General features: G+C 38.0%; 1 long non-coding RNA gene across 2 annotated transcripts; it reads right to left on the bottom strand.

Moving 5' to 3' along the window:
- Positions 1-50,328: 50,328 nt before the first annotated feature.
- LOC110674036 lies at positions 50,329-55,981 on the bottom strand. 2 transcript variants are annotated; one of them, XR_002498591.1, is made up of 2 exons: positions 55,744-55,981; positions 50,329-50,908 (listed from the first exon to the last, which is right to left on the bottom strand). It is a non-coding gene; the product is annotated as an uncharacterized LOC110674036 (long non-coding RNA). The 2 variants fall into 2 exon arrangements; XR_002498590.1 differs by having other exon boundaries at positions 55,819-55,981.
- Positions 55,982-72,089: the final 16,108 nt, after the last annotated feature.

Here is a 72,089-nt window from a genome sequence, read left to right as displayed (position 1 = left end):
AATGCATAACGTTGAATAGTAATCTAAGTTTGTGTTTGAAGAGCATCTTCTCAGCTTCTTATAGGGCAAAATTTTTATTCAGCTGTCATTACCATAATTAAACAATAATTAAACATGCATGCTTATTTGTGGCTCTGAAATGTTAGTTGGGATTTACTCGCTTACGGGATACCGAATTCCAACCACTGATTACTTCTTAAATAGACAAGTTATCGGAAACACCACGAAACTTTAGCTTTTGACTGAAATTGATGCTCATGAAACAGAACTGCGAACACGAATCTTGCAGGGTTCTGGGTTCACAGAACACAGCGGTGGGGCGAAGGACTCACGAAGATCGTTAGTTATGATCACTGATGAACTGATGGTTCACCAAGTCCCGCGTGATCTCGCGAAACAGCAGACAGACGACGATAACTCTTGACAGCAGCGAGAGACCAAAGCAAAGCAGACAACAACCAATTGAAGAAAAATGCCAACAATTCCAGGACACTTGTCATATCTTATCCCCAATGAAGCGCTGCCTATATTTGATGTGCAATTTACATTTATATTCAATCTGTACATGTACTATGTACTAAGTTAATTGAAATAAACTGTATTGAAACTGTACTGTCAAGTTAAAAATTGTTCTGTCCCGGATAATCCGGGACGTCTGGTCACCTTAGCTCAATCCCAAGACAATGTCGTATATATTTTAATCGATTTTATTGCTACTCACTTACCACATGCAATTCGGTAGCGAAGCATGCAAGCCACCACAAATCCACACAGATCATGCAAACAATACTTCCCCGATTATAGCAGTCAGGATCTATTGTTGCCGTCCACAGTAGGTATCTCGATCGTACAGCCACTACAAAAAGATGAATGATAAACGTGCTCCAACAGCCTAACGCAATGCAGACCTTGTATAGACAAAACTGAAACAATTGCCTATCTGCTGGATGCCACTGTTGTATTCCAATCTGCAAACTGATGTCACCACACTGATACTGGATCGCTAGGGTTCACTTCTCTTCGCATGCACGTCACTGAACCTCGTTTGCACAAACACTGGAACCTCTTCAGCGGGTCAGAGTTCAGTCCGTAGTATACAATTTCAACCGCCGTATGGGGGCAACGAGGCTACACGTTCGCTTCATAAGCGGATGGTCATGGGTTTGATTCCCAACCCCCTCATCAAAAAATTTCGTCATTTCCATTCGTCCAACAGCACGGCCGTCAGAAAGTAGACTGACACCTTGACCCTCCTCTGAGCAAACGCTCAACTGCACTCGGATTAACACGGCAATCGACAAAAACGGCTATGAACAAATGGATCTCTCTTGGACTGAGAAAGCAGCCCTGCGTGCTCTTCGATCTACCTGCGAAAAGTAGAGCGCGCAAAGAGACAGCGTAGCATCAGATCCAAAAATAGATTCAGGCGTTGTGCAACAGTGCAATTGATCCTCGCTCTCGTGATGCTCTATGGCGAAATGAGCTACAAATTAGAATGTAAGTAAATTGAGAATAAAAAAAAACAACCGTCCATTGTTCACTGGTTTACGGTCACCTTCAGCATGGCTTTGCTTTGTTGCCGCGGACCCTAACCACTCGGCGAACGAAGGTCCAGATGATTTCCTGTATCTTCTTAAAATTTCTCCACAGAAATCTGCACACAATTTGATATAAAAGTTACTACACAAAAATCGCTATATAGGAAAAAAAAAATTGTTTCACCCACCTCAGCAATACATTTCGCCGAGAACCCAACAGCTGAGATTTCGGTAATATTTTTTACCGAGATATCGGCAAACGTTACCGAGATTGCCGTAAAAAAAAAAATATTCAAATTGCGATAACTTTTTTGTTTCTTGGTATTTTGCCCCATTTTTTCACAAGGTCTCAAAAAACTTTTCTAGTTCAAGAATCCATGTCGATATTAATCATTGGTGATCTGGTTTTGAAGATATTCCAATGTTCCTTGGGGGACCGACATTCTCCATACAGAATGTCTTTGGCGGTCATAATGTTTTTGGTCAATTTATCAAAAAAATAAAATATGGGCCTATACATTGCCAGGTAATAAGGAGCTATTCTGAAAAAAATCATGCAAATCGGTTCAGTATACTTAGAGAAAACTGAAAATTACGATATGAGGTTTATTGAAGCTTTCAAGATCCTTTTTTGGCCAGCGTGGTATAAGAAACATAAATGCTCATTACTCAAAGACGTTTCCACCAAATTGCCTCATTTTTTCACAACATACTCTCATTAATGGATTGTTCCAAGAAGTGAATATCCGAATGCGAATACAATTATGTAACCTTATATATTCACGTGGGTTATGGCTACGCGTCGGTCCCCCAAGTAATTTTGGAACATCTCCGGTTCCAGAGATAACCAACCAATAATCAATATCGACACATATTCTAAAACTAGAAAAGTTTTTGAGAGCTTGTGAAAACTGGTGCAAAAAAAACACGAAACGAAAAAGTTATCGCGATTTGAATATTTTTTTAGGGTAAAAAATGAAGCTGCCGATAGAGGGGTTAATCATTAATGCTTTAGGCACTGGGTGATTGTATAATTTGCTAGTAGAACGTTTTCATCAACAAGCAAACTAATTTTGTTTAACATAGTATGAAATCAACCCTCTCATGTGAAATTCTACCTAACTGTGCCCTGGGTACTCCAACTATCCAGCTTCATTTGTTACAGCTATTATGTTCGCTCAAACCCTTCAATCCATGCTTTCACACTGGACTTTAATTTCCACATCCGGAGCTTCGTGAAAATCTTCATCCGGATTAACGCCAAAAATAAAATCTCACTTCCCGAAGCACACATTCAACACACATTCGACCATATTCGCCGATATCCCTTCGCCAAATGTATTATGCAGCAGATATTGTCCTTTTGAGCTTGGCATCAACCCCAATTCAGACAGTCCACTCCTCTCTATCTCTCTTTTCACCAGACAAGGCAGACAAGACAGACAGACGGTGGGGAACCACATGGATTCATACATGAGCGCAGCAGCATAGCTGCTGGATGCCTTTCGGTGGTGGTCCGGTTGAGCTTCCCTGCCGAGGCCAGTTCAGCAGCGGATATAATGCATTAATAAACTGAACGGAGCTGTGCTACCTTCGGCAGGGGCACGCAAGTTGTGGACTAGGGGACTAGGGGATGATTCGGGGAAAGGTGGTGCTATGATCTCATATTTTTCGCAATATGTTGCCTGCCGCATGCTGATGCTCATGAACAGGATGTGCACATCGAAAAGAATGTTTCGATTTCGGACGAAAAACGCATTACAGGCTTCCGGATTCACTGGATAATTAGCATATCGTCAGTTCTTAAATAAATGATGTTACACTTGTTCGGAATCGTGGTTGATTTTCACAAAATTATGAACCATCATTATCATTATCATCTTGAAATGTTTCAGTAATTCTAACAAAGACTGTATTGGAAAGTTTTTATGGATTTCTCCAAGAATGAGTCTTAGATGCCTCCTTTGGGTATTCTTCCAGATATTTTTTTTTATAATATCTACGATTTTCTCCCAACTTGTCGAATAATTTTAGAATCCGTTAAATTCATAGTCCCATCCTGTACTAGAAATTCCACTGCAATGTAAATCCAACGCTAGATAAAAAACGGTATCCCACAAATAAGGGTATGCGAAATACCGAATGATTCCGTCAAATACGCTTCGAAACGAAATTCCGCGGAATTCCACGGAACTCGCACAGGCGAAATTTGTATTTTGCTATTTCGTTTCGTTTCGCCAAATTGTTAAAATATTTCCACGGAACATTGAAAACAAACGGAATAAAACGGAATTTCGCGAAATTCGAGTTTAATTTCGAACAAAAAAAAGCAAAGCGTTCGCTTCTACTCCTAGCAGCTACAGTCAAAAATGGGTCCGTATTATGGATCAAATCGACTTATATCATGGATCAGAACACTATAACAGCAAATTATCTGCGAGGCAAACGAATGGTGTGCTAGTGAAAGCATACGTTTTGGCGTTTCTTTAGGAATCGTCTTATCTTAGATTCATAACTGTGGTATGGGTTTCAATGCCCCACAAATATGAATCAACGCTTCTAGGCATATGTATGACATTTTATTTCCTACGAATGGAACAAATGTGTTTAAGCATGTTATTGTTGATTGCGATGCTGTATAGATTTATGGTTCGCGTAGGTAAAATGGGTTCTGCGTAATTGCTACTCTATTTGATGAGATATTCTCCATTTAATTCAACTTTGAATATATCTGTGTGCTATCCATAACTGTGGGATGACTGTAGTATTGACTGGTCCGCAGGATATGATAAACTGCACAGCCGTTGTAAAGTTTCCAAAAACGCCCATTTGCCCTAAATTCCTCGCGGCGAATAACCCAGGAAAGGAACAACTGCGTTTGATGAACTACCGCAATGTTGTCTTCCATAAGAATGAAGAGGAAAACCACGATTTCCTCCGGGGAACATCGCGTGTCCTTTTGAGCAAATCCGTTAATATATCGCAAAAATTGTTTGTACCAAATGTTAAAAAAGCTGCGGAGCGTGAGTCCCTGATGTTCTGGATTTGCTCAGGTGGTGCAGATTATTGATGCGCGCATTAGTTCTCTCTCTTGCTTTCCCGCTATGACGTCACTTTTAACTCTGCATAAAAACAGCGGGAGAATAGAAGAGAAAACTAATAGCACGCATCAATGAGTTAAGGCTCTCCGCGATTTCGTTGTTGTGTCATAAAACTCTACATGTAGCAGCGAAATCGTAGCAATTGTTTGTTGCTGTCGCCGTAAAAAATCGCGTTGATTTGGGTGATCCAAAGCCACACCTCAAATCTTCAAGAGCACAAATTTAAAGAACCAGACGTCCATTCAAGCTTAAAAATCTATCGATTGGTTACTCGATGGCCAATCGATCAAGTGTTCAGCTTGAACCGCTGTCGGGTTCGTTAGATTTGTGCTCTTGAAATTCTGAGGTATTCCTTCGATTTATATTCACCTTAAACAAGGAAGATGCATACATTATTTTATATCGAAATATGAATCTAGGTTTATTCACGCTGTACCACACCACCAACTCCTCTCTCCTCTTATAACGTGACATAATTTCCTCACGACCCCCAATTAAAAAATATGCGAATATTGATAATATATCATTACAAGTATTGGAAGCCAAATGCCGCAAGGCAAAGGTCTTAACCTTTTCAATACCGACATCAAGTTTCAAAATTCTCTAGTTTCGCCACACGCTGTCTGAACCAGACAATTCTAAAAATCGAATGTATATCGGATTTTTTCTCGCTAGAGATCAGTATTTGATCCATATTTTCATAATCGGAAGGTTTCAAAATATTCTATCGATTAAATTTTGATTTTTTACACTTTTCAGCTATTTTTCATACTAAAACCCATGAAAACCTCGTTTTTCGGCGCATTTCAGCCCATACAAAATGTATGGAAAAAATTTCACCGATAGAATATTTTAAAACCTTCCGATTATGTATATATGGATCAAATACTGATCTCTAGCGAGAAAAAATACGATGTACATTCGATTTTTATAATCGTCTGGTTCAGACATAGCGTGCGCCATCTTTCGATCGATTTTGATGATTTGTTTTAGTAAAAATCACAAATCAGTTATAAATTTGATTCATGCATTGCAAGCACCATCAAAATTGGTTCCGGATTTAGATTCAAGTTTGGTGGGGTACCTAAGGTATTTCACAATAGAAAAGCGCAACATTTTTTTTTTTCGATTTTCGCACATCTACAGTTGTGTTCAGAATAATAGTAGTGAAAGCCGATTTTCATACAAAATGCTTAACTTTGGCATGCTGTAACTTTGTTTTCATACGAGCAATCGGCATGAAATTTTGGCAGTGAACTACAAATATGCTCAAATTCATCATCACAAAATTTGAAAATTTTCACACTACCGGCTAAAAAGTTAAGCACCAGGTGAAATCGCTCAAAATAATAGTAGTTTTTCTTTTGTCAATTTTTGTTCAGCAACAATTTAGTAAAAAATTGTATTGTCTATACATTTAAAGCTTAGGTGGAAAGGGTTGAAACGATGTGTAAAGAAAAATTCTAAAACTCAAAATACAGCAGATATTTAAATTATTAAAACTACTATTATTTTGAGCGATTTCACCTGGTGCTTAACTTTTTAGCCGGTAGTGTGAAAATTTTCATTTTTTTTGATAATGAAATTGAGCATATTTGTAGTTCACTGCCAAAATTTCATGCCGATTGCTCATATGGAAACAAAGTTACAGCATGCCAAAGTTGAGCATTTTGTAAGAAAATCGGCTTCCACTAATATTATTCTGAACACAACTGTAGATCTCGAGAAAAAAAATTAGCCAAACATTAAATTTAGCTCATTGAAAGACGGATTGTCTGAACGAACATGGGTGAACTTGTCAATCTTATTTGCGGTTCCTCTATGCTATGTAGTCCAGTTTCAAAAACTTTTTTTTGAAATTTTCAAATATTTTTCAAAATACTCTCTAGGCTTAAAATTCAGTGAAAATGTGATTTTGTAGTCAGTTTTAAACAAATAATCTGAAAATGAGATAATATCAACAATCCTTAATTCTTCCAGAAATCGTCCAGAAATTCCTTCACAGATTTTGGAATAGGATCATTTTTTCAGTATTTGCTCTACAAAATAATAGAAATACCTTCAATTCCAGACATTTTATATTGAAAATGTCGGTCCCCCAAGGAACATCGGAATATCTTTAAAACCAGATCACTTTAATTAATATCGACACGGATTTCTAAACTAGAAGAGTTGTTTGAGAACTTGTGAAAAAATGGTGCAAAAATACTGAAAAACAAAAAAGTTATAACGATTTGAATATTTATTTTGCGGTAAAAAATGAAGCTGCAGGTAGAGGGGTTAAACCCACTCATTGCCTTGTGTGAGTGTCAGATATGTTGAAATGAAACCTTATAAAGTTATTAAGAAGATTCCAAACAAACAGAGAACAGTTTTACCAAAACATGTAAGGATTCCGCTGAGCAACGCTAAGGTTTCCATATGATAGAGGATTAAAAAAGACGTTTTTATGCCTACACTGAAAAGAGCCTTGCGGTCGAAATTACCATGTTGATGGTTTAATTTAAATGCACAACGCCACTTTATTTGTGCAGACTACACACTATGCTCATCTCAAACGGATTTTGTAGTGAGATTTACCATGGGGACCGCGTATTAGGGAGTCGGTAAAAATTACCATGTTTCATGGTAATCGTAACAACATTTTTGAGTTATTCTGTGAACCATCATTTGCGTTTAAGTTGACAACATTTGTGTAGTAAAATGAACTGTACGATTGTAGTATTTGTGACATCTTCCAGAGCTTGATAATGTTTCACGCGCAATGCATCTGAATTTGCAAATTCGCAAACCCGAATGCATTGCGAATAATCTTTTATAGAATCAAGAATCAGAATCGATAATTTTTATTAACATGACTAACAATTTTACAGTACTTCACACTTATTAATTGCAAATTATTATTTGACTTTAGCAGGTAGCTCGTATTGGAAATGTAGCATCCAGGTCCATCAAATAGTTGCATTCATGGAGTAATCTGTTTATCAGTAGAGTTTAATTAAAATTCGTTAAACAATCTTAGAAAGGTAGCATACCTATATAATAACTATATCTGCGAATGAATGGAGAACATCTTGAGAACGCATTTTTATTTCTCGATTTTTCCAGCTATTTTTTGCAATCAAAGAGAAAAAAACATTTTATGTACCATTAGAGCTAAACCATGATTGGGAAACACAAAGCTTACATTTTCCTTTAATACCTGTTCCAAAGATAACTTCACAAACATTTTTTTCAATTAATTTAATATTTTTCAACATTTTCAAAGCACTTCGTTCGACTATGCTGGAGCTGTGTTTTCTTCGGAAACAGTAATGGCGTCTCTTGCTACAATTAAAGAAGAATCAACCGTGACCAATTTGAGTAATTGTTTTAAACGGGGCCATGGTAAAAATAAGACCACACGACATTAGACATTACCGTTGCTGCAGTTAATTCAACTGCATTCTGGAATAGTATTTTCAACTACACGGTCATGATTACGGTTACTCCAACATTGATTTCAGTGTATTGTCAAATTTCCAGCTTTTGACAAGAAAAAAAAAACTTATACGTGTATTCCGCGAAACAAATTCAAATATTTCGTTTCGTTTCGAAAAATTCCGTGAGATATTTGATTTCGTATCGAGTTACACGAAACATTTTTAAATTTCGTTTCGTTTCGTCATTATCAGCGCAGGATATTCCGCGTATCGTTTCGTTTCGTATCGACATGGAAAAAATCCATATCGCATACCCTTACCCACAAACCATGCACATCGGAGCCATCGTGTGAACAGATAATTACGTTGTTAGCATGTATCCTTTTCCCGGCAAGAAGCAATGGGAGGCAAGCGATAGTTTTCATCTCAAACGGATTCTTTGGAGGAGTGAAGTGCTTCAACTTGTATCCCGATGATGATGACGATGAAGCTGAGGACCTTTTGTACACACATCCGTCGTTGGATGCTTGCCTTCTTGCAAGTAGGTACACTGATTATTATTTGCGCACTACCAAGCGGAAGATGATGATGCGGCAATCGCTGCAACACATAGAAGCAGCAGCGAGAGCTTTTCCAGTTTTATGAATTGGTGAATGATGAATGGAACGGGGGGCTTTTGCATGGGTTAGATGGTTCCCGGTAAAGGTATGCGATATTTCGAGTGATTCCATCAGATGACATTGCTTCCAGTGGATGCATCGCCACACTAGACAACGGACTAGCATGCAACGCTCAGTGGCGCAGTCCAAATACGTTCTTGACGAAAAGTTTTCCGGACTGAAACGGGAATTCAAGCAACATTCCTTGAATCAATGTGGCTAAATGATTAGTAACACCATCCATATGGTCATGAAGCCCACAAAGTGACTTTTAAAAGTTTTCCTACACATCAAAAGGAATTATCCGAGGCTCACATTTTGAAGGCTTTAAAGAGGAAACCGAAAAACCCCTCAAGAATCCCTGAGGCGATCTAAGAACCCTTTGGGTAATCCTGCGAACCTCCATAAACTCTTTGAGAGATCTTGGAAACACTTTGGAAACCCATCTTCGGGCAACACTTCGGTGATTGATTTAACCATTTGCTTGGAGGGTCTGGCTCAGAAGTTCACCTGGCGAACCACGCACAATAGCGATCACTTACCATTTGTGGGTCACACCCATGGTCGAATAAACCCTACGAAAATGGCTGTATGATCGAGCTGTGGAGCACGTTTAACACTCTGCGTGTAAGTCGGCAGAGACGCCTAGTTGTTCTCAAACGGCCAAACGGATTCATCGAAAACCGCGAAGAAATAGCGGAAGAACTTGCGACGTCTAGCTATCCTCCACCGTTTCAGATGGCGATAATGGCAGCTGACAGAGAGTTTATTGATGTTTCGCCTAATACCGGTGACGCGTACAACGTTGATATTACCTTAGCCGAACTTCTATGGACTCTCGACAAAGAGCTCAACAGATACTGTCATGGTAGGGTACCTGCTACTTCAACGACTTCCAGTTTCCGTGAAGCTTGTACTGCTGGAGCCGCTGAACAAAATCTGGCGCAGCGGAGAGTTTCCTGCCAGCTGGCGGAATGCTCTGGTCATTCTGATTTTGTAACCAAACTGCCAAGATTCCGGTCATGCTGCCTTGTGGTGCCTGCATGGTGAAGCTACTTGAGCGAATTGTCATCTGTCGTTTAGTCATGGAGGTGGAGTTGAACGGACGACTTGACAAGCGTCAGCCCGCTTTTCGTGTCGGACTCGCCGAGCTGGAGAGGTCGATACCAAACGTCGACGAGCACTATTTGATAGCGTATCTGGATCTGTCAAAAGCATACGACACTACCTGGCGGTACGGTATATTTCGCATCCATGGGGGATGAATCTACTGCAAAGCTTTCTCTCGGAGCGAACGTATCAGGTGTCGATAGGTGGGTACACGTCCAGTGAACACAAGCTGGATAATGGTGAGCCGCGGATCAGTGTTATCCGTAACGCTGTTCCTGGTGGTGATGCAGACCATCTTCCGGGTACTGCTGGATGGAGTACGCCGACGACATCCTCCTCATCGTAAAAAGGGCAAAAAGCGAAGGGCTACACACGAAATAGCAGGCCGCCGTGAAGGCTGTCTGTATATGGGCGAAAAGTGTCGGCTTTGCAATTTCTGCGGCAAAGTCGCTTGTGTTCTACTGCAGCCTTAGCGCTCCTCGCCAACCAGCGTTGTCCAATTCTCCATCCCGAAAACCAATAGGCTGAGGGTTCATCACTCTGGATTGTACCTTGACGTTCAATCCCTATTTGCAAGATGGTAAAAAAGCAGGTGAGCCACGTCTACCAGTACTCCCCAGATGATCGGAGCTGAACTGCCGCGAGGTCATCGGACAAATAAGCTGCAAGTCGGATCGGCGTTAATCAAAGCAAAACTGATGTACGAAATCGGATTAGTGAGCTGAGAAGGACAATCGACATTGTAGATCCTGGCTCCGGCCTACAACAAAAAGGTCCGGTATGCCTCTGGAGCGTTTATCATAAGCCCGATAGTTTCAGTCATGGCCGAAGCTGGTACGTTACTGTGAACTTCTTAATTTCTGTAAAGGAATCAACCAGCGCAAATGGCCTGTTGTTAGTTGAGTCGTGATCACTTACCGGTTGCAGCGCGGTCGTAGGAGAAACTGGTGATGTTGGATCACAGCCTACTTATGCTATGCCTGATTTGAATAATGATCATGTTGGCTGTGTATGTCGACTATGCGTCGGCGGTATTATTCTGTACACTGTAAACTAGTACGACGGAAATAATCAATTTGTCATCATAGGCCACACAGTTATGTTTAGAACTGTTAGCGGTTCAGTGCATATCAAGGACAACCATTCGTATTCTAGCGAATAAAAGCCGAAACAACTCTCTTCCATTTATTCGGCGCGCCTCGGATCGTTTGTAGGAACTAATCGACGCAGCAATCCTTACTGTCGGTCAACTTGCGAGACAAGGTGATCGTGCTTGTAACGAACGAAAACCCTCGATTGTATTGGACGTGAAGAGGATTGTTCGAGGCGGCGACCCTCCGGTGAATGTTCGCCCAGTCGTCCAACAACTTTTGTCGACTAGCGTCCACAACTCGACCGCCGTATACACTGACGTGTCAAAGTGCGAAGGCACTATAGAGGCTGCGTTCCACAATAACGGATTCTCATGAATGTTCACGTTCAGTCTACCAAAACAGTGCAGCGTTTGCTCTGCAGAGACGTATGCTATAAAGATGGCGGTTTCAAATCCCCGACATTAGAAACGAGGAGGTGATCCTTATGGGTTCAACGAGTTGTCGGCTAGCCTTGAATGTAGGATCTGTTGGATCCCAGGATATGCTAGCATAATCGAAAATAATGAAGCTCAACAGCAACCGGCTACCGACATCTCTATCTTCGGCGAGGATGCACTGAGAGTAACGAAAGAATCCATACGGCACCGATGGGATGGGCAAAGGTTTGGAATAAGAATAAGAGATAACAAGTTGAGAGAGATTAAGCACGATAACAAGAGGTGGACAGAACGTGACAATGCTGCCGACCAACGCGTATTACAAAGTTGAGAATCGGCCTCTCACGATTCACACACTTTTCTTCTAGAAAGGGATTCACGGTTCACCTGCGAGTGTTGCGGAATCACAATTGATGTGTTGCAAAAAAAAAGTAGATATGGCATCGATACGCTTAGCTTGAAAGAAGCCCTCGACGACAATAGGGAGAGAACAATTAAGCGGTTGAAGTACTTACACGAAACAGAATTGTACAGGACAATGTGAAAATCAAAAATGAGTAGCGTATAATAAACTAGACTAAACATTTTTCACCGGCACGAATGATGTAAAGAATCAATAATATACAAACAAAAACATATTATGTAAGCCCCCGATAACCATTTGAATGAAGCCTTTCTGGCCCCTTCTTGTAGATTCTCATCACGCTGATTATTGAGCTGAAATCGAATTCAAGTTAACTTCTGCGTCCATGAGTCCTCTCATGGCGTAGTGGTAACGCGCTCTAACTAGAGATCAGGGACTCGTGAGTTCGATTCTCACTGAAAAGACGTGTAACATTTTCGCATAACTTCACATCAATTTGTCCATTTAAACCAATTGCAAAATATATGTAATGTTTAGCTGTTCCATAGAGTAATGTTGAGAAGTTTCTTCCGAATTCTGTAGCGTAGTTTTTGGTACTGTTCTTATAGATTTTCATGGATAAAAAATAGTCAATCCCAAAGGATACATTAGATACAATTCTGAAATATCTCTGAACTATTTTCTTCTGTAGCTTTGGAAGAATTTCTATCTCAATTTTTGGAGAAATTATGAGAAAAACAATCTTGGAAAGTTACAAAATTAGTTCAGGGAGAAATAATGGCTGGATGCCTGAATTTGAATTCTCTATTTATTTTTTTTAGGAAGTATTCAAGAAACTCCAGCTACAAGTTCTAAAACAATCAATTGGAGCCTCAGAGAAAATTTTGATGAAATCGTTATAAAAATCTTTTTTATGTGATATCTGGAGTAATTCTTGTAATAATCCGGGAGTGCTTAGAAAAATATTCAGGGAAAATTCAGAAATGAATTTAATTCTGCAAGCCTTCTGGAAGAAGTCAATTCAGCATTATTAGAGAAATTGCTACGTTTATGTCTCAAAACTGCTGTTAGTCACAAAAAATGGACTCTTTCATAAATCTCAACTAGGCAACCTCTAAACGTTGTTTCTCAAAGTTTCCCTCTTAATGAAGTTTATTTGTATTATCTTGATATATTATTTGGAGGTTGAAATTTTGGGACAACGTATTCAACAACCTTTTCCAACAAAGATTGAGCTTGAGCTTGAGCTTGATTGGTCGCCCGTGGATGCTACTCCAGTATCGCCAGATCAGCTGCACTTACACAAGGAACCAACCGAATGACTGCTTGGGACTAACAGACATCCTCAGTGTATAAGTCTGGTGATCTTCTTTTTTTTTTAGGCGACAATGGTGCCTGCCACGTCAGAATGCAGACCAATGTGGGAAAGGGGGAGGAAATGATGTTGCACTTATAATGGCCCACTGTAGACCGTGGAGTCCGACTGCATCTACGCCAGTTCATGCGGGAGTGTATGGACTGGGGGAAAGGCATGGCAGAGAGGTTTGCTTTTGTGATTAGTGGACTGCCTATTTATCAGGCGTAAGGAAAGACATGCGCGTGGAAGAATGGAAGGGTTAGGGAAACGGTTTCTCGTCCGTCTCTGGTTCTAGCGTTTGCTATGAACGATTAGCTTGAGTGTGATAGATTAAGAATGCTTTTCTCTTCCATTCAAATGAGAGATATACAACTACAAAGTACGAGGAAAGGGACGGGCCTGGGACTGAATCCATGACCTTCTACGTACTCAATCTTGCTGCATGTACCATAAAGCAAACACAAGTATGTGTTGCATGTTTCAGACTCACACATCCACTTTCAACCGAGAAATGACAACAACACGATGATGAACTGGAAAACAATCAAAATTCTAAACCACTCTAAAGTATTTTCAAACATATCAATCAATATTTCAATAAAATCAGTAATAATTTTCCAATTGTATCATTATCACTACAGTTTATTATCTCTATTATAGCTCCTAATGAGTTTTCATTTGACAACAGCGAGTTCAACGGATATCTATTTTTCTTAAACTAGTTGACTTTTTGTACTAATAATCCTTACACGTTATTCTGATTGTAAGGAACGTTAGGTTTAAAAAGGCCTTCTAGAAGTTAGAAGAAGATGAAAAAAGAGGAAAGGATTGTTTTACTGAGGATAGATGTGTTTGATTAATAAAAGATTTGGGGAAGTGAAAAAAACGTGCCCTACATTCATTCATAAAGGAAAACCACTTCACTGCCTAACGGACTTTTCATCGGACCGACAATATTTTTTTCCGATATCGAAAGATAGGGTGTTCTGATCTGATTGGCCAAATGGCCACATGATATACGCGTAACGGTCTATCTAAAAAACTTTGAGCACCCTATCGGATATCGTATCGATAAAATTGATCCGATAATGTCGATATTTGCACAGCCGTGTTAGATAGGCTTTATAAAACTCCCAAAAATCACCAGAGTTCGACAACATAGTTAAGAGTAGCGTGCTGCCTTGATTTCTTCGTGAGGAAGAGCAAAACTACCAAGCAGAAAGTTAACAAAAATGAGCAAGGGACATGAGGTACAAAACACATCAGAGGAAAATTTTATGAAAAAAAGTGCCATTCTAAAACTGTTAGATCTGTAGGGGAAGTGGTGGTAAAATGAACAGGCGTGGTAAAATGAACACCGTGCCTTTTACCGAGAAAAAACAAACAAACGATTTAGAGCATAAATCGGAGTGTTCAAGTTGATACGTAATTCAATCAAAGTGAAAACATCAACGAAAACTAAAATTTAAGAAAACCACGTTTGAAAATAAGAACTGACGTAACTTTTAGCTCGGAAGACTTGAGATTTTTCAGTAAGGTGAATATCGTTGTCATATGATGTCAAATCTGATACTTTTAGAATTCTTTTTGAATACGTTACAATATAAATGGACATATTTTCGGTAAGGCACAACAATTTTCAGAAATACTTGTTTTGCTCACGATTTTTGCATGATGTTCATTTTACCACTAACAGCTGTTCATTTTACCCACATTGTGCAGGTAAAATGAACATTTAAAACGTTTTTTGCTAGCGCCAAAAATATGTGAAAATTCAGCTATTTTAGCCTAAATTCATGTCGCTGCTATAGATAACATCCCTATTTTTGATGTTGTGGGATAGAACTATACAAATTCCTCGTTTTTCTATTAGAAACACGATGATTTCCTTAAGGTGTTCATCTTACCACCCCTTCCCCTATTGTTCAGGCGGATCACTGAAGAATTCTTTTTAAGATGTGAGTAAAGGTGAGTAAAACAGCAAGCGAAAAAGAGTACCAGAAGATTTCTTTTGGTTTGTGTGATTTGAGTGATAATGGGTACCGCTTCTAGTACTGCATTTGGTCCCTTGGCACTGAAAAACATACCCAAGTTTGACAGATCGACAGATTTTGCTGTATTACCTTATTTGTTATAGAATTTTGAGCAACTGCAAGGAACATGGAGGTCTTTATTTTCATTAGAGCTCATTCACAAATTTAATAACGCTAAAGCGTAGTCCGTTGTGAAAAAAAAAACGCTCTAGAAAAAAATCTGCTTTGGTAGCTGATGACATAACAGCGACACTGTCACAATGTTAAATCCCATATAAGGTGGCGCCTTTGTTTTGATGCGGTGAGTGCCGGAAGTGTTACCTTCAATGATCCATTGACCAGATTTTTTTTCCGCACGGAAAATCGTCAGCATCATGTCGTGCACGGCAGGCGTTACCGACGTTACGAAATTGGATCTACTTATCAGCTGCGGGCTGCTCAAGGAATTTCAATAGCGGAATAATTTCTTGACCGTTTCTTGTCCTATCTTTTTGCACAGTTACTTCCACTAACTTTGGGACCACGTCCGTTCGCTATGCCGTTCGAATTGAAATAGAACGATCATTTGGTAAAATAAGATGGCCCTCTCGGAACTCTGTCTTCGTCTAAGGTCATACATGCAATCTAAAAACAACATACATCTAAAAAAAGCAAGTCATTTGTTTTCTCTAATCCATTGCCTAGACTGCCTATTTTTAGAATCGAAGCAATATGATCTCCTTCGCGATCGGTTAAAAATGGGTGGTTCAAATTCTCGCCACCCATGGCGTTGCGATCGGCTAAAAGTGCTCGAATTCAGATATCGTCTCTTAAATACAATTTGTTTACTCTCAGCTTCTTTGTAGCCCGAGAAGTAGTCAATCCAATGCACTTCAATATTTATAATATTATACACGGGTAAAATTGCGGCACTCGAAATAAGGAGAATGAGTCATGATTTCAGGAGGAAAGTGTGTTTTCATGTTATGAAAATACACCATGACCAAAAGTCATGAAATCAAGAAGCATTTTACCGTAACGCCAGCTGTACGTTACGTTTTCAATTTAAAGCGAAGAAAAATGTCAGCTGGAATCCTCAAATCATGAAGCATGTATGCTGGAACCATGAATAAAATTCATGGAAACATAAGCGCTATTCATGGATTTAGTCATCTGTCATTTATGATTCCTATTTTTGATACGAAAAGTGGCAATTTCGGTCATGATATCATGAAACAGGATCTGATATCATGAACAAAGTTCATGAAAACATAAGCACTATTCATGTATTTAGATGGCTTTCATTTATGATTCCGATTTTGGTGCTGAAAAGTGGAAAATTGAGTCATGAAATCATGAAGCAGAATCCCTGAATCATGAACTAATTTCATGAAAACGGAACATTATACGTCAATTTAGATCCCAGTTTACAAATGCAATGAAAACTAAAATCGTTGCCGGTAGTTTCGTAATAAACCGCGAACACATTCCACAATTGTCAACCTAACGAGTGCCAAAACTTTGTACGCAAAATATTTTTTCGAACATCAATTGATTTGACAAATGGTCCCTGGGCTCACAAAATGCTGGTGGATTGCATGAGTAATGGAACACTCTTTAACAATACTGTGGATATGGAAAGTGAACTGGAACATCCGGCTGCCGAAGGCTTTTTTTGAGCTGCTCTGCTATAAGACATAGGGAAGGCATCACATCCGAACAGTTAAAATCGCCGACGAGCTTGTGAAGCGAAATCTTCGCTCAAAGTCTAACATTCTGCAAAATCATGATGAAGGCTTGTTAGTATATTTTGGAACATCTAACAGCTCCGGCAGATTGATTGTGTCGTGACACAACGTGGGAACTTACACTGAACGGAATCTCCCGCCATGTACTGAATGATTCATAATTCACACGGATGCATATCTCAAAATTCCTTATTTTGAATGATTTTGAGTGAATATGATGCATCCACTAATTGTTGAACAAACATCATCCGATTCTGTGATGGCATTCAGCATGTATCCGTATGAAAATAAGTAGATATTTGAATTCTGGTAACACGAATGAATAATGTGCTACTTTTGAAGGATAATAATTTCTGCCATGTCCCAAAACGAAAATCATTCAATTATCTTCTGAATGTCATATTGAAGACTAATGATACTAGACACAAAATCATCCTTATCAATCATAGTGAAAAATGGCGGTTGCAACAGTTTCCGCGTGCAGAGTTTGGAGTTTTTCGAGTTGATTTAACAGGTAATTGGATGAATTGGATTTTTAATGAATTTATTGATATATGTAACAACTGATCATTATGTTTAGGAGCACCGAACATCATTTGTTGCTGAGGATGAAGGATTGTTTGCTGGATCAAGGACTCGTTATTCAAACAGGCACCTCAAGCCAAGTCACGATGGTGTCGATTTAAGATTCAATAATGATTATACTTTTAATGCTGCTAAACAGTACGTGAAAATAAATATTTATGTGCGTTGAACAATGAAGAAGCTTTTTTTTTCGTTTGAAATCATTAAAATATTTCATTGGCATTTCATTAATTTTGTTTACATTTAGATGTATGATGATCATTCAATTATCGACCACTTTTGGAAACAGAAATTTCATTTCATGATTGAATGATTTCCGTTCAGTGTGATTTGTAAACAGATGATTTTCATGCAGAAGAAAATCATCTTGAATGTGTCTGAAAATGGGAATGGGGCTCGGATGAGGCAAAAATCATTCAATTTATGGCGGGAGATTTCGTTCAGTGTACGGAAATCTCGCCAAGAATGTCATCGATGCGATTGCATGGTTCCGAAGAGCAGTGTCTTCAATTTAAACTTTTTCAAAAACAAAACTACTAGAAAAAATCACCGATCGCCATGAGACGCGTTGACTAAGATGAAGAAAGTGACAGTTAGATTTGTGTAACGCCCTGAGCATACAAATTCTTGCATAATACTCACGATTCCATGACTTTTAGTCATGATATCATAAAACATAAAATTTTATGAATTCATGACTTTTTGTTCATGAATCCGGCAACCGATTTTTTTCCGTGTACATATAGTGTTATCTCTTGTAACATTCTTACAAAGGAAGCAAGATCAGTTGAACAGTAAATCCATCGCAGGATGCAAAAGGAGTTTGATGAAAATTTCATAGCGAAGGCACAAAACTGTGTGAAACATAACGATATGCAACGATTCTATGAAACTGTCAATGGCGTGCGGAGAAAGTCAGCGCTCTCTCCCGTCATGTGCAACGACAGTGAAAGTAATTAGCTGACAGATAAAAAGAAAGGTGGCTATCAGGTTGAGAGAGCACTTCGAAACCTTACTGTATGGTGGGAACATACAAAATAATGTCACGTATTCTGTTCAACATATTAGGACCGCTTGAAGGATCCTTCATCGGCGAATACCTAACTAGTTTTCTTGAGAGCCGATCGACGTCGGATCAAATGTTTACACTGACGCAGACACGTTAACGCTTCCAGTGGACAATTTGCCCTTTGAAGGAAGCACCACACTAGACAACGGACCAGCATGCAACGCCCAGTGGTACAGTCGAAATACAGGGGATAGGCAAAATGATTGAGATAGGCAAAATTTTGCCCAAATTCAAATGCTTATAACTTTATGAAAAATGGATGAAATTGGATGCATCTGGAAGCAGTCGACGGCAAATTTGGTCCAGTTTTAGGAACTTCCTTGGCCATGCATATTGGCCACTGGACACCGGAGATGTTCCGGATTTTCTGAGGTCATGTCCAAATGTCATTTTTTCTGTCGCTTGTATTTTTGTGTGGTGTAAAGTTAGATAGATGTTTGCAATTTTCCTAGAAACTAGAACTAATAGGAATTTGAATGCCACCGGACGCATTAAGATTGGTTGGAAATCTTCAGAAATATGACCATTTCCGTAAAACTGGTTCCGGAAAGCATGGTCAGTCATGTTTGTATTTCCAATCATGTAAATATTATCCGGAGCTATATCCAAGCGGACACCAACCTTAAAAATGATGTTTCCTGCAGCGTATTCAGAACCATTAGATGCACAGACCACTCTATAGAACGTTCCAATTGCCCTGGGGGAAGTGGTCAATTAGGAACATATCCGGAACCATATCAATATGGGCATCAAACTTCATTATTTTCAAAGGTTATGCTTTCCGAAGCATTTCCAGCATCACCGGCTGCCATAACCACTTTATAGTAGGTTCCAGGTGCCCCGGGGGATGTGGCCAATTCGGAACATGTCCGTTCATCTGTTTAGAATCACATTCTATCATAAACAGTAAGATCCATGTGACTTGGAAAATGGCGAGCATTTTCAGAACCACAAGATATAATAATCACTCTATAGTTTATTCCAGGGGCTCCTAGAGATGTGGCCAACTCGAAACATGACCTCATCCCCCAGGGCCCATGGAACCTACTATACAGTGGTCATTTAAATAAGTTGCGCTGTAAATACTTCTATTAGCATCACCTTCAAAAATCTTGATGTTTTTACCCATATTGATGTGTTTTCGGACATGTTTTGAATTGGCCACATCCCCGGGGCACCTGGAATCTACTATAAAGTGGTCATGGCAGCCGGTGATGCTGGAAATGCTTCGGAAAGCATAACCTTTGAAAATAATGAAGTTTGATGCCCATATTGATATGGTTCCGGATATGTTCCTAATTGACCACTTCCCCCAGGGCACCTGGAACGTTCTATAGAGTGGTCTGTACATCTAATGGTTCTGAATACGCTGCAGGAAACATCATTTTTAAGGTTGATGTCCACTTGGATATAGCTCCGGATAATATTTACATGATTGGAAATACAAACATGACTGACCATGCTTTCCGGAACCAGTTTTACGGAAATGGTCATATTTCTGAAGATTTCCAACCAATCTTAATGCGTCCGGTGGCATTCAACTTCCTATTAGTTCTAGTTTCTAGGAAAATTGCAAACATCTATCTAACTTTACAACACACAAAAATACAAGCGACAGAAAAAATGACATTTGGACATGACCTCAGAAAATCCGGAACATCTCCGGTGTCCAGTGACCAATATGCATGGCCAAGGAAGTTCCTAAAACTGGACCAAATTTGCCGTCGACTGCTTCCAGATGCATCCAATTTCATCCATTTTTCATAAAGTTATAAGCATTTGAATTTGGGCAAAATTTTGCCTATCTCAATCATTTTACCTATCCCCTGTACATTCCTGACGAAAAGTGTTCCGGACTGAAGCGGGAATCGAACCCACACTCCTTGACGCGATGCGACTGAATGCTTGCTAACACTAACCGCACGGCCACGAAGCCCACAACACTGCGACAGATTCTCGATAAATTCCGAGAGTAGGGGAACTGGGGGTAAAACGCGTCCTCTAAGGAAAACAGCAAAAAAACTTTTTATAGAGTTTTTCACGATCTTTGCCACGAAAACACTTAAAAATATCTATAGAGAAGCATTTTAATACATTTTTCATTATCTCGGGTGAAAACAGCGTTCCAAAGCACGTCGTTCGTTCAAAACAAGGGTGGCGCGTTTTACCCCAACGGCGCATTTTACACCCAGTACCCCTATAACTTACAGACTCATTATCGATGCATTGATTTCAAGGCGGCGTACGATTAAGTGAAAAGAAACGAGTTGGTGGAAAAAATGATGTAACATGGTTTCCAGGCGAAGCTGATTAGACTGATTCGTACAACGTTGGAAGTATCGGAATTGAGTATACGGGATGCGGATGAGATTTCAACATGCTTCGTAACCTTAGACGGATTGAAGCAGAGCGATGCACTTTCAAAACTATCGTTCTACATAGCGTTATAAGGCTCAATAACGAAAGAGCTCGACCGGGGAGCTTTTGGGGTCGTTAAGTGCTGCAAACAATACTCGGCAGTAAATTGAACAATTACATGATTCACGAGTTATTCCAGGTCTCTAGAGAAATGGATATTATTAAGCGTATAAAACACGACAGGCTGCGGTGCGCATGTAGCTCACATAGTGAAGGAATGTCAAACTAAACTCATATTCAGTGGACAACCAGGGTGAGGCTGCATTGGGAATCATTTTGAGCGTTTTTGATCACATCAGCCACTGCGATGGACAATCCGAAAGCACTAGCCTCGGGAAAGAGGACACTTTGCGAATATTTACCAGTTTTGCGCTGCAAGATGCATTTTGAGCTTTGGAATGAAACATTAGACGAAAGCGGTCTTTTGTTATTGAAGATTAAGGTGGTCCATCTTTTCATTGAAAGGGTATAATTATTTTTATCATTTAAAGAAATTATAGTATACATGCTTCAGCAAAGTAATAGACCATTCAATTCAAACAGCTTTGCCAATAAAAGTTTTTTGTAGCTCTTAAATCGATCGATTTAGATTTTTTTGCTATGGTGGAATAGGGTGGTCAAAAAACTGTTTTTCTGGCTCAATTCTGGCTTGGTTTTTTAATTCTAATATCTCATCAATGTTGTTTATGAAACATTTTTGGAGCTTTGAAAAATGCGTAATTTGATGAGTGAACTCGATTTTTTTTTTTTCGTTTCGAAGTTAATGTTGTTTTTCATGCAAAAACAAGTCAACTTTGAATGTGAACAGTATTGTAAGCAAACACGGTAGCCGACACGTTTTCGCTGATATTCGGCAGCGCTTTGCTTAAACATTCACAACACGAGCGATCAAACGAATGTCGAAAAGAAAAATGTCAATTGAATGCCACTGACCACGATAGCAATGTTAGGAAGCGTTATGGTGTTGTTTGTTTCTGTTCTGCTTTCACTGCATGTGTGTCACATTCTACATAACAGACAAGATCAAATTATCCATGTTGTTTATGATCCGATGTCTGAATTCTATGCAAAACTTATGATTTATGCACATTTTCTCGTATCAGACGACATTCAATTGACACTTTTTTGTGTTTGTCGACGTTCATTCTACCGCTCTTGCTGTGACAGCTGACCATGGCAACGAAACGAACGTCGCTCAAAGTGTCGAATGTTTACAGCACTGAATGTGAATATCTCTGGTGAAAAAATATATTTTGACGGCATTTAAAAGACAAAATGAAATTGTATATTATATCAAAAAATAAGAGATTTGTTATTTTTTTTTAACTCTAATAAAATGCCATCGAAGACAAAGAATTTTTATTAATAAATACTTCAATAACTTGTGAACTAAAATACACATCACTAATGTTTTTGCATGAAAATTTGTGTTTTCTTAAGTTCTTAAAGTTGTTTGTGGACCTTGTGGGCCTTGTGACTTTGAACACAAAATAAAGGGCATAACTAATACAAACCAGTTTGTAGAAGGCTTTTTCGTCTAATGTATTATTGATATTATCATACGGAGCTATCAATCCAGGCAATAGTTTCATGATCACTATTAATGCTTACGAATATTGGTGGTTGAGATCAACAGTGTTTTGAAATTTAATAACTATGGTTGAGCTTGAGCTTTAGCTTGATTGGCCGCCCGGGGATGCTACTCCAGTATCGCCAGATCAGCTGCACTTAAACAAGGAACCAACCGAATGACTGTTTGGGACTAACAGACACCCTCAGTGTATAAATGCTGGTGATCTTCTATTTTTAGGCAACAATGGCGACTGCCACGTCAGAATGCAGACCAATGAGGGGAATGGGGAGGAATTGATGATGCATTAAACTTGGTCCCACAGTAGACCGGATATACCCCTGCAGCTACGCCAGTTCATGCGGAATTGTATGGATTGGGGGAAAGGCATGGCAGAGAGGTTTGCTTTTGTGGTTAGCAGACTGCTCATGAATCAGGCGTAAGGGAAGGCTTGCGCGTGGAAGAATGGAAGCGTTAGGGAAACGGTTTCTTGTCCGTCTCTGGTTCTAGCGTTTGCTATGAACGAATAGTTTGATGAGTGTGATAGATTTAGAATGGAAGATAGAAGCAAGTGAGAGATATACAACTACAAAGTACGAGGAAAGGGACGGGCCTGGTATTGAACCCATGACCTTCTGCTTATGAAGCAGAAGCGGTAGCCATCAGACCACCAACCCCGTCTAAAATTTATTAACTATTGTTGTGTAGTATGGAAACTTATAATGTTGTTTATATCTGTAATGAAAATCAGACCGAATATCACTTGAAAATCTAGTAAGAATTGATCACAGTTAATTATATCAAAGATAGAAAGTCTAAATCAAACCTTCATCTTCATCATATCATCATCAATCCATGCAACTCTGAAAAGAAGTTCTAGTTTGTTTCGCATGTTCTGTAGTGATTGATACAAATATATGTTTTCTTAACTCTATCGCTACAAAATGAAAGCGATCAATAATGAAAACTGTATTGCACGAAACAAAATCAAAACTTCGTTTATATTCGTAGTTTTTCTCACACTTTTTAGGATCAAGTTCAATGAAACATTTTAAGGCGAAATAGGCCGTCATTAAAATTTGTACGCGTCGTTGATGATTGTTGCTAATTCATCTCACGATTTCTAATCAAAGAAAATCAGTTGGTTTTGCACTGACACACCTGAAAAAGTATCAGCATACTCTATGCGTGTACAGTGATTCTTGTTTAAGTCAATATAAACTATCAAGGCTGAGTATTATCATTTAAAAAAGCAAGCTGAAAAGTCATCATTGTTGCCAAAACGAATGACGGGCTACTTAGCCTTAAAAATTCGTTCCGATTCGTTGAATAATGCGAGAAATTCCGTGTAGCGTTTCGTTTCGTAGAGCTAAAATGCATATCGCATACCCTTAATTCCCGACTCGGGGTCGACTAGGAAAGGGCAAATCCAGACTTAGTCGCAGCTGGCAGGTGTATGATTACAGCTACCTTTGGCGCTTTTCTTCTTGTGGCAATCGCAATTCGGTTCTCTCGTTTTGGTCCGGGCGTAAGGATGCGGCGGCAACTGCTGCTAGGCGGAAAGGCAAACGATAGACTTCTGCCGGAAGACGGGCGGGCGAACGAACAGTCTCTGAATGTGATACCATAAAGGTAAGTAAGGTGAGATTAGCTGTGTGCAAGCTAGAATGGATCTTTTTGATGTATAAAATATGTACATTGCACACGATAGCAGCAGTTTTCCCGGTTTGGACGTGTGTTCTACAGGACGAACACTGCAGACTACCCTTCCTGTAGGCGTCCAACCGGTACAAGACGAGCGAGATACTTAGAAGTTTCAAATCTCGGTGCTGTTGCAGTCATTAGAACACTACACTTGAGCAACCAGTCGACTGGTGGTCGGTGTGTGCAGTTTCCGGCCCATCCCCAGGATGGTGAGCTAAACATGGGCAAAGTTTATGGCGTTCTAAAAATATCTGCATGTAATAACCGTTTTCAGGTTGCTGATTATGCTTTGGTAAAAGGTGGCAACTATGACAGTTTTTTTTTTGTGCTACAAATTTGAAGTTGGCAGACTTGTTAACGTTATAATATAATATGGACGATACACTGTGGCATGAATGATACGCGGGTATAAGGCTAGTCCTTTAAATGGTAGAGAGGACGTTTCATTTCCTAATAGTTAATATGTAGCATACTAAGCGCAGTTATTACTGAAACCTATTTCAAAGTTGGATGGAAACTAAGACGTATGAAACATCAACATTTTTTCTCCATTTCAAACCATTTTTTTGAAACTTCGGGGCTTCGGTTGAAACACAGTTAGGTAAATATACTTTCATAGTTGCACATTTGCTTTTAAAATGCATTGGATGACAAGTTCATCCACTTCTAACTGACTCGCAATAACTCCATCATTTTGAAATTGGCATATATATGAAACGATATACGTTTAAGTATACATAGTTATCTTGATGTTAACATTTCTTTGCAAACAAAACGTGATATTTACGATGCTCTCGAAACTTTAACAAATTCCATTGTTGAAGCATGGAGCATTGCGGTACCAAAATATGTAAATGTAAAAATTAAAATTCGAATCCGATCAGAAAAAGTTCTTAGAATTATCATGATAAGAAATTTCTTAAAATTTATCATTGAAACATTTTACTTCTCCCAAGTTAACACAACAATGTATGCTAGTTGACTTTTCTTCGAAGTCCTCTCGGAATAATATCTCCCTTTTTCCAATTGACGAGTTTCGTCCCTTCCCAAGACACAATTCAAATCAGAAAAGTTATTTCTTCCGCCAGCCCAATTAGAATCAAGCTTGAAAAAGTTCAATGTCAAGCTGGTTTGATGTTTGTTCTCACACCGGAGTTCAGCTTTCAGCTTCTTCAATCCGACAGAGCACTGATTGCGGCACTGCCTTATCGGTATTTGTCCAGTTCACAATATTTCCGTAGCGAAAGATTTGTTTTGCATATTTCTAGAACTTGTATTTCACACCTAGCGGTGTGTAGCACGGTACGGTGAGAAAAACCGACACTGACAACATCAAAGGAAGTTACACGGTGGAGAAAATCCGTTTCTCTGGGGATTTTTGTCTGCCAAGGAAGAGAAATCGGGGAAAGGACGGACGCCGTGAAAAAATGATGATGCGCGAATAAATAAATCATCAATCTTGAGGCTCCCAGAGGTTCGAGGTGTGATCCACTCGTTAATGCAGTCATAAAAAGATGATATTTATAAGTTGATTGGGAAAACTTCTATTGAGGTTGTCGTACCAGCCAAGGCCAACCTTTGGGGAAGTTGAGTTACTGGTCGTATGCTGACATGGAAGAGGAAGGTTTGCTTATGCAAACATTGAGCTTCCAATAGCATTATTTGTGGCCCGGAAATCTAGGAGAAATGTCCTCCAAGAATGCAACGTGTAAACTATAAATGAAATGAGCTCCCGATGTATAGTCCATTAAAAAGTCTACAAATATGTATTTTTGCCACTACACATCTTCTTCTTGGCATTAACGTCCTCACTGGGACAGAGCCTGTTTCTCAGCTTAGTGTTCTTGTGGAAGTGTACCACAGTTATTAACTGAGAGTTTTCTTTGCCAAAGTTGCCATTTTCGCATTCGTTTATCGTGTGGCAGATACAAAATACACTATGCCCTAGGAAGTTGAGAAAATTTCCATAACGAAAAGGCCATTGAGAACTAATGACCCTCAGCTTGATCTTGCTGCATATCAGAGCGTTTACGATATCCATGATAAGAGAACATTATCTAAAAAAAAGTAAAGCCTTGACTTGAAAAAAGTGAGACACACATAAATGATCACCAAAAGTTAATTTTGAATCGAATACTTTTCACAGGCTTGGCGGTGACGGTGAGAGCGGAGCAAGCATTTCTCTCGATAAATCTGCCTGTTTAAGGTGCCGGTTGTAACTAACGGCTTACTGTACCGTCCGCACTCGCAGATCGCCTGCCACAACGGAACTTCTTCGAAAATTTATCCATCTTTCTCTTCCGGAACTTTTCCGGAACCTCCATGCGGGACGTACCGACAAAAAACTCAAGGCCGGGGATTTGTTTGGTGTCCGCCTTGATGTATGCCTCGCCGTCCATGACGGGACAGCCTGGCTTGACCAGCCACTCACGGTACAGCTTCCGCGCACGCAATTTGGCCACCGTGTTTTTGCTGGTCGGTCCGGTTTGGCGCCTTCCTGATCCTCGTAACAAGCAAGGTATTTTGATTATTCATTGGAAGCAAAGCCAGAATGCAGGTTTTGTATCTGAAGAAATCCCTAACTAAATTTATAAAACGAACTTTGGAACAAATCTTCAAAATATCTTGGAAGGAACTTATAGAAGAATCACTGTCAAGAATATTGTGTCAAAAAAAACAGCATGAAAATTTGTGTGGACATTCATGGAAAAAAAAAACGGAAAGTATGCTTAGTGTCTCTAAGAAATGAGTTATATCCCTGAAGGGTTGTGTTACTTTACGTATTAATATTTGAAATATATAGCTATGTTTGTTGTTGTAATGTCATTGTAATGCTGGAAATGGATGAAGCAGGCGTATTAGTGTATTAGGGAGATTAGTGGATTAATCTTGGATGACAATATTTGGAATTCGTTTATCTTTCACTGATTTATATATTCATGGAAATTGACCCATTCTGATCTCTTTGACGCGGTGACATTGGGTCGAAGATTTGATTTAAGTCTGCATTAAGAAGAATACATGTAACATTGGTAACCGAATAACAATTTATTCAGCTAAAATGAGCTGTATAAACAGCATTTGAGATGAATAAGCTTTTATTCATTACAAATGTAACTTGGGAAAGCAGAAAAATTGAGCTCTACTTTATTTCGGTACTGCTTTCAAATAATTATCCAAATGTTAAGCATTATTTATTTATTTATTCTTCATCTTCAGTTTGGAAACTGTACAGACTGATACTTACAAGCTAATATACCATAACAAAACGGCACACTATTTTCAAATCAATTACAATTTCAATACAACAGAACAGGTACAAAACATGTGAACGTAAGAATAACATAATTTATAAGAGGTTCATCATCGTAACGGCAACTAGATGTGATTACAAGTATCATTATGACATTCAAATTAAAAACTACATTCAATAATCATCAACCATAGTTTATAACTTTACACTGGTCTCCATGTTATCCTGGGTCGTTCAAAAAATTCACGAATCATTACTCCAACAGGCCATGTCAGAGAGTAAACATTTTCGACAAGACATTCTGTTGAGCGAGTGAGTCGATATGTCTATACACAATGGCGCAAACTTCACAGGATAGCGATTCAGCTTCAGTTTTTCGTTTTATTTCAATTATATTGGAGTTACAAACTGATTTTCATTAGTGCAATCGATTCCACACTGAACTTGAACTGGAAGTAACATACAACAACTAATTTTCACGACGAGTTTGCGGAATAAATCAACGGTAAACAAAGAACGGTCGAATACACGTTAGCACGAATCAAAACCAAGCATAGAAGATATATTTTTTTAAATCATAGAATTTCTTTCAGATTAAAAAATAAATTAAAAGTCATAAACGATTTTGGCAACATTGGGGAAAAAACGTGAGAGAGAATGTATCATACGGAATTGTTGCTTAAAAACTATTTAGAAGTGAAATTTTAATCATGCCACAAATACCACACACGAACATAACTTTGAACAGCCAAGAAACTGCTGCTTAGGCAGCGTCCATTTATTACGTAACTCTAAATTAGGAAATTTTCGACCCCCCCCCCCCGTCCGTAACGCATTTCGTATGAAAAATTTCAAAATTTTATATGAGCCGTAATGCTTGAGCCTACTCCCCCCCTCCCCCTAGAGCGTTACGTAAATTGTGGACGCCCCCTTACATAGAATTTATAAAATAGCTATTTGTAACACACAACCGCTATAAAACTGGATGGCTGTCATTTGATAGCTGTTTCAAAAATCGTTGTTGATAGTTACCCAGCCAACAAATTTGTTCACACAGCAGAGTTTCAACTCAGTAATGTGAACGCTTATTCGGAAATAATAGATTGTTTAAAATGCATAGATTCCCTCTATGTGTACAAATCTGGAGGCCATATACGTACATTCAAGAAAATTCAGTGTGGTAAATACAACTTCAGACGAGTGCGTTTGATGCTTTGTATAACTTCGCATATGATAGTCTTTTGCATTTTATGCAACTTTGTTTTAACAAACAAACAAAACATAAAAAAGGTAAAACATGCAGGTGTAAGCCTCCATGCAATGATCTTTACATCGCTAATCATATAAGCTACCACTGTGCCGTTGAGTCATTATTGAATGACATTGAAATTTTTCAAATATAAATCCAACAATATAGTTCATCTGCAGTTATCCCTGTCCATACTACGAGCTATGCGCGAGAGAATTAGTCATAAGCATATTTCATAATTACATCAATCATCTTCAAGTATTACACAGTTGAAACATGTTATGAAGCAAATGATTTGTTCTACTTTTGATAATGACACATTAGCAATTATAATTACTACTCAGCCAAACATTTTTTCACACGACGGAGACTCAATAAAATGCTCATTTATTCGGTAAACACAAATTGTTTAAAATGTATGAATACCCACGATTCACATAAATATGGAGGCCTTATACATACATTTAAGCCAATGCATTATGGTCAATACAATTCCAGGCAAGTTTATTTGGCGTTTACTATAACTTCATGTATGACTGTGTGTTGCAGTTTATATAACTTAATTTTTACAAACAAAGATAATGAACACGAGTGGAAGATCGCGAGACAAGCTGCAAATTTCTGACCGTCGGTTATCGAATTAAAACAATAAAAGTTCTTACAGTTTTCCAGTGAAACGGATGGGTGAAAGTCTTTATTCCCGTATAATTCAATATTTCCATCGAATAAATGTAAGTATGCAGCTGTGACCGCACTGTAAGATTTGGGAACAAAAAAGGACCGATTAGTGACCCCAGTCGCCCCTCCTCAAAGTGAAGTTAAGTAATTCTTAAAAAATATACAGAAATGCTTATATCAAGTGATGTTATTATGTTTGTATAAAACTTTGATTTTTGTTATCAAGTTTGTTAGTTTTATTCATGGACATCTCTTGTTTTCTGCCTGGTTTTGAGATGCATCTGGCGATGTATAATCTTCCCCTGTATGATATTATATTTACGTCAGAAGAACTCATATGTAATCTCACATTGGAGATTATAATAGAAGCAAATCAAGTAAAACACAAATCGTAAGAAAATGACAATATGAAGTTGCATATTTTGTCAAATGAAAATTTGTATTTGATAAGATGCAAATTCAAATCAGGTCTTATTACTGGCTCCATACATGATTTCAATCGATTCCATTTTGCATCGTATCCGATTCCAACGTATACTGTACATTTATACAATTTGAAACTGACATCCTTGTATGATCTCTGGTTTGCTGGGTAATTCCATTTCAATTTGAAATCTTAAAATTGTTACTTCACTGCAAAACCAGTTAGAATGAAGTTTTAGACGAAATTCACTGTTCAAATTTGATTTTCTTCTGAGCGACGCATATTCTTCACTTCTCACTCCTGATCAGCCTTTATTTTGCTCAAATTGATCATATAGAGGGAGCGAACTCATACGCTCACAACAATGATGAGTCACCTTTCAATATTCATTCAATAATCGGTGGCTGAGTGAGTTGAGAGAAACTGAAGACACCAACATGATTCGATGCAATCTCGCACTTTTATTCAAACTTTTGCACTTCTATGCAAAGTGAGTATGCGGCTGTGAACTACGAACAAAGGTGTCTCACGCGGGCCGACCCAAAAAGCACAGTTCGAAAAACGCGGGCCACGCCAGGCAGCAAACGCTGATGCTTTTCAACAATTCAACCAATGCACAATGGTCGAAAAAAAAAAACGAAGTTTGGCCAAAACTAATTTTATCGCCTTAATCGAAGAAATATGTAATCTGAATATGTTATTTGGCGTTCTTATTGTTTCAGAAGGGGTTATTCACATATTACGTAACTTTTTTTTTAAGTTTTTATTAGAAATGCTATCATATTAAGCTGAGAGCACAAATTTTGTTTGTATTTAAAAGAGTTTGATCAAAATATGAATGAAGAGTGGTTAAATATATTTTATTTATATATTTGTATGAAAAATATCGTCAAAATGTATGAAAATATTGAATTATTCAAATAGCTCTAACTTTCAAATCATCAAATTTCTGCAAAAAATTTAAACGTTTTTTGTAAGATCTAAGGATGTATTTTAAAGTGCAATATTCGAAATCGCGGCGACATGACGCGACAAGAGTTGTTTTTCATGTTCAAAATCTCAAAATTACTAAAGTGTAATATTGAACAGTATTAAAACTTCAACCAAATTTCTTTTTCTATCCTCATGCTCGATAAAAGTGTTGAACCATAAGCTTTCAGATTGTGCGTATCTTTTAGGAAAATATTGTATTTCATTAATATGAATTTTGTACTTTATTTTATTGTTAAATTTTTCATTTTTTTTTTGACTTCAGTCATTTTGACGTTATAAAAGTCAAAGAAATTTAAATGTTATTACAATTTCAATTAAGAATCATAATAATATAATACATGAGGTATATTTTTAAATGATAAAAACCATAAAAATCTCAAAAAAGTGTTTTGGTAGTTTTGGCCGCTCCTTCATATTAAGCCCAACCATTATGCAATGTCTACCAGTATTACACACTTACAAAACATGATCGGTAGACGTACTGTGTTGCGTATACCTCCTGCTTATAAGAATGCCGTGTCTAAGAATACACGGCAATACCAATTTATTTGAAATTATTTGAAATTCGAATTACTCTATATACAAACAAAACGGGGAGCATGTTTATGCTAATTGTGCAGTACAAAAAAAATCTCATAACTTTGAGCAATGTTCATTGTTGATTCATGCGGAAAGATGTTCGGCTTAACAAATTTTATTTTAAATGTCGAATAAATAGACATGCAGTTTAACAAGTATTCGATTACAGAAGACTAAATATGTTCAATGCTAGATCACTGCAAAATATTTTTTTTGTCATCCTTTCGTGGAGGAAGCTCATTATAATCAAAATTGTTATTTAATTATGGGGAGAAACTAAAATTGTTAATTTTCCATACATACGTATTTTTATAATAATCATTTGTCACTTTTGTTTGTGACTTTCGATACAATATAATTCAAGTATTCATCATCAAATATCAAATATATGTACACTCCCGTGCAAAGTTTGGGTTCACCCCCTCAAAAACATACAAAAGTGTTCTGTCCATATCTCTGTGATTACACGTCCAATTGAAACTCTTTAAGCCGCATTCGAAAGGCAAAGAGTTATTCTTACGAAATAAAGTGAAGTTTGGGTTCACCCCTCAGTATGATGCAAATCGTGCAAAAGTTTGGGTTCACCTGAGCCGCACGCACATCATTTTTGTCAATATCTCTGCCGTTTTTCAACCGATTTTAATAGTTTAAAGCTTTTTTGAGCGCAAATAATGACGCGTACATGATTGGTTTGAGATTTCACAGATTTAAGTAAGTTCAGCTGAACCCAAACTTTTGCACGATACACCATACTGAGGGGTGAACCCAAACTTTTGCACGATGACTTGACTGACTGTTTCATTGATTTTGAATACTTTCCTGATTTTTCCGCCAAAATTTCGTGGGGTCTCTTCAAAGAATATAAGATTACGATTCTAATGACACTTTGATTTAAAATTTTGGTCGACCCAATGCTGAGGAAATTAGATATGATTTTTCAGTGTGTTTTTTGAAAAATGTCACAACTTTAATTAATAATTTAGTATACAAAGTTCTAAGAATGTTTATGGAAAAATACATAGGAAGTAAGAATAACTCTTTGCCTTTCGAATGCGGCTTAAAGAGTTTCAATTGGACGTGTAATCACAGAGATATGGACAGAACACTTATGTATGTTTTTGAGGGGGTGAACCCAAACTTTTGCACGGGAGTGTATATCCTCAATGAGAATGAGATTTTACTCTTTGAACTGCTATTAGAATAATAAAGATATAGGGAAAGTGTACCAGTTACGGCCATAGTGGTTCCCTATTTGGCCATATGCGAAATGTTGACAACTTTCACATTTTAAATCATTTTTAATGTTTTAACATCAAGATATATCTTAAATCTAACTTCTACAACACACACAAATTTTCAAAATTTGAAGACATTAAAGTAATCACGTATGGCGAAATAGGGAACCACTATGTCCATAACTGGTACACCTACCCTATAGATTAAATGCAATATTGATGTAACGAGTTGCCTTTACAGTGAAATCCGAAGCTACACAAAACATTGATTTGAATCATTTTTATTTTATTTTATCATATAAGTAGTCACTATAACCTTAATGTCATGAGTGACTATCTCAGGGATGGGATTCGATCCCAGACCCGCGGCGTGAGAGGCATGTGTTCTAACCACTACATCAGGTCCGTCTCACAATTTTTGAATCATAATATTACGTATTCTATGAAAAAACCTCAATTATTCTTGAGTAAATTGCTCTGGTATTCCTTCTTAAATTCGTCTTGAATTTTTCCAAGCCCCCTCTCGGATTGTTCTGGAAATCTTGGTATTATTTCTAAGTTTATCTCGAAACCCCAAAATTCTTGAAGAAATTGCTCTGAGATTCTTCCAAACAATTTTACAAGACCTCTCCGGTATTACTTCTGAGTTTCTTCTAGACATCTCTCTGTGATTCTTTTGGGTATATTTTTGGGATTATTGCAGAAATCCCACTGAGATACGATTTTGGATGTATTTCATAGAGATAGGGTCAAAGCACCGGAGTTCCAGAGGGCTGATCGGATGTTTTCTAAAGGGATTAGGTAGATTTCAATTAAAAAAGGATTTTCAGAACATTTCATCAACAATTTTAGAAAATATTCAAGTAAATTAACTGATAAATCGTAAAAAATAAAGAGCAATTACAAAGAGATTGTATCAGAATATCCAAATTCCAAACGGATATTCGAGAATTGAAGCAGGATTTGCGTTAGAATTGAAGGAGAATTTTCAGATACAAGCCTTCCAAACGATTTCTGAAGAGTTTTCGGAAGAATTTTTGAGAAAATTGTTGAAAATGTTCAGATGGATTTCAAATTGTTAAATAAACCCTCAAGAGATATTTTCAAGAATTTCAGCAGGATTTCCGGAAGTATTCCATAGGAATAATGAAAGAATAGATATTGTACTATAGGTTCAGACGGATTTCTGGGAGAATCCCAGAAGAATCAGAACCTGAGATCTAAGAGAAAATCTAAGATGGATATCCAAAAAATCCCAAAGACATTCACGAAAAATTACTGATGGATATTTGAAAAAATAAGAGGGTTTAATATAATAATTTCGGATGAATTTCCGGAAGAAGTCCTGAGGGATTTTTGTAAGATTTCTGGAAAAATATTCAGAAGAATCCCAGATCTCTTTTAAAAATTCCATCCAAAGCAAGCATAGAAACATTTTCGACAGAATTCCAAGGAAATATAACGGGAAAACCCCATAAGGATTCTCATAAAAATCCAAGAGGAATTTTCGGGATAATCCAAAATAAAGTTCCAGGAAGATTTTCGGATAAATCATAGAGCGATCAGAGAGATAACTATAATAGTTTCAGAAGAATTTCCGAACGCAACTAAGATAAATTTCAGAGAGATATTTGAAAGAATCCCAGAAGTGGTTTTCGGTAGAATCCCACAGAGATTCTTGGTAAATTCTGTGTAAAATTTTCTGTAGTATCATATAGAAACTGCAAGAGGAATCACAGTAGTATTTTGGGAATAATCCAAAAAATATTTTTGGACGGAACCGCTCGAGATAGGTTTATGAAAGAACTACAGACCGATTTCCCACTAAATTTCAGGAGGACTTCTTATAAAGGATTCCATGAGGATAACCGGAAGAACTTCAAAGAGATTTTTGGGATAACCCCAGAGAAATTTACGGAAGAATGGATGAGGGAATCCAGCAAAAATCTCAATGAGTGGGTGAATATAACAACACAGCTAATACAACTACCATTTGACAGCTCTTGCTAACTGCGATGATCTGCAAACACTTCTGGACAATTGGTAAACAATGGCTTTGCAAGACGCTATTGGGCCCAATCGCGCTGACCTATACCACTATCAGGAAGAGCTAACATTAATCTTCCTGATAGTAGTGCTAGTTTGCGTGGGCGGGCAAAAAAGGGCTCAACAGCAACGTTTCTGTAAAAAAAGGCTCAAGACCTCTTAGGCCATTTTCAAATGTTTGTCCAGACTTCATCATTGCTTGTGAGGTGAACTGAGCCTGGTTGATCCGTCAACGCAAAAACATACACGGAGAAATCAGACTACCTAAAATATAAGTTCTTTTTACTCAAATTTGGGTAAACTGCATTTGGTTTTTACCAACGGTTGGGTTGATTTGCCTCTCTCGCAACAGCAATGTTGTCAAAAACAGAGAGAAACGCACCGACCCAGCGTCGAAGTTCAATGGAAAAAGCCAAATTTGGGTTCTTTCGAGTTTACCTAACGTTAAGTTGTTTTAACCCATCACGGAGTCTTCGAAAGCTAACGCTGGGTAGATTTGTTTTTGCACTGGGTTGTTTTTTCGCTGTTGTCAAACGGAAACTACCTGATGATAGGTATTAGTCAGTTAACCCAAATTTGAGTTATCCCACGGAAGAGCCGAATTGCGTCAAAAGAAATCAAAGTTGGGGTGATTTGTGGCTCCGTACGAAATCGCGGCGAATTTTTATTGCTGTCGCTAAAAAAATGCGTTCATTTGATGGAGCCTTCTTACCACAATGTAATAGATGAGGTTGTTGCTCAGTTATTGACTAAAGAGAAAGGGAAGAGGGAAGAGAGTCTCTCAATGTTAGATAGGTCTTTTTGAAAAGTTACGCGAGACATCTTTACAACTGTGGGAATGATAAAAAGTGAGTACACACGATCAAAGTTTAAACTCTTAATCCCGCAGAATACTCCCGTTCAGTTTGTGTGCGGGTAAAAACGCTTCTTTACCGTAGTTGATCGTTAAAAAGAAAGATATTAACCCCTCTACCGGCAGCTTCATTTTTACCGCTAAAAAAAATATTCAAATCGCGATAACTTATTTGTTTCTTGATATGTTTGCACAATTTTTTCAAAAGATCTCAAAAAACTCTTGTAGTTTGAGAATCCATGTCGAAATTAATCATTCGTGATCTAGTTTTGAAGATATTACGATGTTCCTTGGGGGATCGACATTCTCCATATAAAATGTCTTTGGCAACCATTTTGTTTTTGGTCAATTTATCAAAAATAAAATAAAATGTGTAATATACAACGCCAGGTAATAAAGAGCTTCTCTGAAAAAAAAGCTCTTATACAAATCGGTTCAATAAAACTGAAAATTATGATATGAGGTTTTTAAGAGTTTTCAAGATCTTTATTTGTCCAGCGTGGTACTAGAAACATAAATGCTCATTACTCGAAGACGGCTACACTGAATTGCTTCATTTTTTCACAACATATTCGCATCAATGTATCATTCCGAGGAGTGAACATCCGGATACGATGAAAATTCTGTAGCCTGATTTATGGCTACGCGTCGGTCCCCCAAGGAATTTTGCAATATCTCCGGATCCAGATGACCAATTATCAATATTGACACATATTCTGAGCCTAGATAAGTATTTTGAGAGCTTGTGAAAAAATGGTGCAAAAATATCGAGAAACAATAAAGTTATCGCGATTTGAATATTTTGTTAGCTGTAAAAAATGAAGCTGCCTGTAGAGGGGTTAAGTTAAGAGCATGGAAGAAGCCTGACTTCTTATTATGGTTTATAAACGGATTCATCAGTTATTATCGAATTTTCTTATAATTATATATATGATCCGTCGTCATGTCTTTCTCTCTGTCCATACATCAATCTTTTCCTGTATCTGTAACGCTTGCGAAAAAAGTGACAGAACTTGCATACAAGTGAATAGCGTGTAGTATACCTGTAGGCGATTGGTAAAACATGCGGTTGGAAGGCAAGGGAAGATCAGGAATGCCTTAACATTCTCTGGAATGTCTTCCAAATATCCATATCTAATACATTTCCCTCACCATAATATTGGAAGATTATTTGCCAAAAGTTATGGTGTTCACACCACCCAATCCTACATAAGTTCCATAAAGTTTCACTTTCTTGCCATTACTCCCTTCCCACGTCATAATCACCAAAACGCCTGCAGAGCAGAACGTTTAGGATTCTTATCAGCAATCTCTTGATGAGTGGTCGTTCGCCCGCGGCAATATCCCGATTTCATTTCGCTGCTCCATATTTACCATGGGGAGAGATTTCCCACGCAAAAACAACATGCCCTTTGGATCCGTCGTCGGGGATTCCGTATCAGCAAACATCGGTGCGTACAAATGTGAGTGTGTGGGTGTGGACGGGAGGTGTAACAGCAGTTCAAACATTGCGTCTCCCTGTGCTTGTTGGTTGGCGACATCAGCCCCCTCTGATCTAGTCGCGCCCATAATGTCGTCGGGGTGTTTTGCACGCTCGATTTACTCGCACTTACCTATTTTCCTCCAATCTTTCTCTTCGAGTTATCAAGTTGCCGATGATGGGGTCGCAGACTGGTCGTCGGTTCGTCTGGTTGCCGCTTTCCATGATGGGGGAAATTCTTGGTATTGTTTCTGCGGCGGTGTTGTGTTTCGAGTACACCCCATGTCTTGAATATGTGCGCCCGATATCAGCTTGATATGTCACGTCTAATAATGATAATCCGCTTGTTTTCTTACGAGCGAGTGAGCGCCGCGACGTGTACTGCTTCTTGATGGGAAATGGTACCCTTGACTTCTTTCTGCTTCAGTGGCAGGATTTAACGTTTTAAATGGGGTTCACCGGAGGAACAATTATTGTCTTTGACATATTGCAATTTCAACAGATTGCATAACGTTCCTGAAATCTACAATTATGTAACTTTATAACAAAATTTCATAATTGATACTCAACAATAACGCAACCCATAAATCATGAAACAACCCATCAAGAATATTGTTGCTCTCTTTCCGAAATTATAGGAAATCCATTAGTCGTAAAACGTTCTTATCATGCCTACATGCTGTACACGCGCTGACGCTTTTTTTTACAGTACTCGCAAGCAGCTCCGAACATTAGGCCTCGACGAAGGCATCGTAAAACCATGGTGACCTCGTAAATTTGATCACACCGAAAAACGCACCAAAGCTTGCACCCATGAAGATATACATGGATACGAGCTTTGCGATCCGAGAAACGTGCCTCGACGCTTTATGGATTACCCTCTGGATGGACGGGACCCATTACAGTATAGGACAGAATATTTGCAACTTTTTTAATTTTACTTACACAATGGTAAACTTTAAAGGATTATATCTAGGTTGTTGATGGACCAACATGAATGGATTTTTAAGAGTTCTTCAGACTTATCTTAAATTTCTAAGTTGTATAGTCTCGAGTGTTTTTTTTATCACGACTTGAAAAAGTTCAATAATTGACATAGCTAAACAACTGCAGGAATGGCTTCATGATATCTTAAGCAAAGTTGTAGATTTATACGAGATGAACCAGTTTGCTAAACAAAGCGTTAGTGTAGGTCTTCCATATTTTTAGATAAATCGCTCATAATTTTTCGACAAAAATATCAATTTAGTCGAATTGATAGAATTTTTGGAATCGGGAAAATCTCACTCAAATTAGTCGATAAATAACTGAGATCTAGCATATCAAAATTGATCATTTTGTTTAGACAATCAAAAAAGTTGCAAATGTATTGTCCAATACTGTGTATTGATGATGGGAAGCAACCGAATTTTACGACACTTCGAACCAGTCAGCTCCAGTCTTGACCGATACAGCTTCACGGTGCTCCCCTTGACCGTTATTATCAGAAAAAAATCTCCATCAAATCTGTGCTCACCAGTCGTTTTCTATAGCTATGCTGCGTGTCTGGGCAAAATTAAAAAAAAATCGTAGGGCCCGTTTTGAAGTTACGCCCTTTTGATTATATGAGTCTACAAATTCAATGAAAATCTAAGATATTTGAACGGATTTTTATTGGTCGGGATTATCAGAAGTACTAAACCATCAAAATTTAATTCGAAGTAGGTTTTTCAGTTATTTGTAACCTCTGGGCGGAGTTTTGAATGAGAATATTGTCGAAATTTTGAGTTACGCCCTTTTTTAAGTGTAACTATTTAAATCATTAATTTTAAATAGAATAATAAGGAATTCTAATACCGGTAAGCATGGTCAAATGTTTTCAATGACACATTGCAATAACATGCTGTCAAAGTATTTCACAATTGATCGATTTTCCATAGACTCAAGCGATCAAGGCATTACGGAGCCAATTTTGTATTGTTATCAATCGTCACTTAATATTGTTATAACCCAAGAAGCTGCCTCCGGCTATTCTGGCTATCTTTGTACTGCCCAGAAATTGAACCTCAATTACTGAGTAATGCAGTATTGGCAAATCTATGGTACTCAAGACCACTGTCAATACTTAAGTCACAGACAAACAGACGTAATGCTTCTATTATTTTCATCGCACAGCCGAATACTGCCCAATTCTAATATATGTTCCCAGACAACCAAAATGTATGTATAACGAAAACAACTGGAGGCGTTGTATGTGTAAAATTTTACGTATAAGATGTCGTGAAAAGGCCTTCTACGTACAAAAGTGGAGGCGATGTACGTGCATATATTATGTGATGGATAATAGCATACAATGCGAGTGTATAAATTTTCTACAGAACTAACCTGTGATCTTATGCGACTTAGCATATGATAAAAAATGTTGATTTGACAGTTGCTACGAATTGATTCGACTTACTTTGTACGAGTGGACGGGACGAAACAAAAGCGTTTTATGCGAGCAAACACATCAATCTGACGATTTTATCCACCGTGTTTTGCGGGTTTGATGTAATTTGTATGAATTATCGAGATATTTCATGAACTTTTATGCGACTTCTGGTTGTCTGGGTTAGTTGGCCGACAGGCTACTTGTGGCGTTCACATCGCTTTATTCGAGTTTGACGTTTGCTCACTACCGCCACCTAGTTCGCAGTTGGCCAAATGAAATATTTTTAGCAAGGGCGTATATGCTCACGTGACTATGTTTTAATTAAATAATTGTTCTAGCTGTTACGTCTGTGCTTTTGTGATCATTTGCGGCATACATTACAACATTTAGATATTTCCCAAATCTATAATTTCCGATCTCAAAAAAGACGTAAGATTCCTGGATAAATGCAAGAGTGAAAGAATTAGATGAATCAATCAACCCATTCTGCTGAAACATCAAACAATCTACTTGTGGGTTCCGTGCATTGAATAACAATGAAGATAATTTGGACAGATTCACAAACCAGCAACAGTTTTTCGTGTGGAGCAACATCGCACAAAAATCAACCGTTTTTTTTTTGTTTTTAAATTCAAATTATTGTTAGTATACCATCTCATAGAAACATTGCACGGAAGTACAAGGGAGTTAATTGATCTCGGAATTACCGGTATTATGACGTCAATAACTTGGCAAACTGACTGAAATCTATTAAAAGCGGAATGTCACACCGAAAAAAAAAATATTTTCGAAGGTGTAAAATAATCACGTTTTCAGTGCGCTTTTGGGAAAACTGAATAGACTATATTTTAATGAAGGTAAGACTTCAATGAAAAACAACAAGAGAAATTATGTCAACTTGACGATAAATGCTGGTTTTACATACTATTTACATAGCTATCCATTTTTGTGGGTATAATCGTACTTTTAAAAGGGTTTAATCTTAAATGTCATTTCGTCTTGTACGCATCGTTATTCATCAATATTTCTCAGCTGTGAATGGTTTCGAAATCATATCCTCAAAAACAAGGTATTTCAATTCCAGTGTCTCGCCATGTATGGAGTGAGATTGGGTAATTTTTCTTTCACTTGTAATGCTGTAGTAGATACATATTTTTCTTTAATTTTTTGGATAATTGTTGAAGTTTATTGGAGTTAAATTGTGATAGTTATTCAATAAATAATTCGTGCATATCCTTTTTTTTACCCAATCTCACCCCAAACGACGGTAGGTGACAAAAACAAATATTTAAAATTAGACTCTGAAAGTGCTACGATTTCAAATTCTATTTAACAAAATGATAACGGATGTAGGGTGCCGGTACCAATGGTTGTAATGTACCAATAGATTGGACTATGGAATAAAACGTACATTTTTCGATAAAAACGACATCTGCTATTTTTGGTGGATAGATCGCCTCTAGTTTAGTCGATTTGTCAAATTTCAGCTTTTTATCTTATCAAAAAGTCATATAAATAATTAAGTTTACGTAAAAAATTGGCCCCCTTGCACCAATAGTAGCCGTCGTGTTCCATTAGTGGATCAACGGTCGGAAGCAGTTTTTAAAATGGATGTATAAAAATGAAGAAAAGCCCTAGAGATGATCTTTATGCTTCATTCGAAAGATATTAATTACTGTTCCGACGGAAAAATGTTAAACCTATGTGAAAATTTACTATTTTGTTTAAAATTCATTGTATCATTCCTGAACGTCTACTACTGGAGCACTAGCGCAACTACTGGAACACGTGTACCAATAGTGACTCAAGCGATTTTATGTTAAAAAATTAGTTTTATCACTCTTTTTATATTTTTCCCATATAGTAGAGGTTGAAATCTTTCTGTTAACGCCAAAATATCTCTGTTAGGGCTTTTCGTTATTTTGTTATGATTTTTTATAGCTTAGGTAGTCCACTAATGGCACCGGCACCCTACTATACTTTGCATTATTTTTTTTCCATTTTATATCGCTGCTTTCTACTTCGTTAATTTCATTTTATTCCATGCCCTTCTACCCATAATCGAAAACTGAAGTCCGAAAATATTATCTAACGTCAACTTACGCTTCGATATACAACATGAATTGCATGTTAAATTATCTAAATCGTCAGTTCATTGCTGTACCAAACTATCCAGAATATTGTTAAATGAAAACTAATATGGTTACATTATGAAATTGGCTCCGTAATGCCTTATAGCGCTTGAGCCTATGAAAACTCAAATAATTATGAAGGACTTTTGGGGCATGTAAGAGCAGTGTGTCATTGAAAACATTTGAACATGCTTGACGTTACTATAATGCCTATTTAATATATTTAATACTAGTGTCTTTAATGGTTACACTTCTAAAAGGGCGTAACTCCATATTTTGTTGATCTTCTCTTTCAAAACTCCACCCAGAAATTATAAATAACTGAAAACACCAAATTTGAACCAAATTTTGATGGTATATTTCTTCTGATAATCACGACCAATGAAAATCCGTTGATGTATCTCAGATTTCCATTGAATTTGTAGACTTATACAATCAAAAGGGCGTAACTTCAAAACGGGCCCTACGATTTTTTTTTAAAATTTTGCCCAGACATGCAGCATAGCTATAAAAAACGACTGGTGAGCACAGATTTGATGGAGAATTTTTTCTGATAATAACGGTCAGGGGAGCACCGTGAGCTTATTTTTCCCATTCCAGTTGCAGCACGCGGATTTGGCTTACGGCGCACGTTGGGCTGGGAGAATGCGACGAGAAACATGAAAATGATCACACTCAAGCGCCAAGCATAAACCGATCCGAAACTGGTGTTGGTCCCATCGCCCAAAAAATGTTGACGACCTATAAACGTGATGGGCCTCTCATTTCGGAAATATGTACAATGCGGAGAGGCCAGACAATAGCTGCATTGGAGAGGGATTAGGGGGATTCTTTCTGCTCAGTGGCATAAAGGTATACGATATTAGAATGATTCACGATTGATTCCATGCTTCAGTCGAAAGCAATCCATCTTTTGGAAGAGTAGCTTTGAGTTTCTGGAAGAGAAGCTTCTCAGCTTCTGGAAGAGAAGCTTTCCGGCTTTTGGAAGAGAAGTTTTCCAGCTTCTTGAAGAGAAGCTTTCCAGCTTCAGGAAGAGAAGCTTTCCAGCTTCTGGAAGAGAAGCTTTCCAGCTTCTGGAAGAGAAGCTTTCCAGCTTCTGGAAGAGAAGCTTTCCAGCTTCTGGAAGAGAAGCTTTCCAGCTTCTGGAAGAGAAGCATTCCAGCTTCTGGCAGAGAAGCTTTCCAGCTTCTGGCAGAGAAGCTTTCAGCTTTTGGAAGAAAAGCTATCCAATTTCTAGAAGGGAAGCTTTCCAGCTTCTGGAAGAGAAGCTTTCCGGCTTCTGGAAAAGAAGCTCTTCCAGTTTCTGGAAGAAAAGCTTTCCAGCTTCTGGAAGAGAAGCTTTTCCAGCTTCTGGAAGAGAAGCTTTCCAGCTTCTGGAAGAGAAGCTTTCCAGCTTCTGGCAGAGAAGCTTTCCAGATTCTGGAAGATAAGCCTTCAGCTTTTGGAAGAAAAGCTATCCAACTTCTAGAAGAGAAGCTTTCCAGCTTCTGGAAGAGAAGCTTTCCGGCTTCTAGAAAAGAAGCACTTCCAGTTTCTGGAAGAGAAGCTTTCCAGCTTCTGGAAGAGAAGCTCATCCAGCTTCTGGAAGAAAAGTTTTACAGCTTCAGGAAGAGAAGTTTTTCAGCTTCTGGAATAGAAGCTTTCCAGCTTCTTGAAAAGAAGCTTTTTGGCTTCTGGAAGAGAAACTCTTCCAGCTTCTGGAAGAGAAGCCCTTCCAGCTCCTGGAAAAGAAGCTCTTCTAGTTTCTGGAAGAGAAGCTCTTTCAGCTTCTAGAAGAGATGCTTCCTAGCCTCTGGAAGAGGAGCTCTTCCAGCTTCTGGAAGAGGAACTCTTCCTGCTTCTGGAAGAGGAGCTCTTCCAACTTCTAATAGAGGAGCTCTTCCAGCTTCTGGAAGAGGAGCTCTTCCATCTTCTGATAGAGGAGCTCTTCCAGCTTCTAGAAGATTAGCTCTTCCAGCTTCTGGAGGACGAGCTCTTCCAGTTTCTGGAAGAGAAGCTCTTCAGCTTCTGGAAGCGAAGCTTTTCCAGCTTTTTCAAGAGAAGCTTTCTAGCATATGGAAGAGAAGCTTACCAGCTTCTGGAAAAAAAGTTTTCCAGCTTCTGGAAGAGAAACTTTCCAGCTTCTGGAAGAGAAGCTTCACAGCTTTTGGAAAAGAAGCTTTACAGCTTTTGGAAAAGAAGCTTTCCAGTTTCTGGAAAATAAGCTATCCTGCTTCTGGAAGAGAAGCTCTACCAGCTTCTGAAAGGAAAGTTTTCCAGCTCCTGGAAGAGAAGCTTTCCAGCTTCTGGAAGAGTAGCTTTCCACTTGCTGGAAGAGAAGCTCTACCAGCTTCTGAAAGGAAAGCTTTCCAGCTTCTGTAAGAGAAACTTTCCAGATTTTTGAAAGAAGTTTTCCAGTTTCTGGAAGAGAAGTTTCCAGCTTCAGGAAGAGAATCTTTTAAACTTCTGGAAGAGAAGCTTTCCAGCTTCTGGAAGAGAAGCTTTACAGCTTCTGGAAGAGAGGCATTCCAGCTTCTGACAAAGAAGCTTCCCATTTCATAGAAGAAAAACTCTTCCAGCTTCTGGAAGTGAAGCTCTTCCACCTTCTGGAAGTGAAGCTCTTCCAGCTTCTGGAAGAGAAGCTCTTCCAGCTTCAGGAAGAGAACCCAAGTAACACAATTGGTCATAAATAAGCACAAAATACACCTTTCATACATCATCGCTGCTTTGGTTCAAATGTACAATACTGAATATCATACACCTTTAATACCGAAAAAGCGCAAGAACGGAAGGCTTTTAAAACATCTTCTTAGTTCACCTAGATGTTTTACAATACCTGTTTCATACTTCTCATAGCATTCGAATTTGTTATATCGAAGTTATATCATACATCATTATAACCATTAAGTTATAATCAAGTTATCAAGATGTAATCTGGCATGAAAAAATACAAGCGCACATTGTGTATTGCTTGAAATGTTTTGACAGCTGTAAAAAATAAACAAATGGAAAAGATTCGTCATGCATTCAAGTGCAAGTACCGTGATCAAAAAGGAATGTCTTGATGCATAATATTTAGTTGGGATTTTTTTTATTATGTTCAGAATTGGAAAATATAAGGTGAGCTTTGTGCATAAAGGGTATGTGTTTTTTATATGCGGTTTCGGATTTCTGGTGAAACGGAGAGCTGTACTTATTGATTATTCACGCGCCGCTTATACATGTGCAGTTGCTACTTATTTTTTCGTGAAATCTATACGGTTGTGTCAAATTTTCGTCAGATCGAACAATCAAGAAATATGGTGTAGTTGACCACCAGCACACAGTGCGGGTCAAAAAGTTTTGTAGTGGTTATTTGTTTATGAATCCATGATAATTTAATTGATTTGTATATTTTGAGGATGTGATACTAGAAACATTAAACAGTGACTGGGTCGAACTTATTCTTGACTTGCCGTGCTTAAAATCGCGAATTCATTTGTCTTCATTTTTCTGAGCGGTGCTGTTACATGGCCTTGCTTTGATTGTAGCCATAGAAAAAACAGGTATTGGAATGTTTTAAATAAGTATCAAATACGTGTTTATAACAACAGAAATAATAAAATAAACATGCTATTTTACTCATGGTAAATGTGAGCATCTTCATTGAGACAAATTAATTTTTTTCATCGGAAAAAATCACAACATCTGACAAGTTTTTCATTTCGTGCACCATTAATTAAAAGATCCATCTTCATTCATTTTCCCCTTTCCGCTTGCATTGATCACATCACTTCGCATATTTTGTTTTGCTTAAAAAAATGAATCTCTGCATCAATCTTCGAAGAGAAACTGAGATGCTAAATTTGTTTTTCAATTGACAGAAAAAAGCACTATTATAACATCATAATTACAACAATCAAAACAGAGATGTATGCAATATGTTTTCGTATGCAGCTTTTTAACTAAGTTACATCAGCTGAATTTTAGTCATGGGTAGTATTATAGCCAAGTTATACATACAAGAATCGAACAGAAATATAACGTAACTGTGATTTCTGTGCTTGCCTAATAGATATGTTTCCCTAAAACATCATCAGAACGGCATTAAAGCAGAAGATGTATTGGATTTTATCTTAAACACCTGAATATAACATAATTTTCAGAGAGCTGACCGAGAAGATGTTTTCTGTGTTACTTGGGAAGCTCTACCAACTTTTGAAAGGAAAGCTTTTCAGCTACTGCAAGAGAAGCTTTCCAGCTTCTGGAAGATAAGCTTCTCAGCTTCTGGAACATATTTTTCTATCTTCTGGAAGATAAGCTTCTCAGCTTCTGGAACAGAATTTTTCTATCTTCTGGAAGAGAAGCTTCCCAGCCAATCATTTTCAGTATTTCCAAATTAAGTGGTTTCAGTCAAAAGGATATTGAGTTCCATCGGGGAAATCAAAGTTCTCTTTCAAATCGCAAAAGAAGATTGCCGCGTTTTGTTGAAAACCATTGTAGATCGCCAACTATGCTGTAAACTTCTAGAAGAGCATAAGCAATATTTTTCATCTACTAATCCCCAGGAATACTTTTGCTTCCGAAATTAACATTAGCATAGCGGTAAAGAAATCTGTGGAGAAACATTGAGCAAAATAACTGGGCAGGGATTTTTTAAGAAATTCATGAGGAATTTGTAAAGATCTTCATTAAAACATTACATTTGAAATAATATTCTGGTGTTGAATTCTTATGCAATTCCAAAGCAGAATTCTAAGAGGCTTTTTGGCGGAATCATAGGTAATGCAGTACACGGGTAGAAATCAGAATCCAAAAACAAGATTATGACTCATGATATCATGATTCCAGCGTGTTTTCATCTTATGAAAATACACCATGATTTGGACTCATGATATCATGAGTCAGACTGCCGTAACGCAACACACGCGTTTGGTTTTTGTTGCTGATTGCTCGGAATCATGATTCAAATGCCAAAAATGCTGAGTCGTGCATCCGTTTATGATCAACGAAATAAAAAAAAAAAAAAAAAATAGCATACACTGAGATTCGAGCCAAGAACCTTTCGATTGATAGCCACGTACCCTACCACTCAAACACTTCGTAAACTTGAATTGAGAGTGATCGAAACGAATGAGCTGAAGCAAAGTGCACCGCTTAGTGTTTTCACACTGGATGTTACGCTTATGAAGAATCATGATTATGACTCCAGGAGCCATGATTTGTGATCCTGATATTATGACCTAACCAATTGATGAATTTCATGATTTGTAAATCATGATTTGGGGATCAGATTTTTATCCGTGCAGTCAAAGAAGGAATTCTTCTATATTTCAAAATTTCTAAAGTCTGAGGGAGCTCCTTGACAAATTCGTTTTTTTTTAATTCATTAAAGAGATTTAAATTATCTTGCAGTTATTAACCTCTAGAGAACTTGGTACAAAAAATCAAATTACAAAAAGTAACATTAAACAAAATATTCTAGTAGTTTTGGAGTAGATCAGGAATTCCTCAACGAATTTTCAAAGTAATGCAAAAATTTATTTCAAATTTTCCAGTTATGAACTTTACCATGAGGCATGTTTGGCAACGTTCTTGAAAGATACCATAAATATTTTCACGTTGAAATTCTAGATTCTACCACAATAGTTAAAAATATTCCTTCCAAACAAGTTTGTTTGGAATTTCTGCTAGTGAGAAAAAAAAAGTTTTTAGATTAATCTATTCGTCATACTAACATAAAGCTTCGGAGTTAATGCAAAACATTTTCTAAGATGATAGATACTAACACCCATAGTTATAATTCCATCCGTTATAACATAAATCATTGTCAATTACAAAAGACGATAAAAATAAACAAGATTTTTTGTTGTTATTTCTACAAAAAAAAATCAAAAATTCCACGGTGAATTCTTCTTCCTGACAAGTGTTTATTTTAAATTCGATTTGAACTTAAATAATAAATAAGAATAATTTAAAGTCAATCAAGTTATTCGTAGAGTAATTTGTAAACATATCCCTTGAAACTATTGAAGTACTTCTGGAGTAGTTTTTGATCCAAATATGGAGACCAGATAGATTTCTAGATATTCCTTATAGAAGAATCCTTCATTCGAACAAAATGGAGTAGTTTTTGGAACCTGAACGAATACCTGATGGAATTTCCGAGGAATTTTTTTTTTTGAGAAATTCAAGATTGAATTGAAAAATTCTTTTGTAAGGGATGGTATACAAATTATGTCACGCCAAATTACAACATTTTCGACCTACTCCCCCACCCTTCGTCACTCCTAAATCTGTAGAATAATTTCTTTTAAAAACTCCCACAAGAACCGATAATGCTATTTAAAGTAGAAAATCTTTGGAAAATGCTTAGGTGGATCTCTGGTGAATTTTGCGGAATTATCCTTGAACGACATTCCAGGGGAATCAATAATATAACTCTCTAGAGAAATTTGCGAATAATTTTTTCGGGAAACTTTTGAGTATTTTCAAGGAAGAGTTCATGAAAGAAAAACTGAACGTATTCTGCTAAAAGCTTTGGAATGATTTAATTGGAAAAATAGGTAGGCAAGCTTGAAGAAATTTTTGAAAAATTACATGCGAGAGAAAATTTTGAAGGAATTCGGGAACAATGTCAAATTGATTTTTAGTTTAATCGAAAGAAACACTTCTCTGAGAAATCACTAAGAACATTTTCAAAATTGAATCTTGTTTTATTATTTATGAAAATCTTGTGGAATGTTAGGAGAAATCATGAAAAAAATCATTTTTTTTGTTTTTTCGCAGGAAGTCCTGGATAATTTGAACTATGGTTTTTTCAAGCAATCCTTTAAGAAGACATTTTCTGAAAGATTTGTTGAAGGAATCTGAAGAGGAACCTTAGGAAGAATCTTGAAGGCAAAGTTGGAAAAACTGTTGGAGCACTCTCTGAAGGATTTGTGGATAGAATCCATTCTTGGTGATCTTGAAGAGAATTTTGGTAGTCCCAGCACGAAACTGATGAAGGTGTTCATGGAGAATGAACTGGAAAAATACGGAAATAATTCATGAAGAGATCCCTGATATTTAAAAAGTTCGTGCAAGAATTACAAAGGGATATTCCTCGTGAGTTCTTTAGATGAATTCTTGAAGTACCTAATGAATATATTCCTTAATAAAAACTGAAGCAAGACAAAGTCACAAACAGATAATATCAACGCAAATTTGTACAAACTACAAAACGTGTGAAAATTATGAGTATTGCGAGCAGCACATTACATCGGCATACCAAGAATTCGCTAGCCCACCTCCCCCTCCATAAAAAAATCTTAGCAACGCCAATGGACCACGATTGATAGCACCCTTTATTTTAAAATCCATTTTTTGAAGGGAAGCTGTGAATTCGGATAATCACTCTTCCTTGTGTTAGTGGTTGCTACCATATCCAGTCAATAAACGAAAGAAGACGTGACCTTCTAAGAGGTTTTCTCCCAAGACGGTGTACAAGAAAGGTTACCACTGCTAGCTTTTGCTAATGGGTCCAACGAAAAAAACGAAGGCACGAATCGAAAAGGGATCAATAAGTAGAAAAAAATAGTACTATTTCATAGCTTAAGGTAGTTTTAAAAACATCCGAAAGCAGAGATAATTTGTTAACGCACAGCACGAGCGTACGATGCGCACTGATTCACTTAGAAACCCAATCTGAGAAACGAACTCTGTCCCAATGTGGATATAATGCTAAGGAGAAAGGTCCGTGGCTTCCAATTCAGACCATCATATACGGTTAACAGGTTAGATCATATGAAACCGTACATTGTTTGGATGACAAAAGCTAATAATCTCAAACGTCCACAGCCAATTTAGGACGACCTGCACTTTGCGTAGTTCATTAGAGAAATCATATCGCTGCCCGCTGCAATCATAACGCTGATTTTGACAAATCCAACCTATTCATACGGCAAACAAAACCATCGTTCTCTTCTATACATTCAGATGAATCTACATTCGCCCCAAATGGCATCGCGCTTCGAACTGGTTTATCTCCATCGGAAGAACGTCCGTTCTTCCGCATGGCAGCAACGTGATAAATTGGCCCGATAAAAGCTTCACATTGGCCATGTCGCACTGTGGTTCTCCCATAGGTCAGAAATCCAAAAATTCGACTACAACAAAATCTAAATATTTGTGATGATACTCTGATCCCGGACCGACCGGGAATCGAACCCAGACAGTTTCAGAATGGCTTTGCTTTGTAGCCGCCGACTCTAACCACTCGACCAAGGAAGGCCCTTATAAATATTGGAATGTTTATATGCAATTTAATTGTCACATCAGAAAGTTTTAAGATGTTTTACAAGCACGTTATCAATAGCACTTGTTCTCCTTATGGGTTTGAAAGATATTTAAGAATAGTAATGTTTAAAATGCCCAATTTTTTTCGGACACAGGTTCACTTATAAATATACCTTTTTCAATAAACTCAGAATTCCAAAATTCCAAAAATATTCAACAAGCCGCGAAAAATATTTCCCGTTCGAACTCCTTCATGTATTGTTTCAAAAAACTTGCCCATTCACAACAGGGCTAGGCGTTTTATTTTACTGGCAAATTAAACTATCCTAGAACATCCGATAACAATAGTGTCCCTCAGGTTTGGAGCTTGTTTAGATTGATTTTATTATGCATTATTATCCCCCCGATATACTTAAAGCTGTAGCAGTAGACAATAAACAGACTTTCATGATGTACAGCGGATCATGATTGTAACATATAGTGATAAGTTAGAGATACTCTCATTTTTCTCTAAATTTAACCCCTGATTCCTTTTTTAAAAAATATGTTCTGCATGTAAATAACAAATACAAATTTGAAAGCATAAATATATATGATATTCAACAAATTTTGTATTTTTGATCACCTTTCCAAGCAGCAGGAACCACTGTGTGTCGGTTGCAGCATATCGACCAAGCATCAGTGCCCATTAAGCTCTCCATCACCTTATTCCGTTGAAATGAGTGCGATTTTCGGGGAGGGCATCCGCTGACAGTCGCGAGCTCTCAACCATGTCGCCAGGCTGAAATGATGGAAATCCACCGAAAGATTTCCCATTTCAATCAGTCAACTGATGGCGGCGGCGGCGGCGGAGAGGAACACGATTCTCGCTATCCACCAATGCAATGGTCGCTGGTAAGTTTTGGGAAATGGGTCAATCGATTTCTGTGCTCGATGGATCCCGGATCGGATTTCCGATGGGAAAAAGCAAATTGTGAGAGGCGGACTATAAGTTTCAAATATTCATAATGAGTTTCGATATTAACGGAGAACAATTGCGGGCTCTTGTTTGCCGATGTGTCAGCGTGGGGATTAAATGGGTACCGGGAAAATGTGTTGAAGCAGTCGATTTAAACGGCGTAGGATGATTTATGGGATCGTTCCAGTTGCTTACCTGAAAATAGAAAAGAGAATGACTTGGAATTAGCTAAAGTTTTGGTAAAGTTTTATTTTAATTTTTCAAAGTTTTGAACGAGCATCGAAGGAAACATAAAGCCAAGCATATGATACTGGATTTGTGATTACTGCTTCCACAGATATCTAAGATATTTACAGTTTCTGATTCATAACCTTCATCGCCTTCTGACAGAGAACTTTTCCATCTCTTAGGATTTACACCTATCAAACTTCTAAAAAATATGCACCTTCATGGTTTTAAAGGTAAATGAAAAAAAAAGCTTTTCCAGCTTCTGGAAGAAAAGCTCTTCCAGCTTCTGGGAAAAAAGCTCTTCCAACTTCTGGAAGTGAAGCTCTTTTCTAGGTTCTGGAAGAGAAGCTCTTCTAGCTTCTGTAAGAGAAGCTCTTCCAGCTTCTGGAAGAAAAGATCTCAAAGCTTCTGGAAGAGAAGTTCTTCCAGCTTCTACAAGAGAAGCTCATCCAGCTTATGAAAGAGAAGCTTCTCCAGTTTCTTGAACAGAAGCCCTAACAGCTTCTGGAATAGAAGCTCTTCCAGCTACTAGGAAAAAACTTTTCCAACTTCTGAAAAATCAATCCTTCCTACTTCTGAAAGAGAAACTTTTCCTGCTTCTCGAAAAGAAATAATTCCAGCTTCTGGAATAGAAGCTCTTCCAGCTTCTGGAAGAGAAGCTTTTCCATTTTCTGCAAGAGAAGCTCTTTCAGCTTCTGAGAAATAATCTCTTCCAACTTCTGGATGGGAAGCTCTTCCAAATTCTGGAAGAGAAGCTTTTCCAGCTTCTGGAAGAGAAGCTCTTCCAACTTCTGGAAGAGAAGCTCTTCCAGCTTCTGGAAGAGAAGTAGGGTTACCAGACGTACTCTTTTTAGAGTACAATTACTCTTTTTCCCCTTAAAAAATTGTGTACTATTCTTTTTTGCTAAACGAGCTCAAGTGTACTCTTTTTCAGTTATTATTGACAATAATCGACAAATCAAATAACCTCCTGAAGAAACCAGATCAACCTTTTTCCCAGGATAACAAAGATAATTCATCATTTTTGACATAATGAAACTTAAATCAAAGAAAATGCTTGAGGTTCTATTTAGATCCACGTTTCAGTCTTCTCAGTTCTTCATGTATCTTCACAAGCTCATATTGTTCTACATTTACTTAAGAATATTCTTGCTAAGTACTAAAGAAATAATTTGAAAGACAATATTATTACAAAAAGTCGAACGACTTTTAAAATATATTAATGGAAAAAATCGATGTTCAATATAGTAAAAAAGCCTGTAATATGCTGTAATTGGTGAGAAAAATACGAGTTAAATTTCGTAAAATCTTTGATAAAAAGTTGAAAATAGTGTCTCCCTGAAAAACTTAATTTTAATTGAAATGTAGAAAAAGCGCATGTGATTAAGAATCAGACATTTTTTTTCCAAGAAAATGTCGAAATTATTAAATTTTTCAAAATAGGCTAAGTGTACTCTTAAGTACTCTTTAACAGAGTTGAAAAAATGTACTCTTTTCAGTGAGAGCAATTATGGTAACTCTAAAGAGAAGCTCTTCCAGCTTCTGGAAGAGAAGCTCTTCCAGCTTCTGGAAGAGAAGCTCTTCCAGCTTCTGGAAGAGAAGCTCTTCCAGCTTCTGGAAGAGAAGCTCTTCCAGCTTCTGGAAGAGAAGCTCTTCCAGCTTCTGGAAGAGAAGCTCTTCCAGCTTCTGGAAGAGAAGCTCTTCCAGCTTCTGGAAGAGAAGCTCTTCCAGCTTCTGGAAGAGAAGCTCTTCCAGCTTCTGGAAGAGAAGCTCTTCCAGCTTCTGGAAGAGAAGCTCTTCCAGCTTCTGGAAGAGAAGCTCTTCCAGCTTCTGGAAGAGAAGCTCTTCCAGCTTCTGGAAGAGAAGCTCTTCCAGCTTCTGGAAGAGAAGCTCTTCCAGCTTCTGGAAGAGAAGCTCTTCCAGCTTCTGGAAGAGAAGCTCTTCCAGCTTCTGGAAGAGAAGCTCTTCCAGCTTCTGGAAGAGAAGCTCTTCCAGCTTCCAGATCTCCCAGAAGCTCTTCCAGCTTCTCCCAGAAGCTGGAAAGCTTCTTTCAGAAGTTGGAAAGCTTCTCCCAGAAGCTGAAGAGCATCTCCTGAAAAGCTTTTCCCAGAAGCTTAAAAGTTTCTCCCAGAAGCTTAAAAATTTCTCCCAGAAGCTGAAAAGCTTCTACCAAAAGCTGTAAAAGCTTTTCTTGGAGGCTGTAAAAACTTCTGGAAAAAGAAGCTGTACAAGCTGTGTTCAAGAGTACGACACACTATTTCAAACCCTGTTATTAAGAGGATGCCGTACTCTTGAACAAGCTGGAAGCTCTTCCAGTTTTTGGAAGAGAAGCTTTTCCAGCTTCTGGAAGAGAAGCTCTTCCAGCTACTGGAAGAGAATCTCTTCCACCTTCTGGAAACTGAAAACAGCTTCTACTAGAAGCTGGAAAAGCTTCTCCCTGAAGCAGAAAAACATTCTCCCAGAAGATGGAAAAGATTCTCCCAGAAGCTGGAAAGCTTCTCCAAGAAGCTGAAAAACTTCTCTCAGAAGTTGGAAAGCTTCTCCCAGATGTTGGAAAGCTTCTCCCAGAAGCTGAAGAGCATCTCCTACAAGCTGAAAAGCTTCTCCTAGAAGCTGAAAAGCTTTTCCCAGAAGCTTAAAAGTTTCTCCCAAAAGCTGAAAATCTTCTTCCAGAAGCTTAAAAGTTTCTCCCAGAAGATGAGAAGCTTTCCTTACAGAAGCTTTGAAAGCTTTTCCTACAATCTGTTAAAGATTGTCCTAGAAGCTGTAGAAGCTTCTGGAAAAAGAAACTGTACAAGCTAGAAGCTCTTCCAGCTTTTGGAAGAGAAGCTCTTCCAGCTTCTAGATGAGAAGCTTTTCCAGCTTCTGGAAGTGAAGCTCTTCAAGCTTCTGGAAACTGAAAAAAGCTTCTACTAGAAGCTGGAAAAGCTTCTCCCTGAAGCAGAAAAACATTCTCCCAGAAGCAGGAAGGCTCCTCCCAGAAGCTGGAAAGCTTCTCCCAGAAGCTGGAAGAGCTTCTCTTCCAGAAGCTGGAAGAGCTTCTCTTCCAGAAGCTGGAAGAGCTTCTCTTCCAGAAGCTGGAAGAGCTTCTCTTCCAGAAGCTGGAAGAGCTTCTCTTCCAGAAGCTGGAAGAGCTTCTCTTCCAGAAGCTGGAAGAGCTTCTCTTCCAGAAGCTGGAAGAGCTTCTCTTCCAGAAGCTGAAAGAGCTTCTCTTCCAGAAGCTGAAAGAGCTTCTCTTCCAGAAGCTGGAAAAGCTTCTCTTCCAAAAGCTTGAAGAGCTTCCAGCTTGTACAGCTTCTTTTTCCAGAGCTTTTACAACTTCTAGGAGAAGCTTTTACAGCTTCTGGGAGAAGCTGTCGGAGAGAAGCTTCCGGGAGTAACTTTTCAGCTTTTGGGAAAAAATTCTCCATCTTCTAAGACAAAGCTTTCAGGCAATCAATATACACAATGTTGCAAAATCCCCCATCTCTTTCTTCCGAACCTTAATCAATCAACTTCCCATTATGCAATCCGTTTACACAACCAATCCCGATAGCTGTGAATCGTCCATTCCAACCCCTTACCGGAAGACCCGTCAAGTGCAAACTAATATTACTGAAAGGATCATCATATCCGCCTTGGTCGGCAGTGGTAAATGTCGGCGCACACAAGTGGGTATCGTGTCATTTCATAACCGACAATAAACGATTGGATTGCTAGTTTTTGTGTCATTTGAACCCGCCCTCCTTCCTCGTCCCTCCATCACTACTTGTGTCATCGTTTAAAGTCTAGCAGCTCGTTTTCCCAAGAACGATGCACTCTGCCAGTTTGCGCAAGAAACGAAAACATCGATTCTCCCACCGCATCATATTGCAGTATGGCGCAATCCTTTCTCGATTCATGTTTCTTTCGCCAGCGGATGGTTGGTAACTCATCATCCATCTTTTCGTCCTTCGAGGGGGCTCCAATATCGAAGGATTCAGACAGAGAGGGTTGTTGTTGTTGATGTAGTAGAATGGGAGGGAGAAAAAAACCGAATTGTTACATAAATGCCACCACCACTTGTGTCGACCGCATTCGCAGAAACGGTGTCCTCTCACATTCAGTAACACAAAAACAATCATACAAATCGAGCTGGAAAAAATGGAGCAGGAAAAAAGACTGGATGGATTGGAGTGTTTGTTTAGTAAATTGAACGAGAAGGGGTTTGTTGTTTTTCACTTGTTATTTCACCTGAATTAAGGTTTCTTTGCTCGCACTGGTGTCGTAATGATTGTTTTATCGGGGCAATGTGTAGTAAAAACACTCGCATGGCACACATATCATTTGGTGATAAAGCCATCTTTGGGTCTCCGTGCTAATGAACGGAATGATTGGAAATCGTTCTTTTTGTTTTCTTCAGCTCCAACTTCCATTTGCTTCCTTTTGGAACTTGGAATTCCTTATGATATTCGTACATTTTAGTTCATATCGGAAATTACCTTAGTAACGGTTTTGGAACGGTTTTTCACGGCAAATTACACTTTAATGGTCCAAGAAATGTTGGTCCCAATTTGAGTTAAAGCCTTTCAGTACACTTGATATGCTATCCTAACGTTAGTGATACTTTTTAATGCTTTTCTCAAACAACGCTCATTCATCACAGTAATGAACTGTGGATTGAAAAATGTGCATTATCTTGCCCTTAAAGGACAAAAAAATCAATCTTCTGTGCTCAACTTTAACTGTAGCCCCCGGCCAAACCAAATCAACCATTAATTCAGCAGATCCGTCGATCCCTCCAAGCACACGATTCAATTATTTGTCACCCTGCTGTTGTCTACCTGTTCGACACCCATTTTTTTGCCAGACTGGTGCTCATAGCGTTCCCCCATGAACCAGAACACTTTACAATTCACCTGTCAGAAAAGAAAGGCCTTCCCAACAAAAACCCATTTTTCTCAGCTACCCACGCTGCCTACAAAGCAAGAAGCGCAATCAACCACATCACAGTCTGATTGAGTGAGACTGTGCCCAGGAGCCTAGAGAGAATACTGAACTGAACTTCATTTGAAATTCACCGAAACGACCCACCACTGGGGCATCGAATAAGCCGAGAAGGGGCATCAAATTAGATTTTCCGCCACTCACGCTGACCAAATCGGTGCACAGTGGCACATGGTCGGATAAAACCTCAAATATTATAACTCCTGAATTTGCCTGCTAATTGTTGTGATCAGTAGGGCTAGAATGAGTAATCTTTGATGTAATGCTAAATGAGCATAAAATGCAAAAATGTGCTAGAAAATTATGAACATTTGTATGAGAAGATAAACTTTAAATTCCTCGATGCCTACTTTTCCTATACAGGACAGATAAGCTTAAATGGGCATAGTTTATCTTGCTCTGTTTCAAACAGCTGTATTTTATCTCTGTATTTAATCTTAACAGGTCCTATTGTTTTGGGGCTTTTCTTAGCTGAGTGATCAGAGTCTGCGGCTACAAAGCAAAGCCATGCTGAAAGTTTCTGGGTAAGATTCCCGGTCGGTCCAGAATCTTTTCGTAATAAAATTTTCCTTGACTTCCCTGGGCATAGAGTATCATCGTACCTACCACACGATATACGAATGCGAAAATGGCAACTTTGGTAAAGAAAGCTCTCAGTTAATAACTGTGGGAGTGCTCATTGAACACTGTGTTGAAAAGTAGGTTCGGTCCCAGTGAAGGGACGTAATGCTAAGAAGAAAAAGATACAAGAAAAAAGCGGAAATTTGGCCATTTGGATATCTTTTTCGAATCTATGACAAAAGGTCGAAAGACAAAAGGTCGAAAGTACAGAAGGTCGAAAGACAAAAGGTCAAAATGACAAAAGGTCGAAGAACAGAAAGGGAGGGACAAAAGGTCGAAAATCTTTTTTCAAAGAAGGAAAGAGTTTCCACCAAGCAAATCATTTTCGACCTTTTGTTCTTTCGACCTTTTGTCTTTCGACCCTTTGTCCTTTAGAGTTTATCTTTCGACCTTTTGTTCATAAACCAGTTGCTACGTACCTCCGCGATTGCCGTTAGAAGAATTCAACCGTATACCGTCAAACGGGGTAACTTGCAACAATTTTCAACTTCAAAGCTATATGGATGAAAAATTTGAGGATTCAGGTAAGACAAAAACCATCTGGTACCCTAATCGCCCTGTCAAGAATACTACGTGGTATTAATTTTATCAATATTCTGGGATCAGGAGAGACGGAAACTATGCATTTTTAATGCTACCCCTGATGTGGGGTACCATGCAACACACAGTGCTACCTAAAGTACACTATTAAAAATATATAATAATCAGTATTGAACCAATTCAATTGAAAACTTCTTTGGCATAGGGTATCCACACGGGGAAATTCTAGCATATCATAAGTCTTGACATTTTTAACGTTTTAATGCAACTTTTCTACAAATACAATGGTATTTTAGGTTTTACTTCACATATATATATATACACATATTTAAATCAAAGCGATGTATCACATATTGAAATGTATGTCTTAAAATGGTCACTGTTGGTGTTTTGTTCATCATATTTAAGGCAGAAAGTTCTCAATGGCAGATCTGCAATTTAATTTTTATACATATTTTCAAAATTTTTAATTATTTTCATGAAGAAAATAAAATTTAACATTATAATAATACGAATCATTCATTTTCTAATATTTAGTACCAAACGTGTATTGAATAGATTGTGATACAAAAATTTGAATGTTACTGAACAAATATATGTTCAATTTTGCGTATTCATATGTTTTAGAAGACAAACGACAAGGAATATCAAACAATTGATTTTAAAATTGCTGTTGCAAATTACCCCACTAAGGTAGCCTAATTTTTTTTTCAAATTTCATAATTTTTAAGCATTAAATTATCAAAACTTTCAAATTGTCAATTTGTACATTACTAAGTCTGTAACTGATAGCAAATGCCTCGAATTACATATTTCTACCGTTTGTGTGGTATGAGGAACCAGGGTGGCCACCAAACTTCGATTTTGAAATTCCCGCTTTTTTCCCGGTTTTCCCGGTATATCTATATAAATAAAAATGGAGTGGTGTTTGTATGTCACGAAATGGCTTACGAACGGGCCAACGGATAAGCATTATTCTTTCTCCGTTTTCTTCGTCAAGGGTTCCGACGTGTTTGTGTGTATAAAAATCCCAGGATATTCACCGAGAAAGTTGAAAAAACGAGAGTGCACGGAACTGTCATTTTGTACGGGACGATTCATAGCGCTTTTCAACAGCCTACTTGATGGCAAGACGAAGTTTGCCGGGACCACTAGTTTTACATAATTTTCCCGGTTTTTAATCCATTCTTTCCTACAATTTTAATTGACTTTTTCTATAAGGTACCGTGGGGTAAGTGGATACAGAAAAATCAATGGTCAACTTCATTGTTATGTACAGCTTACGTGAATAATGTAATTCAAACTTTTTTCTGTGGATAACAAATGAGGGACTAATATACTTCAAATCATCGATAATTTAGATTTTTCTGATTAATATGTATTGAGCATGAGGGACTTAAAAATTTGCGCCAAATGAACGGCAAGTGGTTCATGGTGGGGTAAGTGGATCACCAATAGAAAAAAATCTGTTCTCAAAACAAATGTGATGTAATTATGTATAGTAAGAATGATATTACTCTCGTTCTTGTTATTAGTGCTAGTAATGGTACATTTTAATACTTAAAAATTAAAAAGTATCTTCATTTAATCAAAATATATTGAAAAATATGTATACATTAGTTAACACTAATTCGAACAACAAAAAAAACATTGTAACCAGAATAATTTGGAGAAAATTCATCCATTTATACACATAAGTTAAACAGAAGTATTGTAGGATTATTCCTAACGATGTTTTTGAAAAACTCTCGTAGTTTGAAAATATTAGTTACATTAACTTTTAAATAACAAACTGAAATCTTTTTATTCTATTTATAAATATGTTTGCATTATCTTTCTAGATGATACATTATAATTTATATGGTCAAATAAAGTGCGATAATATGCTTTCAATTGGAGAAATAGTAAATTTTGCTCTTCTGCAACTCAGCTTAGATAAACCATGAAAAGTTTCGTGTGAATTTTGAAATTATTATTTTTATATTTTTTTATACCAGAAAGGTTAAAAAAACTTTTAGGTGGATAAATTCAAATTCTCTATAGTTAATTTGACAAATTTCAGCTGGGAATGGAAAAAAACTAAAGGAAAACAACATTTGCGGATATAAAAATTTATTAAAATTCTCTTAATCAGTCTGCCAATAAATGATTATAATACTTGATCCACTTACCCCACCCCATTAAGAAGTAGGGGTAAGTGTACCATGTACAATATATCTGTATTTATTTATAAACATCACATATTTTTCATTGTGATTCATTCAATTAGAACTGAAATGCTCACCATGTGTCAAAAAACTAATAGAATTTGATTTTAGACAGAGATACAATGGATTTTTTATTGATGGAAAACAATTTTGAAATTATTTAATTTTTGCAGCTAACAAGTTTGCTTGTGTTAGTGTACGAGTAGTATCAGTTTTGCAATAGTATCAGTGTGGGCTTAAGAATATAACCTAAAACGAAGCAATAGTGCGAAAACATTCAACATATTCAAGTGTTTATGCTTAATATTGACGAATGATCCACTTACCCCACTGATACACTTCCCCCACTGTACCTTATCAAAAATTGTTTCTATGAAAATCACTGCAACATTTTTTTTTTGTTTAAATCAGTGTAAACTGTTTTAGTTTAAATTAATGAAGGGGTCTATTTTATAAGTCAAATCGATCAAAATGACTCGCCTGGAATCACTGTCGACCTAAAATTTCGCTCGTGCCGGCTCTGTCACTCGTGTTTCTCGACAATTGTCACTCTAAGTGACTGGATTTTTTTTTCCAATCTGTTTATTTGAAAGGCTCAATCGCCAATTTAAGCTTTACGGAGCCGATATACAATACAATTTATTTAACCCTCCCCGTATTTATTTAACCCACCGTCGGTCGCCCTAGTGTACTGAGTACACGCACTTTGCGAAAAGTCGTAAAACACGTTGAAAATCCCTTCAAATTGATCCGGGTGTTGGTCCTATTCCAAGATCTACTCTTCTTCTTGCTTGTAGAGAAGAAATTTCTCGAAAAAATGAACGAAAAGTATTCGAAAACATCGTGTTTTTAACCTAAGTTTTTAGGCGTGTACTCAGTACACCAGTGCGACCGCTCGTGTAACTTTTTTTTACCGGGCCCGTCACACGAGCGGTCGCATCGTGTACTGAGTACACGCGGAGCAATTTTGATTGTACATCCAAAGCTAGGCAAGATAGAATATGGATGTCTTCGACAAATTTCTTCAGTCCAATTGGTCAGTGGACAGAAAACACTTTGGAAACATCCTCATCTTCCTGTGGCCATCGGATTGTGCCCCGGGGGAACCGATGTAGTGGACATTTCGCAATGCAACATCTCGTACACAAATATCTCAGGATCTAGATTTTTTAGCAAGATGGTGTCTTCGGCAAAGTTGTTCAGTAGATCAAGGGCTAACATGTGATAGGCTGCTTGTTTTGAAATTCTGCCACCAGATGGTGCTAGTGAGCATTTAATTTTTCAAACACCGATATCTCAAGATCCTGATTACCTAGAAAGATGATGTCTTCGACAAAGTTGTTTAGTAGGTCAAGGACTAACATATGATAAGCTTTCTAACAAGAAAAACTGCCACAAGATGGCGCTAGTGAGCATGCAATATTTTAATCACGGATATCTCAGGATCCCGATTTTTTTAGAAAGATGGTGTTTTCGGCAAAGTTGTTCAGTAGTTGAAGGGCTACCATGTGATGATCTTCTTGATTCGGGATTCTTTCAATAGATGGCGCTAGTGAGCATGATTGAACTTGAAATTCTACCAACAGATGGCGTATTTTGATCGCGAATATCTCAAGTAAGTCAAGTACATACTTGTGATGGGCCACACTTGTTTGGGAATTCTTCCACTAGATGGTGCCACTGAGTATGCTAAATTTTCAACCCAAATATCTAGGATCGTGATTGCTTAATCATGAAAATGACGTCTTCAACTAAGTTGTTTATTCTGTCCAAGACTGAAGCATGTATAACATGTAATAAACCGTTTGATTCGAAAACGGTGCTCTTCAGCATGAAAATCCCATCAGAATATACTTCAGAATTTCAAGGACAGTCAAATTTTCAGTCGATACTCAAAAGATCATCGACTCATGGAACAGATATTCTTTAGAAAGCTGATAAAAGGGAGCATTATAGTAATTATTACTTTTTTGTTTTAAGTATGGTTTCATGAGTCGATATCGAACTATGGAACATCGACTAATACAGGTTTGACTATATTTAAAAATATGACGATCAAAATCATTGCAGCCTGCAGTTGGTCGCATATATACGAATCAGTCGTTAAAAAAATGATCGATGGACACCTATGAGAATGTGACGCTTTTTTGTCTGTGCTGAAATCAAAGAACTGTCAATGGTGTTTACAATTGAGCTATAGGCTTTTTCACGAGACGTCTCAAATCAGCTGATTCGGAAGGTCTGTGACAGTTCTTCTATGCAAATGCCGAACTTGTCGGTAGTTCTAAAAGGTAAACAATTATACAAAATAACGATCAAATATTATGAAGGCGTAATAGGTTTTCTAGAAAACATCTATTCTGTGAATTCAACTGAATTTTCTGATAAAATTGTCAATAGCATACTGCAGTAAACGTAGTATTTTTCTGCTTTTAAACAGTATATTTCAAGCACATTGATTGGTTTAAATAATGCGAATAATAGCCTTTAAACTGGTGCTAGACTTAGTACACGTGGCTTTTCATTTCTACTTCCATTTGAAAAAAAAAATGAAAAGGCCTATCAAATATCTAATGAGCCTATGCATGCTATAAAACGTTTGGCTTTTTCTGTGCACGCTGTTTTCGAGTTGCCCGTGAGAGAGAGCGAGACAGCTCCAATATACGGCGCACAGTATTGCGGGGAAATTTAAAAATTTGGATTGCTTCGCGGAAATAACGCGCAGCGAGCAATCCCCGCATAGAACAAATGAACCAAAGCAATCACTGCAACTCAGTAGTACGATAGTCGATTTAATTGATGACAGTAAGCAGCATAACAATTTGGGACAATTGCAACCACTTCTTCTCGATGTCGCTGCGTGAAAGTTGAATCCTTTTCTTTCGTTTGAGTTATTATTTCCAAAATGAGTTGATGATCATTGGATAAAGCTAATAAGTTCATGCCTTTTCAAAGCCACTGAACTTAGAAAAAAATCTTGCATTACAGCGATGTGGTCCGGAATAAGCTACCCGGGCTTTACTTTCGAGAAACAGATCATTTTGAACATTTTCTCCTACGATTTAGAAAAGAATACATTACGCCTTTCCTATCCCCATATGCAATCTATCCATGTTGAGCTATTTGATTTATTCAAGTGAACCTGCATACACAAGATCTCTAACACAGATCACTATTTAGGTATCTCTAATCATAATTATCATAGAACAATCAACATAATCCATTTGTTGCCGCATGCCGAAACTGTCCGTTGACAGTAAATGCTATAAAAACAAACATAATTCAATATTTGAGGTCGCGGGTGACTATGATGAATATGGTAGAAAATTTTGCAATAGATTACCCTGGATTTTTCAGGAATCAAAATTTTTCTTGCAACGCGTAATAAAAGTTAAAAGAACTTATGGCACGTACAGAGGCTCATGAGCGGCAGAAAGCTGTTACACAAAACAAAGATGGATGTGTGTTAGTGCAAAGTGATATGAGAAACTCGGTTTCTCATGGCGACTCACGGGATGGCACGCACACTACAACATTGTTCGAATCACCTCGAATGTGATAGTCATTGCCTGTGTTGTTTACAAATCAATTCAAAGTGCTCTTTGTACTAGTATTATCATATTATGATTATGGGGACGGACCTGGTGTAGTGGTTAGAACACACGCCTCTCACGCCGAGGACCTGGGATCGAATCCCATCCCTGAGATAATCACTAAAATTTTTCAGTGACGACTTCCTTCGGAAGGGAAATAAAGCCGTTGGTCCCGAGATGAACTAGCTCAGGGCTAAAAATCTCGTTAATAAAGATAGAAAAAAAAAAATTATGATTATACTAGCACAAAGAGCACTTTGAATTTATTTGTAAACAACCAGTAAGTGAAATTATCGGTCACGGCGATAATCATAAGCCTATCTCTCAATCTCCGGAGGAAAAAGACGTGCCATAATATCAAACCCGACCAGTACTGCGAGAGTGTGCGCTCACGAGATGTGCAGCAACGAATTTAGATTATCACCAGCAACGAGAAGTTTGCGTCCAACTTTTCTACAAAATATAAAAATAATATTGTTCAACTTGAATCTTGAGTTTGAAGTAGAATGAACCCTATATGTTTAATTTTATTTTGTGCTTATCTATTAATTTACTTGTAGCGAAATGTTTTAACATTTGACAAAACGTGTATTGATGACAAATGATCAGTATCATAAGATGTTCAGAAAATTAAATGCTCACTGGCGCAGGGTTACATAATTCAAAATATAATTGCCAATAACATGTGAGCACTTTCCTTACCAAATAAATTTGATGAAGACGTCAAGTTTTAAAATAATCGGGAACTTGAAATTCTGTATTTGAAAAAAAAAAAAAAATAAACCAGGAGCTCTTTCTCTAGCCTGATGGAAGTATTTGGATTCTAGCAGCCCATTGCATTTTGAATTGAATGTGGAAGAATTTTGAGTAGGTATATTTTACACTTAACACGTTGGTCCATGATATACAGAACAACTTCATCGAAGACACCATCTTTGTAATCTAATTTTATTTTCCTAACCAGGATCCTGAAATAATTCAATTCGAAAATTTAGTGTTGTCGAAGAATTCCGAATCAAACTGCATATCACATGTTTAGTCCTTGATCTACTAAAAAAACTTTGCTGAAAACACCATCTTGCTAAAATATCATTATCTTAAGATATTGGCGATCAAAATACAGCATGATCACTAGTGCCATATGGTGGTAGAATTTCAAGTTGGGTGGCATATTACATACTAGACCTTGACCAATTCAACACTTTTGTCGAAGAAGTCAACTTTATAGGTAACCTGGATCCTGAGATATCTGTGTTCGCAAAATATCATACTCACTAGCGCCATCTATTGAAAGAATTCCAAATCAAGAAGATAATCACATGGTAGCCCTTGAACTACTGAACAACTTTGCTAAAAACACCATCGTTCTAAAAAATCGGGATCCTGAGATATCCGTGATTAAAATATTGCATGCTTACTAGCGCCATCTTGTGGCAGTTTTTCTTGTTAGAAAGCTTATCATATGTTAGTCCTTGACCTACTAAACAACTTTGTCGAAGACATCATCTTTCTAGGTAATCAGGATCTTGAGATATCGGTGTTTGAAAAATTAAATGCTCACTAGCACCATCTGGTGGCAGAATTTCAAAACAAGCAGCCTATCACATGTTAGCCCTTGATCTACTGAACAACTTTGCCGAAGACACCATCTTGCTAAAAAATCTAGATCCTGAGATATTTGTGTACGAGATGTTGCATTGCGAAATGTCCACTACATCGGTTCCCCCGGGGCACAATCCGATGGCCACAGGAAGATGAGGATGTTTCCAAAGTGTTTTCTATCCACTGACCAATTGGTACCGTTGGACTGAAGAAATTTGTCGAAGACATCCATATTCTATCTTGCCTAGCTTTGGATGTACAATCAAAATTGCTCCGCGTGTACTCAGTACACGATGCGACCGCTGGTGTAACTTTTATTTGAGCGACTGACGGAAGGTTAATACTATTGTACCGGTGAGCCCGCGTTTGACAAACACTGCTCTGTACAAGCCTTTTTTTTCTCCTTTGCCTTGCGAGTTGGCAGCCGTCGCTTTGCAGATCCAATGTAATTGTTCGTTGAGTCAGTGGAATCATCAGAATCGCTGCTATTATTCTCCAGTTTGTCGTCGTTTTTAGCAGGAGGACGGCGTTCGCCTGCTATTTTTTCCTCTAGCGCATCAGAGGATGATGGATTTTGTTTACTACCAAGCGGGGGGAAATCGGACGGTTGAAGAAACGTTTTCGTTGGAGGCTCTGAAGACTTCGATGGTGTTGGATTGGGGTTGGATGTAGTGGTTGAATTTGAGCATTTCTGCTTAGGATGTGCTGCTTGACCACACACTCGACAGGTGGGTTTCTGGCCAACATAGCTGCAAGAGGTCTGGAAACCATTTATCGTGATGTACGATGGAATGGGTTGACAAAGCCGGATTTGCAGAACCCGCACACCATTGAAGACGCCCGGAAAGTAGTGTTTCCATCGTTCCTTAATGATTGATGTCACAGTTCCGAGCTGTTGCATAAATGTGTGCACGGTAATATTACTCACGGTGGAGGGAAGATCGTGCACTCGTACCGTTGCCAATTCGCTATCCACATAAACGTGGATAGCAAATTTTTTATCCTCACACCAAAAATAGTGCTTCAAATTATGCTGGTTTTCATATTGACAGGCTGCTTCAAAACTCGCCATTTGTATGAAGACGCATTTTCGTATGCTGTGAAACTGGATCTGTTTCACATCCGATAATTGCAACTTCAAGTCTTCCATAATAAACTTATGCACTTTCGTTAAATCGGGTCGTGCCGGTAGGACACTAAAATCGACAACAACCGTATTCGGTCTATCCGTATTCATTGTCGTCATCGTCACCGAGCACTCGAAAAGAACAATGATTGAAGCGAATTAAAGAACACGTCTGATGACTAGGAGCTCTGGCTGCCAACTGGAGTGACTGGATTAGTATGGCAGTTGACGGGTGACATCTGAAATATGCATGCTTACTTTGATCGACAGTGATTACAGACGAGTCACATGAATCTGCTCGATTTACAAAATAGACCCCTAACTCATTATGCGTGGTAAAGAAGGACAAATTTTGGTGAAATTATGAAAAAAATCCACGTGCTCGGCTGGGATTTAAACCCAGGACTCTTGTATGCTAGACGAGCGCTTTACCAACTAAGCTACCGAATCACTTGGTTACCCAATAACTGAGCTGGTTACAAGTTTAGAATTCATATCCCTACAGACCATGGACATGGGTTATGAAAGGGGTCCGCGTGGTCTGTAGGGATTTGAATTCTAAACTTATAACCAACTCAGTCATTGGGTCACCAAGTGGCTCAGTAGCTTAGTTGGTAAAGCGTTCGTCTAGCATACAAGAGTCCTGGGTTCAAATCCCAGCCGGGCACGTGGATTTGTTTTATATTTTCACCCATAATTTGTCCATGTTTACCACGCGTAATGAGTTAATTATATATAGAATATATAATAGAATCTTATTCTGTAAACTACGGCATAGTATAGTATTCATCTGAATCGATTTGTCTATCTATCATGGGAAAGAGATGGTTAATTGTGCCAATCCTTCTCTTGACACGACAGTGGTTTAATTTGAATGCTATTTGAACCATATTTACCAACTATATGCCCTTTAAGTCAAACTTCAAATTTTCAAGTTCAAGTTATAAGATCTAGAGAACATGACAACCGTTTGCGTCAAAAATTTGATGGATCGGTTGCATTCTGGTGATGATAAAACGATCAAAATTTCAGCTCAGAGCTCTGTCTTGTTCTCTAGACTCGTGCTCTTGAAATTTCGAGGGTTGGCTTTGGTTTATAATCATCTTAAGTGCATCTTAATGCTGAATTTTAGAGAATTTGGCCGACAAAAGCCCCACGTGCCTATGTAAATCATCAAGATGTCCAAGTAGTTCTTTACCGTAATTTAAATTATTTCAATTCTTAATCCTTTGATTTAAAATAAAGAGTTCTCTAAAGCAAATTAGTTCAAGGTATGGATGAAACAAGATCACACATGTAGAAGCACTTACTTAGGGCTCACACACAATTTTAATAACACAAAAAATATCCTTTTCAATATCCGCCCATCCTCTCTTAATGCTTTTTGTATGGACATTCTACACTCAAGAAAACAGCCCCCTTAAATAAAGGTGCATTTGCACATACATTGGTCGAATTTCCATTCTCATTAATTGTATGTGTACTTCATATTCATTATGCTCGTAATTAATACCATGTATTTGTGTAACATATCTATGTCATTTGAAGAACATTCAAAGTATGTGCAAAGTTCATACCATTCTGGAACACATTGTTTAAACAAATATGGCCTCCGAAAAATAATCCCGTGATTTTGATCTCCTCGGTGCACTCAAACAGCAGTATTTCGACGATGACTTCATTGAATATAAAGGTATTTAGAAAAGAACAAAAACTATTCTAGTGGTTTTACAACACTTATTTACTTTTGCGCAGATGCGGGAATCATAACTGTTCATCATTTAATGTTTCTTGGATCTTATTTCATTGGAATCATGTATGTGTGTGATTCCGATAAAATATTTCTGATCCAAGGAACGAAAACATGAAATGCTTCCTTTCAATGCTAAGAAAAAATTGATATAGATGACCAATATATTCCATTGAAGCTAGCTAAAGTGTGTGTTTTGAATCAAAACTGTTTTGATTATGGATTACATATAAAGTAATCATGATTTCAATGAAGATAATGATTGGTGATGGTTTATTGGTTTCGCACATACTATGTATGTGCAAACCCCCATTGCAAAAATCCATATGGGTTGGCACATGAAACAAATGGAATGTTTATCTTGAGTGTACACATTTTATATGAGCTGTAATAGCTTGATCGTTATTAAAATCGAAAATGAGCCTTTATCGCCTTTGTCGATTAGATAACTAGTGACATATTGAAAGCTTTTATAAATAAAGGCTTGTTTTCAAGATTAGTTGTACTATTCAACATATCTGCAATAAGTCATTTAACTTTGATTAAAAAAGAAACAATACCCAAACCCTCGCCAAAATCTTCTGTTGTATATTTGATCTACTGAACAACTTTGCCGAAGACACCATCTTGCTAAAAAATCTAGATCCTGAGATATTTGTGTACGAGATGTTGCATTGCGAAATGTCCACTACATCGGTTCCCCCGGGGCACAATCCGATGGCCACAGGAAGATGAGGATGTTTCCAAAGTGTTTTCTATCCACTGACCAATTGGTACCGTTGGACTGAAGAAATTTGTCGAAGACATCCATATTCTATCTTGCCTAGCTTTGGATGTACAATCAAAATTGCTCCGCGTGTACTCAGTACACGATGCGACCGCTGGTGTAACTTTTATTTGAGCGACTGACGGAAGGTTAATACTATTGTACCGGTGAGCCCGCGTTTGACAAACACTGCTCTGTACAAGCCTTTTTTTTCTCCTTTGCCTTGCGAGTTGGCAGCCGTCGCTTTGCAGATCCAATGTAATTGTTCGTTGAGTCAGTGGAATCATCAGAATCGCTGCTATTATTCTCCAGTTTGTCGTCGTTTTTAGCAGGAGGACGGCGTTCGCCTGCTATTTTTTCCTCTAGCGCATCAGAGGATGATGGATTTTGTTTACTACCAAGCGGGGGGAAATCGGACGGTTGAAGAAACGTTTTCGTTGGAGGCTCTGAAGACTTCGATGGTGTTGGATTGGGGTTGGATGTAGTGGTTGAATTTGAGCATTTCTGCTTAGGATGTGCTGCTTGACCACACACTCGACAGGTGGGTTTCTGGCCAACATAGCTGCAAGAGGTCTGGAAACCATTTATCGTGATGTACGATGGAATGGGTTGACAAAGCCGGATTTGCAGAACCCGCACACCATTGAAGACGCCCGGAAAGTAGTGTTTCCATCGTTCCTTAATGATTGATGTCACAGTTCCGAGCTGTTGCATAAATGTGTGCACGGTAATATTACTCACGGTGGAGGGAAGATCGTGCACTCGTACCGTTGCCAATTCGCTATCCACATAAACGTGGATAGCAAATTTTTTATCCTCACACCAAAAATAGTGCTTCAAATTATGCTGGTTTTCATATTGACAGGCTGCTTCAAAACTCGCCATTTGTATGAAGACGCATTTTCGTATGCTGTGAAACTGGATCTGTTTCACATCCGATAATTGCAACTTCAAGTCTTCCATAATAAACTTATGCACTTTCGTTAAATCGGGTCGTGCCGGTAGGACACTAAAATCGACAACAACCGTATTCGGTCTATCCGTATTCATTGTCGTCATCGTCACCGAGCACTCGAAAAGAACAATGATTGAAGCGAATTAAAGAACACGTCTGATGACTAGGAGCTCTGGCTGCCAACTGGAGTGACTGGATTAGTATGGCAGTTGACGGGTGACATCTGAAATATGCATGCTTACTTTGATCGACAGTGATTACAGACGAGTCACATGAATCTGCTCGATTTACAAAATAGACCCCTAACTCATTATGCGTGGTAAAGAAGGACAAATTTTGGTGAAATTATGAAAAAAATCCACGTGCTCGGCTGGGATTTAAACCCAGGACTCTTGTATGCTAGACGAGCGCTTTACCAACTAAGCTACCGAATCACTTGGTTACCCAATAACTGAGCTGGTTACAAGTTTAGAATTCATATCCCTACAGACCATGGACATGGGTTATGAAAGGGGTCCGCGTGGTCTGTAGGGATTTGAATTCTAAACTTATAACCAACTCAGTCATTGGGTCACCAAGTGGCTCAGTAGCTTAGTTGGTAAAGCGTTCGTCTAGCATACAAGAGTCCTGGGTTCAAATCCCAGCCGGGCACGTGGATTTGTTTTATATTTTCACCCATAATTTGTCCATGTTTACCACGCGTAATGAGTTAATTATATATAGAATATATAATAGAATCTTATTCTGTAAACTACGGCATAGTATAGTATTCATCTGAATCGATTTGTCTATCTATCATGGGAAAGAGATGGTTAATTGTGCCAATCCTTCTCTTGACACGACAGTGGTTTAATTTGAATGCTATTTGAACCATATTTACCAACTATATGCCCTTTAAGTCAAACTTCAAATTTTCAAGTTCAAGTTATAAGATCTAGAGAACATGACAACCGTTTGCGTCAAAAATTTGATGGATCGGTTGCATTCTGGTGATGATAAAACGATCAAAATTTCAGCTCAGAGCTCTGTCTTGTTCTCTAGACTCGTGCTCTTGAAATTTCGAGGGTTGGCTTTGGTTTATAATCATCTTAAGTGCATCTTAATGCTGAATTTTAGAGAATTTGGCCGACAAAAGCCCCACGTGCCTATGTAAATCATCAAGATGTCCAAGTAGTTCTTTACCGTAATTTAAATTATTTCAATTCTTAATCCTTTGATTTAAAATAAAGAGTTCTCTAAAGCAAATTAGTTCAAGGTATGGATGAAACAAGATCACACATGTAGAAGCACTTACTTAGGGCTCACACACAATTTTAATAACACAAAAAATATCCTTTTCAATATCCGCCCATCCTCTCTTAATGCTTTTTGTATGGACATTCTACACTCAAGAAAACAGCCCCCTTAAATAAATGTGCATTTGCACATACATTGGTCGAATTTCCATTCTCATTAATTGTATGTGTACTTCATATTCATTATGCTCGTAATTAATACCATGTATTTGTGTAACATATCTATGTCATTTGAAGAACATTCAAAGTATGTGCAAAGTTCATACCATTCTGGAACACATTGTTTAAACAAATATGGCCTCCGAAAAATAATCCCGTGATTTTGATCTCCTCGGTGCACTCAAACAGCAGTATTTCGACGATGACTTCATTGAATATAAAGGTATTTAGAAAAGAACAAAAACTATTCTAGTGGTTTTACAACACTTATTTACTTTTGCGCAGATGCGGGAATCATAACTGTTCATCATTTAATGTTTCTTGGATCTTATTTCATTGGAATCATGTATGTGTGTGATTCCGATAAAATATTTCTGATCCAAGGAACGAAAACATGAAATGCTTCCTTTCAATGCTAAGAAAAAATTGATATAGATGACCAATATATTCCATTGAAGCTAGCTAAAGTGTGTGTTTTGAATCAAAACTGTTTTGATTATGGATTACATATAAAGTAATCATGATTTCAATGAAGATAATGATTGGTGATGGTTTATTGGTTTCGCACATACTATGTATGTGCAAACCCCCATTGCAAAAATCCATATGGGTTGGCACATGAAACAAATGGAATGTTTATCTTGAGTGTACACATTTTATATGAGCTGTAATAGCTTGATCGTTATTAAAATCGAAAATGAGCCTTTATCGCCTTTGTCGATTAGATAACTAGTGACATATTGAAAGCTTTTATAAATAAAGGCTTGTTTTCAAGATTAGTTGTACTATTCAACATATCTGCAATAAGTCATTTAACTTTGATTAAAAAAGAAACAATACCCAAACCCTCGCCAAAATCTTCTGTTGTATATTTAAGGTCAATAAACGGCGGAATAAGTTATGATAATTTAACTCAATGCTAAAACAAACGTCAATTCGATTAGTGTTTTTTCACCCCTGTTGCAAGATACCCCGTTTGACGGTACTAGATAGATTACCGGAAGAGCTTACCGATCGTAGACCATTCGTCATAGCCTGCGACTTCAATGCTTGGGAGATCGAGTGGGGAAGCCGCCTTACCAATGCAAGAGGATGCAGTCTGTTAGAACCGTTAGCAAAGCTATATGTTCATCTAGCCAACGAAGGTACCATCAGCATATATCGTCGGGAAGAACCTCACCAACCTCACCTTCCGCAGCTCAGGCTAGCAAGACACATGAACTGGAGAGTGTGCGACTATCAAATTAACCGGTACCGCATTGGGGGCAGGTTCCAGTCAGTACATTGCGAAAAACAGATAGACGCACGAAAGTGGAAAACGGCGGACTTCAAAAAGGACGTGTTCGTCGAAGCGCTTAGACTTGAACACACCACTCTGAACCTCAGTGCAGACGAGTTAACGGCAGCACTAACTAGTGCGTACGATGCAACTATGCCGAACCATTGGGAAACCAGTAGATGGTCGCCGTTCAGCCAATCTACGTGGAAGCTTGCTCCGAGCCATAAGAAGGATGCAGCGGGCTTGCAACAACGCTGAAAGAGAGGAAGGTAGGCCCGTCTACAGAGCGG

The sequence above is a fragment of the Aedes aegypti genome, chromosome 1 (assembly GCF_002204515.2).
Source record: "Aedes aegypti strain LVP_AGWG chromosome 1, AaegL5.0 Primary Assembly, whole genome shotgun sequence".
Lineage (NCBI taxonomy): Eukaryota > Metazoa > Arthropoda > Insecta > Diptera > Culicidae > Aedes > Aedes aegypti.
The sequence above is the reverse complement of the archived record's forward strand: the minus strand, read 5'-3'. Positions and strand labels throughout refer to the sequence as shown.